General features: G+C 42.1%; 2 protein-coding genes and 1 long non-coding RNA gene across 3 annotated transcripts; 2 read left to right on the forward strand and 1 right to left on the reverse strand.

Annotated features, from left to right (window-relative positions):
- The first annotated feature begins 12460 nt into the window (after positions 1 to 12460).
- On the forward strand, positions 12461 to 17079 carry LOC139409446 (transmembrane and coiled-coil domains 1). The gene is made up of 7 exons (XM_071154609.1): positions 12461 to 12873; positions 13456 to 13533; positions 15264 to 15323; positions 15498 to 15544; positions 15681 to 15748; positions 15934 to 16078; positions 16337 to 17079. The coding sequence occupies exons 1-7, from the start codon at positions 12804 to 12806 to the stop codon at positions 16433 to 16435; spliced, it is 567 nt and encodes a 188-aa protein (XP_071010710.1). The 5' UTR covers positions 12461 to 12803; the 3' UTR covers positions 16436 to 17079.
- Positions 17080 to 21737: 4658 nt separating this feature from the next.
- LOC139409447 (aldehyde dehydrogenase 9 family, member A1a, tandem duplicate 1) lies at positions 21738 to 41763 on the forward strand. Its single transcript, XM_071154610.1, has 12 exons — positions 21738 to 22117; positions 22451 to 22620; positions 24656 to 24801; positions 28252 to 28381; positions 28697 to 28831; positions 29127 to 29323; positions 31829 to 31969; positions 36361 to 36549; positions 37362 to 37449; positions 40436 to 40577; positions 40829 to 40941; positions 41321 to 41763. The coding sequence occupies exons 2-12, from the start codon at positions 22482 to 22484 to the stop codon at positions 41419 to 41421; spliced, it is 1521 nt and encodes a 506-aa protein (XP_071010711.1). The 5' UTR covers positions 21738 to 22117; positions 22451 to 22481; the 3' UTR covers positions 41422 to 41763.
- A 452-nt stretch (positions 41764 to 42215) lies between these two features.
- LOC139410254 (uncharacterized) lies at positions 42216 to 44302 on the reverse strand. Its single transcript, XR_011634464.1, has 3 exons — positions 44047 to 44302; positions 42517 to 42624; positions 42216 to 42425 (listed from the first exon to the last, which is right to left on the reverse strand). It is a non-coding gene; the product is annotated as an uncharacterized lncRNA (long non-coding RNA).
- Positions 44303 to 72089: the final 27787 nt, after the last annotated feature.

A 72089-nucleotide genomic window follows, 5' to 3' on the forward strand; every position in this document is an offset into this window, starting at 1 on the left:
TCAGAAGTTTACATACACTCAATTAGTATTTGGTAGCATTGCGTTTAAAATTATTAACTTGGGTCTGTCACACTCATCGTAATGATTAGACCAAGGCGCAGCGTGAGTAGAGTTCCACATGTTTTTAATAAAACCGAAACTCAGCAAAACAAAACAAACACGCACAAACAAAACGTGAAGCTACTGGACTGTGCACTCAGGCAACTAAATGTAGACAAGATCATACGAACACAAAGGAGAAATGGCTGCCTAAATATGATCCCCAATCAGAGACAACGATAAACAGCTGTCTCTGATTGGGAACCATATCAGGCCAACATAGAAATACAAATTCACCTAGATGACCCACCCAAGTCACCATCATGCCCCAACCAACACAGAGAAAAAAACAGCTTACTATGGTGAGGGCGTGACAGGGTCAAACGTTTCAGGTAGCCTTCCACAAGCTTCGTACAATACGTTGGGTGAATTTTGGCCCATTCCTCATGACAGAGCTGTTGTATCTGAGTTAGGTTTGTAGGCCTCCTTGCTCGCACACACTTTTTCAGTTCTGCCCGCACATTTTCTATAGGATTGAGGCCAGGGCTTTGTGATGGCCACTCCAATACCTTGACTTTGTTGTCCTTAATCTATTTTGCAACAACTTTGGAAGTATGCTTCGGGTCATTGTCCATTTGGAAGACCCATTTGCGATGAATCTTTAACTTCCTGACTGATATCTTGAGATGTTGCTTTAATATATCCACATAATTTTCAACCTCATGATGCTATCTATTTTGTGAAGTGCACCAGTCCCTCCTGCAGCAAAGCACCCACACAATATGATGCTGCCAGCCCTGTGCTTCAAGGTTGGGATGGTGTTCTTCGGCCTCCCCCTTTTTCCTCCTAACATAACGATGGTCATTATGGCCAAACAGTTCTATTTTTTTTTCATCAGACCAGAGGACATTTATCCAAAAAGTACAATAATTGTCCCCATGTGCAGTTGCAAACCATAGTCTGGCTTTTTTTATGGTGGTTTTGGAGCAGTGGCTTCTTCCTTTCAGGTTATGTCGATATAGAACTCGTTTTACTGTGGATATAGATACTTTTGTATCTGTTTCGTCCAGCATCTTCACAAGGTCCTTTGCTGTTGTTCTGGGATTGATTTGCACTTTTCGCACCAAAGTACGTTCACCTCTAGGAGACAGAACGCGTCTCCTTCCTGAGCGGTATGATGGCTGCATCGTCCCATGGTGTTTATACTTGCGTACTATTGTTTGTACAGATGTGGTACCTTCAGGCGTTTGGAAATTGCTCCCAAGGATGAACCAGACTTGTGGAGGTCTACAATTATTTTTCGGGGGACTCGGCTGATTTCTTCTGATTTTCCCATGATGTCAAGCAGAGGCACTGAGTTTGAAGGGATGCCTTGAAATACATCCACAGGTACATCTCCTATTGACACAAATTATGTCAATTAGCCTATCAAAAGCGTCTAAAGCCATGACATAATTTTCTGGAATTTTCCAAGCTGTTTAAAGGCGCAGTCAACTAATATGTATGTAAACTTGTATGTAAACTTCTGACCCACTGGAATTGTGATACAGTAAATGATAAGTGAAATAATCTGTCTGTAAACAAATCAAATCAAATGTATTTATATAGCCCTTCGTACATCTGCTGATATCTCAAAGTGCTGTACAGAAACCCAGCCTAAAACCCCAAACAGCAAGCAATGCAGGTGTGGAAGCACGGTGGCTAGGAAAAACTCCCTAGAAAGGCCAGAACCTAGGAAGAAACCTAGAGACGAACCAGGCTATGAGGGGTGGCCAGTCCTCTTCTGGCTGTCCCGGGTGGAGATTATAACAGAACATGGCCAAGATGTTCAAATGTTCATAAATGACCAGCATGGTCAAATAATAATCATAATAATCACAGTAGTTGCAACAAGTCAGCACCTCAGGAGTAAATGTCAGTTGGCTTTTCATAGCCGATCATTAAGAGTATCTCTACCACTCCTGCTGTCTACAGAGAGTTGAAAACAGCAGGTCTGGGACAGGTAGGACGTCCGGTGAACAGGTCAGGATTCCATAGCCGCAGGCAGAACAGTTGAAACTGGAGCAGCAGCACGGCCAGGTGGACTGGGGACAGCAAGGTGTCATCATGCCAGGTAGTCCTGAGGCATGGTCCTAGGGCTCAGGTCCTCCGAGAGAAATAGAGAAAGAGAGAATTAGAGAGAGCATACTTAAATTCACACAGGACACCGGATAAGACAGGAGAAGTACTCCAGATATAACAAACTGACCCTAGCCCCCCGACACAAACTATTGCAGCATAAATACTGGAGGCTGAGACAGGAGGGGTCAGGAGGCACTGTGGCCTCTTCCGATGATACCCCCGGACAGGGACAAACAGGAAGGATATAACCCCACCCACTTTGCCAAAGCAAAGCCCCCACACCACTAGAGGGATATCTTCAACTACCAACTTATCATCCTGAGACAGGGCCGAGTATAGCCCACAAAGATCTCCGCCACGGCACAACCCAAGGGGGGGCGCCAACCCAGACAGGAAGATCACGTCAGTGACTCAACCCACTCAAGTGACGCAACCCTCATAGGGCATGAAAGAGCACCAGTAAGCCAGTGACTCAGCCCCTGTAATAGGGTTAGAGGCAGAGAATCCCAGTGGAGAGAGGGGACCCGGCCAGGCAGAGACAGCAAGGGCGGTTCGTTGCTCCAGAGCCTTTCCGTTCACCTTCACACTCCTGGGCCAGACTACACTCAATCATATGACCCACCGAAGAGATGAGTCTTCAGTAAAGACTTAAAGGTTGAGACCAAGTCTGCGTCTCTCACATGGGTAGGCAGACCATTCCATAAAAATTGAGCTCTATAGGAGAAAGCCCTGCCTCCAGCTGTTTACTTAGAAATTCTAGGGACAATTAGGAGGCCTGCGTCTTGTAACCGTAGCGTACTTGTGGGTATGTACGGCAGGACCAAATCGGAAAGATAGGTAGGAGCAAGCCCATGTAATGCTTTGTAGGTTAGCAGTAAAACCTTGAAATCAGCCCTTGCCTTAACAGGAAGCCAGTATAGGGGGGCTAGCACTGGAGTAATATGATCAAATTGTTTGGTTCTAGTCAGGATTCTAGCAGCCGTATTTAGCACTAACTGAAGTTTATTTAGTGCTTTATCCGGGTAGCCGGAAAGTAGAACATTGCAGTAGTCTAACCTAGAAGTAACAAAAGCATGGATACATTTTTCTGCATCATTTTTGAACAGAAAATGTCTGATTTTTGCAATGTTACGTAGATGGAAAAAAGCTGTCCTTGAAACAGTCTTGATATGTTCGTCAAAAGAGAGATCTGGGTCCAGAGTAACTCCACAGTTTTATTTGAGACAACTGTACAACCATCAAGATTAATTGTCAGATTCAACAGAAGATCTCTTTGTTTCTTGGGACCTAGAACAAGCATCTCTGTTTTGTCCGAGTTTAAAAGTAGAAAGTTTGCAGCCATCCACTTCCTTATGTCTGAAACACAGGCTTCTAGCGAGAGCAATTTTGGGGCTTCACCATGTTTCATTGAAATGTACAGCTGTGTGTCATCCGCATAGCAGTGAAAGTTAACATTATGTTTTCGAATGACATCCCCAAGAGGTAAAATATATAGTGAAAACAATAGTGGTCCTAAAACGAAACCTTGAGGAACACCGAAATTTACAGTTGATTTGTCAGAGGACAAACCATTCACAGAGACAAACTGATATCTTTCTGACAGATAAGATCTAAACCAGGCCAGAACTTGTCCGTGTAGACCAATTTGGGTTTCCAATCTCTCCAAAAGAAGGTGGTGATCGATGGTAGCAAAAGCAGCACTAAGGTCTAGGAGCACGAGGACAGATGCAGAGCCTCGGTCTGATGCCATTAAAAGGTAATTTACCACCTTCACCTTCAAGTATTTACTCTGAGCATTAAAATAACTTACGCAAAAGGGAAAAGGGGAAAATAGGAAAAGGTCGCAGAGTTAGAACAACAGCCCGTAACAAGACAGCAGAAGATATAATCGTCGATGAACCGAAATGGCTAATGCTAACGCAAATAAGATAGCAGCAGCAAAAGAACCCTCATTTCGTGAGGTGATGAAGGAGGAATTGCGCGAAGCACTCACAGGCTTACGAGAGGAACTTCAAGAAGATCTAAGAAAAGAACTAAATGAGTTCAAGAAGGACATTAACCAGAAACTGGAAGAAAACTAATTAGAACTTCACAGCATATCTACAGCAATGGGGGGCGCAGAACAGCGCATTGGGGAAACTGAAACATGGAACTCCGCAGTCAAAGAAATCCTTGAACAGTCACTAAAAAGCCAACACGCACTACAGACAAAAATGACAGAACTCGAAGGTTTCTCACGTCGAAACAACATTAGACTTTATAACGTAGTTGAGGGCGTAGAAAAAGACACTATGCCCAACTTCGTGGAGGGTCTATTCAAGGGCATACTTGAATGCGACACTGACCTGGGAATCGAGAGAGCACACCGAGCTCTGGCCTCAAACCCCCCCCAGCGGCGCCCCACCAAGATCCATAGTAGTACGGTTCTTAAAATTCTCAGTCAAAGAGAAAGTCTTACATGCAACCTGGAAAAAACCTGTTAAACTTCCAAGGCCAAGGAGTGTTCTTTGATCATGACTACGCGGGAGAGGTACTGAAAAAAAGGAAAGAATACGCCCCCATTAAGAAAGCACTTAAAGAGAAGGGTATTTGCTTCCAAACACCATTCCCGGCAAAAATGCATGTATTTCTGGAAAATGGCCCGGTTACATACGAGCATGCAGACGAGGCGGCTGAGGACCTGAAGTCAAGGGGCTTCCCAGTGGAGTATACCGCCAGGAGAAAGGCGACATCACCAGTGGAAAGACTCGAGCAAGCTCTCCCATGGATCATTGTTGACAAGCAGGGTCATGGAGAAAGAGGGAAACCATCTCGGCAAGAGGAAGTTCACATCCGAGAGAGACTCAGGCATTTCCAACGGGAAGATGTAAGACACTGAACCGGATTTAACATAATTAAAAATTTCCACGAGCTGTTAAGACTTTGGGTTGTTACGGTTGACATTGCAATAGGTCAACTATCTCCCCTATTTTCCCCCAATGCTGAACAAGGGTGAGTAGCCAAAAGCATGTGTTCTTTACGAACACACTAAGTAGCGTCACAATAATAACATAAGTATTAGCTAAAGATTAATGACATATTGACAACGGGGCGACAGAAGGGCATATCAAGGGGAGGGTTCATGATTTGCAAGCATGACCGATATAGTTTTCACTTGTAATTAACCGATGTGTATAAGCTACGAAATAGGCGCCCTTATTATTTCCGGTTCCACCAGGTCTTGTTTGTGACTACATCACGCATTTTCATATCTGAGCGAGGGGCCCATCCTGCGGACAGGCTCATCCCCTCAAACCCCAGAGGCAAGAGACAGTCCTCTGACATGGGAGTCCAAATACCAAAATATTTTACCACTCTGGTTTACTTTATTATCGTTCTTGATTTGTCGTTCATTTTTAGGTTCATGATAAGCAGGCAGACATGGTGCACAGGTTTTTTTGTTTATATCGATGCATCATCGGGAATTTAAGGTCATAAGTCTCAATGTAAACGGACTGGGGAGTGACATCAAGAGAAGTAAGGTCATCAGTCTCAATGTAAACGGACTGGGGAGTGCCATCAAGAGAAGTAAGGTCATCAGTCTCAATGTAAACGGACTGGGGAGTGACATCAAGAGAAGTAAGGTCATCAGTCTCAATGTAAACGGACTGGGGAGTGACATCGAGAAGTAAGGTCATAAGTCTCAATGTAAACGGACTGGGGAGTGACATCAAGAGAAGTAAGGTCATCAGTCTCAATGTAAACGGACTGGGGAATGACATCAAGAGAAGTAAGGTCATCAGTCTCAATGTAAACGGACTGGGGAGTGCCATCGAGAAGTAAGGTCATCAGTCTCAATGTAAACGGACTGGGGAGTGACATCAAGAGAAGTAAGGTCATAAGTCAATGTAAACGGACTGGGGAGTGACATCAAGAGAAGTAAGGTCATCAGTCTCAATGTAAACGGACTGGGGAGTGCCATCAAGAGAAGTAAGGTCATCAGTCTCAATGTAAACGGACTGGGGAGTGACATCAAGAGAAGTAAGGTCATAGCAAAGATGAAACGGGAGGGCGGTGACATACTATTCTGGCAGGAAACTCACTTATCCACACCTGAACACGAGAAACTCAAGAAAATGGGATATAGGAACACTTTTTTTTCTTCTTACAAAATGGGTAGAAGGGGAGTTGAACTCTTGATCCCAAATTCAGTTAATTTTGAGTTTATGTCAGAAATAAAAGACAAGGAGGGTAGATTTATACTTGTTAAATGTAAACTGGATAACAAGGAAGTTACATTATTTAATGTATACGCACCCCCGGGAGATTCAAAAGGTAAAACAGGAAATTGAACAGATTTATAGAGAAGAAGTAGAGAAAAAGCTTAGGTTCCTGAAACAACAATATTATGAAGCAGGCTCAAAGGCAACCAAATTACTAGCATGGAGACTCAGGAAACAACAAGCACAGAATACCATTTTCAAAATAAAAGACCCCAAAACAAAAAAAGATCACATGCAAATTAGATGAAATACAGAATGCATTTGAATCATATTACAAAAATCTGTACAAGCAACCAGAGAAGGCAGATGCACAGACAATAGAGCACTTTTTGAACTCACTCGATTACCCCTCAATTGGGACAGAGCAAAATGATAGACTAACTTCATAAATATCCACCGAAGAGATTAATAAAGCAATATCTCAGCAAAAAGCCAACAAGTCTCCAGGCACTGATGGCTTCCCTTCAGAATGGTTCAAGACCTTCAGAGAACATCATCATGGACGTCATGGAGAGAGGCCATCATATCAGTAATCCCAAAAGTGGGTAAAGATAAGAACGAATGCCGTTCATATAGACCTATCGCAATTCTTAACACAGATTATAAACTATAAGCATCAATAATAGCCAAAAGAATGGAGAACATAATCCCAGAATTGATCGACGGAGATCAAACTGGTTTCATAGAAAATAGGCAGACACAAGACAATATAAGGAGAACACTACATGTTACGGACCACATTACTCAGAATAAGACAAGTGCAATATTAATCAGCCTAGATGCATTTGATTCAGTGGGATGGGATTACATATTCCAAGTTATTTAAAGATTTGGTTTCAACAAAGAAGTGATACAGTGCATCAAAACACTGTATTCATGTCCGACCGCTAGAATAAAGATAAATGGACATTTGACACGAACGATAAAATTAGAGCGAGGGGCAAGACAAGGCTGTAATCTTTCACCCACGCTCTTCTCCTTGTACCTAGAACCATTCGCACAGGCAATAAGACAGGACCCAACATTAGAGGGAATAACAATACGAGGCAGTGAACATAAGATATGCATGTATGCTGATGACGTTCTGTTATTCCTTAAAGACCCAGGCTCAAGTGTACCCAGATTGATGGATGTTTTACAAACATTTGGAACATATTCAGGGTATGTGCTTAACGTACACAAGACCCAATATAATTATACCCCACAGGAAGAGCTGAAGAGTAGGTGTAACTTCACCTGGACCTCTTCATCCATTAAATATATTGGAGTGTATCTACCAAGAGATACACCCAAACTTTATTGCATGAATTACGATCACATCAACAAGAAAATATATGATGACCTAGACAGGTGGAATTCACTTCCCTTAGATCTTAGTAGTAGAATTGAAACAATCAAAATGAACATCCTGCCAAGGTTACTGTATTTGTTCCAATCACTGCCCATAGAAATCCCGCCTAAACAGTTTAGGGAATGGGATAAACGGATATCAAGGTTTATCTGGAACAGTAAGAGACCAAGAACTAGATATACAACATTACAGTTACCAAAAACTGTGGGGGTATGGCCTTACCAAACCTAAAAGATGATTATGTGTCAGCCCAATTGAGACCCCTGGTGTGTTGGTGCAATTCAGAATACGAATCCAAATGGAAAGACATCGAGACTACTCTGACAGAGATGCCCATACAGTCAGTACTGGGAAATAAGGACATGGTAAAAGAAATATACAATAGACAAAATCAGTGGATTCATTTCTCTCTGAAGACATGGTTTAGGGTAATTAAGCTAAATAATTTAGACAGAGAGATCAAACTGCTGAGTTGGCCCGCATACGACCCCAGCTTCATCCCTGCAACTCAGGACAGCAGGTTTAAACAATGGACGCAGAAAGGCATCACATCATTCAGTACAATTATAAGGAATGGGAACCTAGATAACTTCCAAGTCCTAAGTAAAAAACATGGCTTGGATAAACAAGATTTTTACAGATACCCACAAGTTCGACACTATTTCTTAAGGGAGATAAAAGTGACTGACCCCTGAGCACCTCCAAAATTAATCCAAGTATTCACTAACGCATACAACTTGGGGAGTAAGAAAAAAACGATTTCAAATCTCTAATTGGGTATTCAATCCTCAAAGAAACATTCTACAAACTATATTAAAAATAAATGGGAGGAGGAACTTAACATTGAAATAACTGATGAAACATGGTTGAACATATTAGAGACTCAACATAGCTCCACCAACTCAAGGTCATGGAGAGAATTCTGTTGGAAGAATGTTATAGGTTTCTTCATAACACCTAAACTGAAATCAAAACAGACTGGCTCACTACACCCTTGTTGGAGAGAATGCGGTCAATTGAGGGCGGACCACTCTCATATCTTTTGGACTTGCCCTATAATCGAAACTTACTGGGGAGAAATAAGATCTAACATTGGAAAAATAATGGGATTTGACATAGAACAAACATACTTTGTACATGGGTGAAATACCTGATAACTTACACAATAGATAAAAGTACCTCTTGAAGGGCCAGTAAAAAGGCTATCACTAGGAAATGGCTACAAAAAGACCCTCCCACAGTGACATAATGGATAGACATTGCAGAAGAAATACACCACATGGAGCGTATGACCTTTGCTTTAAGAACTCAACAGGAGAGAGGTCAGGAATACTGGGAAAAATGGGTTCCGTACTTGGAAAAGGTCTAATTCAAAGATGTCAATGTAACTAATATGATGATGAAGGTATGAAGTGCACTGTAACTGACAGATCTTTTTTGTTTTGTTGTTCTTTTATTTGACTTTATTTGTAATTTCTTTGTGTTCCTACAATAAAAACAAAGTTTAATTATTATTTTTTTAAATGTGTGGAGTGGTGGAAAAATGAGTTTTAATGACTCCAACCTAAGTGTATGTAAACTTCTGACTTCAACTGTACAACCACCTAAAAGGAAGTGATTCCCAAACCTTCCATAACAAAGGCATCACCTACAGAGAGATGTACCTGGAAAAGAGTCCCCTAAGCAAGCTGGTCCTGGGGCTCTGTTCACAAACACAAAAATACCCCACAGAGCCCCAGGACAGCAACACAATTAGACCCAACCTAATCATGAGAAAAAAAGAAAAAATATAATTACTTGACCCATTGGAAAGAACGAACAAAAACACTGAGCAAACAAGAATGCTATTTGGCCCTAAACAGAGTACACAGTGGCAGATTACCTGACCACTGTGACTGACTAAAAATTAAGGAAAGGCCGCAGTAGGCAGACCTAGCTCTCAAGAGAAGACAGGCTACTGCCCACAAAATGAGGTGGAAACTGAGCTGCACTTCCTAACCTCCTGTCCAATGTATGGACATATTAGAGACACATCTTTCCCTCAGATGTATTTATTTTCCCTTTTGTACTTGAACTATTTGCCTATCGTTACAACACTGTATATAGCAATAATATGACATTTGAAATGTGTCTATTCTTTTGGAACTTTTGTCAATCAATCAAATGTATTTTATAAAGCCCTTTTTACATCAGCCGATGTCACAAATTGCTATACAGAAACTCAGCCTAAAACCCCAAACAACAAGAAATGCAGATGTAGAAGCACTGTGAATAGGAAAAACTCTAGAAACCTAGAGAGGAACTGAGAGGAACTGGCCAGAATAAAAACAAAGGTCAACTCAGTTAGTCTGTGTAGGCATTTTGTTTTGTATTTAGTTAGCTATTTAGCAGTCTTATAGCATGGAGATAGAAGCTGTTCAAGAGCTTGTTGGTGTCAGACTTAAGGCACCGGTACCGCTTTCCCCTGCGGAGGCAAGAGAACATTCTATGGCTTGAGTGGTTGGAGTCTAACGATTTTCCAGGCCTTCCTTACACACCGCATGACATAAAGTTCCAGGATGGCAGGGAGCTCGGCCCCAGTGATGTACTGAGCTGTCAACACCACACTCTGTAGCGCCATGCAGTCGAGGGCAGTGCTACTTCCATACCAAGCCATGATGCAGCCAGTCAAGATGCTCTCAATTGTACAGCTGTAGACCTTTTTGAGGATTTGGGGGCCCATGCCAACCCTTTTCAAGGTTCAGCTCATTGAGCAGCTCCTTGGTCTTACTGATGTTGAAGGAGAGGGTTGTTGTTCCGGACCCACACTGTCAGGTCACTGACCTCCTCCCTGTACGCTGTCTCATCATTGTCGGTGATCGGGCCTACCACCGTCGTGTCGTCAGCAAACTTGATGATGGTGTTGGAGTCGTGCGTGGCCACGCAGTCATGGGTGAACAGGGAGTACAGGAGGGGACTTAGCACACACGCCTGTGGGGCACCCATGTTGAGGGTCAGCGGGGCGGAGGTGATGTTGCCTACCCTCACCACCTGGGGCCCATCAGGAAGTATGGATGGAGGGGTTGGAGGGGTCAATGGTGTTGAGTACTGAGCTGTCAAAGAACAGCATTCTCACATAGGTATTCCTCTTATCTAGGTGGGTGAGGGTAGTGTGGAGTGCAATTGAGATTGCGTCGTCTATGGATCTGTTGGGGCGGTATGCAAATTGGATTTGTCTACGGTTTCTGGGATGATGGAGTTGATGTGTGCCATAACCAGCTTCTCAATGTACTTCATGATTACAGATGTGAGTGCTACAAGGTGGTAGTCATTGTGGCATGAAGCCTTAGAGTTCTTGGGAACAAGAATTATGGTGGTCATCTTAAAACATGTGGGGATTACAGACTGGGACAAAGAGATGTTGAAAATGACAGTGAATATACCTGCCACCTGTTCGGGGCATGCTCTGAGAAAGCACCCTGGAATACCATAAGGCCCCGTGGCCTTGCGGGTATTGACCTGATTAAAAACTTCTCACTTCGGCCTCGGAATGCGAGATCACCCACACCCGGTACAATGGTGTTATTGTCAAAGCTGGGTCTTCCTTTGTAATCTGTAATGGACTATAGCCCCTGCCACATGTGGCAGTCATTGGAGTCTATGTAATATGATTCCACCCTATTCCTATATTGTTCTCTTGCTCGTTTGATGACTCTGCTGAGGTCATTGTGGGACCTCTTGACCTTGATCCTGTCCTCAGCCGTAGCCTCAGGGTTGTCTGCAATAGCCCTGTGTGCGGTAGCCCTATCCTTTAGTTTAGTGCCAACTTTAGTGTTAATCCAGGGCTTTTGATTTGGGAAGCAGCGAATCTGTGGGGACAAGTCGCCGATGAATTTCCTAATGAAGCCAGTGACAGAGGTGGTTAGCTCTTCGATGTTATCCACGGAGTCCCAAAACATGTTTTTATCAGCTCTAGCAAAGCAGGCCTGAAGTATAATCTCTGATTCCAGAGCATTTCTCAAAGGACGAGTCACAAATAATTCCCGTTTGAGCTTCTGCTTTTAAACAGTAGCAGGAGTATGTATGGAGTCATGATCTGATTTGCTGAATGGCGGACGAGAGGGTAGCCAGCTTGCCATACACTGGACCGGTAGACAGTGTCCTACGCCCCACCTGGCGGGCACTGTTTTCCAGCAGTTTTGTTAGCAACGGAGAGGGCAGGTGTTCGGCAGGCGGGAGAAAAGGACACTGTGTGCTAGCTTAGCCAGCTAGTCCTAACACTGTGTGCTAACTAGCTAGATAGCTCGCTAGTTAGCGGCACCATGTGCTAGTTAGCTGGTCCCGCCTTCCGCCTGCTGTGTCCCGGTGTCATCCTTAGGACTACCTGGCTAAACTGCAGTGCTAGCGGGAGGCAGGGATGACAGGTAGGTGGGTGAAAAACTCAGATAATACTTTTTATTTCCCTTTTGACCCACATTCCAATGTGTAACACAAGCGGGAAGGAGGGGGGGGGGTCATTCATGCAGGGACCAATGGGGTGCTCGAGGGGGGGTTCATGCAGATGCAGGAACGCCACGAATTTTGGGCTGCAGTTGCACACTACTTAAAATATATATATATATATATATATATTCATGCAGGGACCAATGGGGTGCTCGAGGGGGGGTTATATATATATATATATTAACAACAAATCAATACAGAAAGTACATGAGGGAACACAAGTATATATAGATTATAAACAATGGGCAATCGAGCTAGGGGGTACAATATCACATTACAATTACACAAGGACCTTAAGGGACATACATACACTTTACAAGCAGTTGCACACTACTGCCTCACTTCGCCCCTTCTGCGTTGATGTATGTTGATTTACCAACCGGAAGCGCTAGCCGGAAGTTGCTCCCGTATTCGTGACGTGTACTTGTAACTACTATTTGCAGTTGCTGCTGACATCAAATTCCATACTCAAATGCGGCGAGAGTTTGCTGATAAATTATAGCCACGTTCAGTATCATAGGAAAGGGATCGTGATACGACCTACAAAAATGACAACCATGTTCGCAGATACTATTCTTATTGTTTTCATCTCTGTTTGCACAGCTCTGTTAGCTGAGGGTAAGTAACTAACGTTACAGTAGCTAGCCAACGTTAATTTTAGCTAAGCTATCTGGCTGACTTTAGCTAGCTACCTGATACTGACTTTCTAATTTTGGCTAGCAACCATCAAACATATTCGTGATGTATTTTATTTGGTTAACGCTGAGTGCTGTAGATGTTTTGTCATTTGAAAACCTGTTTAATCCGGGGCATGAGTAGCACGACGCTTCTTAGCTTTGGGACCCAACATTGGGTGGGAGTCTGTCTTTATGAGGCTACAGCCATCAGATCTAAGAATTGCGAGCTCTCGGCCAGGTCACTGGGTATCTGTAAACGACTTTGTGACAACGGCTGATGTTAAAATGACTTTATGAAATACATGTGATTGATTGATTGGTCACCAATCTCAAAGTATACTAATGATAATAACCGCATACTTGTTATTTGTAGTTAGTGACAGAGCTTATGTTTCATCAGGAGATGATTGGGGCATCATCTAATACACATGCATAATTTTATATGCACATTCATTGATATGTTGATGTATTGATTGCTCTAAATGTAGTATTTGCCTAACCTTTTAAACATCTCCATCCTAAGGAATTACATGGGTGTTGGTGTATCGTACTGCAAAGTACAAGAGTCTGAAGGCAGAGGTGGAAAAGCAAAGCAAGAAATGTGAGTGTCTTTTTAAATACATTTTCATTGCTTTTCACAATTTACACACAGACGACATTGTTCAGTTCTTGGATCAAATGTTATTTGTCACATGCACCGAATACAACAGGTAGACCTTACAACAGTTGTAGACCTTCAACACCATAGTACCCTCAAAGCTCATCACTAAGCTAAGGATCCTGGGACTAAACACCTCCCTCTGCAACTGGATCCTGGACTTCCTGACGGGCCACCCCAGGTGGTGAGGGAAGGTAACAATACATCTGCCATGCTGATCCTCAACACTGGAGCTCCCCAGGGGTGCGTGCCCATGACTGCATGGCGACTCCAACGCCATCATTAAGTTTGCAGACGACACAACAGTTGTAGGCCTGATCACCGACAATGACGAGACAGCCTATCGGGAGGAGGTCAGAGACCTGGCCGAGTGGTGCCAGAATAACAACCTATCCCTCAATGTAACCAAGACTAAGGAGAGGAGTGTGGACTACAGGAAAAGAAGGACCGAGCACGCCCCCATTCTCAGCGACGGGGCTGTAGTGGAGCAGGTTGAGAGATTCAAGTTCCTTGGTGTACACATCAACAACAAACTAGAATGGTCCAAACAGACCAAGACAGTCGTGAAGAGTGCACAACAAAGCCTATTCCCCCTCAGGAGACTGAAAATATTTGGCATGGGTCCTGAGATCCTCAAAAGGTTCTACAGCTGCACCATTGAGAGCGTCCTGGCGGGTTACCATAAGACTCCTGAACAGCTAATCAAATGGCTACCCAGACTATTTGCACCCCCCCCCTTACAGTGAAACACTTACTTACAGGCTTTAACCAATAGTGCAAAAAAGGTATTAGATGAGCAATAGGTAGATAAAGAAATAAAACAAAACAACAGTAAAAAGAGAGAAGCCTTTTTGTCCTAGACTTGGCACTCCGGTACTGCTTGCCATGTGGTAGTAGAGATAAGTCTATGACTGGGGTGGCTGGGGTCTTTGACAATTTTTAGGGCCTTCCTCTGACACCGCCTGGTATAGAGGTCCTGGATGGCAGGCAGCTTAGCCCCAGTGATGTACTGGGCCGTATGCACTACCCACTGTAGTGCCTTGCGGTCAGAGGCCTAGCAATTGCCGTACCAGACAGTGATGCAACCAGAGTAGCAATGCTCTCGATGTTGCAGCAGTAGAACCTTTTGAGGATCTCAGGACCCATGCCAAATCTGTTTAGTTTCCTGAGGGGGAATAGGTTTTGTCGTGCCCTCTTCACGACTGTCTTCGTGTGCTTGGACCATGTTCGTTTTTGGTGATGTGGATGCCACGGAACTTGAAGCTCTCAACCTGCTCCACTACAACCCCGTCGATGAGAATGGGGGTGTGCTCGGTCCTCCTTTTCCTGTAGTGTACAATCATCTCCTTTGTCTTGATCATGTTGAGGGAGGGGTTGTTGTCCTTGCACCACACGGTCAGGTCTCTGACATCCCTATAGGCTGTCTCATTGTCGATGATCAGGCTATTGTGTCATCAGTAAACTTAATGATGGTGTTGGAGTCGTGCCTGGCTGTGCAGTCATGAGTAAACAGGGAGTACAGGAGGGGACTGAGCACGCACCCTGAGGGGCCCCCGTGTTGAGGATTCGCGTGGCGGATGTGTTGTTACCTACCCTTACTGTTGTTGTTTTCAAGGGTGACGGCTCTGTAGTGAACTATTTTTTTATACAGTATATGTATTTGAATATTACAGTGGAGAAGAAGAAGGAAACCATTACAGAATCTGCAGGACGTCAACAGAAGAAGAAGATTGGTAAGAAAGAAGAGTCATGTGTTTATACAGTATGTATTTGGACCAAAGCTTTCCTGGACCATAGCTATCGTCTCATCTTAATTTTGACAAGAATATTACGATAATAGATATGACAGTTGGTGTATATAAAATAATATGTGGTCCCCATACACAATGTTTTAATTTCAACTTCAGAGAGACAAGAGGAGAAACTGAAGAACAACAACAGAGATCTATCCATGGTGAGAGAAATGTGTTTTTTTGTCATACAAATTAAACAAGCCAACGCCCTGTGTATTCTTTCCCATTTGCTATCTAGCTTCATTGATGAAGGGGTGACCACATTTCATCTGACTGTCCTCCCGTCTTGTGTTACAGGTACGAATGAAGTCCATGTTCGCCATTGGCTTCTGTTTCACAGCGTTGATGGGAATGTTCAACTCCATGTGAGTGTACAGACAATGACAAATGCTATCTGTTAGATCTAGTGGCACGGTTGGCTACTCTGTTATGATGACAAACAACTCACTGTGTTCATTGTGAGTTTTTTTTTTTTGTTAAGCAATCGCTCTCAGCTCAAAGTTAGTCACCTCCTTACCCACCACGTGCTAATATCATTGTCTGGTTTTAGCTTTGATGGAAGGGTGGTGGCCAAACTGCCATTCGTCCCACTGTCCTACATTCAGGGTCTTTCCCATCGCAACCTTTTGGGCGAGGACTTCACTGACTGCTCATTCATCTTCCTGTACATTCTCTGCACCATGTCCATCAGACAGGTAACTCAACTGACACTATTTTACCACCTGTCATGGGATGCAGTATATTGACAAGAGTAGCAAATACTCGGCTAACAAAAAGAGTTAAGGACATACATTTATGGATTTGAAGTTGAAGGTTTCCACAGACCCAATCTCTTAAAATATGATACACATTCAACAGCTTATGGTTCACAACTTTCCAGAACTGGGACTTCTCCTAAATATCCTTGGTTTCTGTCTAATTGCTATGTAAATATTGTTTATATCCATCCACAGAACATCCAGAAGATGCTGGGTCTGGCCCCCTCCAGAGCTGCCACCAAGCAGGCTGGAGGTTTCTTGGGACCCCCTCCCCAGGCAGCTAAGTTCTCCTAAGAACCAAGCATATGGGTGGCCTTCCAGGCTGACTACATTACATTACAGTCCAATGGTTGTGTACCATGTCATCGAGTGTGCAGCCGAGCATCAGATCCTATATCATATGATGTGATTTTTGCAATGTAGTCTGCTTAGAACGCGTCTTCAGTCCTATTTCTACACTGTGACTGTCTGGCCACAGAGAGAAGGGAGAGGACAGCCCCCTCATCTGTACAGAGAATGACATTGCTGTCACAAAGATGGATGGGATGACTCTTTGTATACATTGAATACCATCAGCAGCTACTGTATCATTCATTCATTACTTGTACCCATTATTTCATTGAAGTTTGTAGTGTACCTGGTTTGACCCATTTTCCTTATTTTGATGCTTTAAGTTTTAGTTCGATTAGTTTGACATTAAAGTAGCTATGATTGTGAGTGCTAATGATTTACAAAATGTTACAAAAGTGTGAAATATATCCTGTTTATATTCAGATAAACATTGTGATAAGATGCTAAACAAAAATCGTATGAGATTGGAATAAATTAAGCAGACCTGGGAGTGGATTGGCTGTTTGGTTCATCAGTACATTATGTGATTGCCTGGCTCTGTAGTATTTCATTTCTTACTTAATGAATAAATGTTTTATCAAATTTTAGCCTGTTTGATGCTGTTTTCTTTTCTTTGCAATTGTATGATCTATGTCTGCTACCACAGAATATCATAAGTAAAACAAGTATTCATGACTTTGGTGGTTCCTATCTTAGAAAGCCATAAGTGGGTTAATGAGTCAGCAGAAAATTGTTACTCTATAGTCTACACTATTGGAGCTGGGCTGGGGCCAACAACACACAGATCGAGAGGACTGCTAAATTAATTGGCAGGGTCATTCCTATGATACATTGCCTTTTTTGTTCCAGGAATGATCTGTTCTTATTTAGTGTAAAATGTGGATTCCAAAAGGCTTTAAATTTAAGGTCAGATGTCTACTTTAACACAAAAACATGGATCCTGAAAGGGAATAGTATTCATGTTATTACACTTTTTTTTGCCAGTGGCTATCTGTGTTTTTTTCCATGTCCCCAGGTGATATTTATCAACTTCTACAATAAATTTAAGCCATACAATAATAAAATATACCAAACCTTTAACTATTTTATTGTCCTAGTTAAGTATTTTTCATCAATAATGTTTTTTTCATGATTATTGTATTTATTATTTCATTTAAAATATTATCTGTGTCCCTGATACCGCTTTCCAGTCTGTTAGTTTGTTGTAATTCTCCATTTAAGAAAACACCTTCCTATAATGACCCCACATTCAGGAAGTGTGGGAAAACTATGGTGCAAAGCTACATAAATATAAACACTCAGTTATATCTATGTGTCCATGTTTCAGGTTGTTGTCCTACTCATCAATGTCCACCCTGTTAGGCTAAATTATAGAGAACATTTAAAATGTTAAAATATGTTTGATAGAGCAGTTAAAATTCTGTTCAAGTTTTCACCATTATGCTAGCTCAATCTTGCTCACTCACCGAGCTATCGCTAATTTAGGCTCAACATGTCCACCCAGTTAGGATTATGCACCCAAACAGTTTTTAAGTGCCTGGCTTGACCAATAAGTTTTTCTGAAAGTCAAACATGTCCCTTTTCTGATATACATTACCAGTCAAAAGTTTGGCAACACATTCAAGGGTATTTCTTTATTTTTACTATTCTCAACATTTTCCACCCTTTGCCTTGATGAAAGCTTTGCACATTCTTAACATTCTCTCAACCAGCTTCACCTGGAATGCTTTTCCAATAGTATTGAAGGAGTTCCCACATATGCTGAGCACTTGTTGGCTGCTTTTCCTTCACTCTGCAGTCCAACTCATCCCAAACTATCTCAATTGGTTTGAGATTGGGTGATTGTGGAGGGAAGGTCATCTGATGCAGCACTCCATCACTCCCCTTCTTGGTCAAATAGCACATATGCAGCCTGGGGGTGTGTTGGGTCATTGCTCTGTTGAAAAACAAATGATAGTCCCACTTAGTGCTGTTGGGTTCGGAGTGAAATTTTGAACATTGCTATACTAGAGACATTGTTATACCCAGAAGCATAGCATATAAAGGAGTGAAAGAGACTGGTTTTTACATCAGAAGTTAATGGTTATCTGTAGGAGACAGATGGCTGTGGGATGAGGGGAGACGGGTGGAGATCTTTGGATTAGGCCTCAAGGGGGTTGAGGTCAGGTCAGTTTCCCTTAAGGGAGAAACAATGGTTTATTATCCTATCACTTCGTCTTCCTGTCAGACCATAAAAGATATAAGGATTGGAGAGAAGGAGGAGTGTCTAAATTGGAGTATATATACTTGTGGTGGTGGAAACGTGATGTCTGAATGAAGCTGTATAGACCCATTGGGAAGAATTACACTTGGTTAAGCTTCTCTAGTGTCCGTGGGTTATTTACTCTGAAAATTAGAACCTAACAGCGAAAACCAGATGGGATGGCGTATCGCTGCAGAATGTTGTGATAGCCATCCTGGTTAGGTGTGCCTTGAATTCTAAATAAATCACTGAACATGTCACCAGCAAAGCACCCCCACACCATCACATCTCCTCCTCCATGCTTCTTGGTGGTAAACACATGCAAAGATCATCTGTTCACCTACTCTGCGTCTCACAAAGACACGGTGGTTGAACCAAAAATTGCACATTTGGACCAAAGGACAGATTTCCACCGGTCTTTTATTTAGTTTACCTTTATTTAACTAGGCAAGTCAGTTAAGAACAAATTCTTATTTTCAATGACGGCCTAGGAACAGTGGGTTCCTGTTCAGGGGCAGAACGACAGATCTGCCCCTGTCGTTCAGCTTGGGGGTTTGAACTTGCAACCTTCCGGTTATTAGTCCAACGCTCTAACCACTAGGCTACCCTGCCGCCCCGTCTAATGACCATTACTCATGTTTCTTGGCCCAAGCAAGTCTCTTCTTCTTATTGGTGTCCTTTAGTAGTGTTTTTTTTTTACCAGCAATTTGACAATGAAGGCCTAATTCACCCAGTCTCCTCTGAACAGTTGATGTTGATGTGTCTGTTACTTGCAATTTCCAAGGCTGGTAACTAATGAACGTATCCTCTGCACCAGAGGTAACTCTGGGTCTTCCTTTCCTGTGGCGGTCCTCATGAGAGACAGTTTCATCATAGCGCTTGATGGTTTTCCAATCAAATCAAATGTATATCATAAAGCCATTCTTACATCAGCTGATATCTCAAAGTGATGTACAGAAACCCAGCCTAAAACCCCGAACAGCAAGCAATGCAGGTGTAGAAGCACTGTGAATTGGAAAAAATTCCCTAGAAAGGAAAGAACCTAGGAAGAAACCTAGAGAAAAACCAGGCTATGAGGGGTGGCCAGTCCTCTTCTGGCTGTGCTGGGTGGAGATTATAACAGAACATGGCCAAGATGATCAAATGTTCATAAATGACCAGCAGGGTCAAATAATAGTAATCACAGTGGTTGTCGAGGGTGCAACAGGTCAGCACGGCCAGGTGGACTGGGAACAGCAAGGAGTCATCATGCCAGGTAGTCCTGAGGCATGGTCCTATGGCTCAGGTACAAAGAGAGAGAAAAATAAAGAAATAAAGAAAGAAAGAGAGAATTAGAGAGAGCATACTTAAATTCACACAGGACACCGGATAAGACAGGAGAAATACTCCAGATTTAACAGACTAACCCTAGCCCCCCGACACATAAACTACTGCAGCATAAATACTGGAGGCTGAGACAGGAGGGGTCAGGAGACACTGTGGCCCCATTCGATGATACCCCAGGACACGGCCAAACAGGAGGATATAACCCCACCCACTTTGCCAAAGCACAGCCCCTACACCACTAGAGGGATATCTTCAACCACCAACTTATCATCCTGAGACAAGGCTGAATATGGCCCACAAAGATCTCCACCACGGCACAATCCAAGGGGGGGCGCCAACCCAGACAGGAGGACCACGTCAGTGACTCAACCCACTCAAGTGACGCAACCCTCCTAGGGACAGCATGAAAGAGCACCAGTAAACCAGTGACTCAGTGACTTAGCTTAAGCCAGCATCATCTTCAGATTAGCCTTAACGTCGGTAGCCGTGCCCCCTGGTAAACAGTGTATGATCGCTGGGTGATTAATGTTAAGTCTAATACTGTGGGTGATGGAGTCGCCAATGACTAGGGTTTTCATTTTGTCAGAGCTAATGGTGGGAGGCTTCGGCGTCTCAGACCCCGTACTTACTGGTGGCACAGACGCTGTTTCATCCTTTCCTACACTGAAATTACCCTTGGCTAATGATTGCGTCTGAAGCCTGGCTTGTAAGCACAGCTATCCTCGCCACAAGGCGATCGTTCTCCTGTATATTATGAGTACAGCGACTGCAATAAGAAGGCATCATGTTAATGTTACTACTTAGCTTCAACTGGTGGAGGTCCTGACGAGCCACGTCCAGATAAAGTGTCCGGGGCGAAAAGGTTGAATGGAAAAAAAAACAATGAAAAAAAAGTTGAGTGAGGGAAAAAAAAATATATATAAACGTAATTAAAAAGTAAAAACTGTTATGTTGTCCGGTAGCACTTGAAGAAACTTTCAAAGTTCTTGAAATGTCCCGGATTGACTGACCTTCATGTCTTAAAGTAATGATGGACTGTTGTTTCTCTTTGCTTATTTGAGCTGTTCTTGCCATATTATGGACTTGGTTTTTTACCAAATAGGGCTACCGTGCTTCTACACCTGCATTGCTTGCTGTTTGGGGTTTTAGGCTGGGTTTCTGTACAGCACTTTGAGATATCAGCTGATGTACGAAGTGCTATATAAATAAATTTGATTTGATCTTCTGTATGCCACCCCTACCTTGTCACAAACCAACTGATTGGCTCAAATTTATTAAGAAGGAAAGAAATTCCACAAATACATTTTTAACAAGGCACACTTGTTAATTTAAATGCATTCCAGGTGACTACTACCTGTTTGAGAGAATGCCGAGAGTTGGCAAAGCAAGGCAAAGAGGGGCTACTTTGAAGAATCTCAAATATAAAATGTTTTTTTTTAAATTAGCACTTTTTTGATTAGTACATGATTCCATATGTGTTATTTCATAGTTTTTATGTTTTCACTATTATTCTACAATGTAGAAATGTAGAAAATAGTGAAAAATAAAGAAAAATAAAGAAAAACCCTTGAATGAGTAGGTGTGTCCAAACATTTGACTGGTACTGTATATATATTTATTTTTTCAAAAATGTTGAGATCCAAATTGCACCGCATTGTAGGGGTGACCCGGTTATTGACACTTGTTATTGACACTTGTGTCCTCATGACCTAAACTGTAATGTAAGGGGCCAACTCAATTGCCCAGGTTTTTAGAATAAACGTCGAAACACTTATTTCAAATGCTCAAGGATCCGGATGATACAGTCCATGTATATGTGAAAGGCAAGCTATCAGACACCCTGAAACTAATCCCGCCCATATTGTGTAATTACTGAAGATTTAAACTGCGGTCATATTCATACAGTATTTCCACACTGGTTTAGTGGCTAATATTTTACACATTCCCTGTTTACGAGGGGCGAAGTGCGTCTGTCTGATACGATATCTGCTGACTTCGATCAATAAAACGTCAAATCCAAAGAAGGACGAAAGCTTCGATTTACTGAACAGACGACGGTAGGAACACTCAAATTATTAAATAAGTGTGATTTTGATTAAATATGCAGAATAATTAGGTTTAGCTCGCTTCTAGGCTAGGCCTGAAGCCTGCGTTTTTGCTGCCTTGTGAAAGGGCGTGTTTATATTGTTGCTGGCTGTCTGGAGGACTTTTTCTTCTGCAAATACGCACGAATGCATGCTAACTAAATTAGTAAAAGTCTACATGCATGTAGATACATATTTAGCTAACTAAATATTTTGCCCATGCGCTATTGTTTGCCTGAAACTGCCGCAACGCTTACATTTTAATAATGTTGCAGTCTGATCACTCCTATTTTATTTGTCCTACAGGTGATTCACACACAGTTGGACATTGTCGAACATGGCCCAGCTTCTAGAGTCTATGCCAGGTGCCTCCACTGGACAGGTCGTGGTGACAGACCACTTAAATTTCTGGGGCGGGTGCAGAGTTAAACCCAAGGATGGAATTAACGCGGAGCCCGTCCACGAACCTGCAACTGGTTTGTAGCATACTACATACACTAGACCGTTTACTAAATCAAATGTTATTCGTCACATGCTTCGTAAACAACCGGCGTGGACTAACAGTGAAATGCTTTTACTCGTAGGCTTTCTGATTTAATAGAGCTGTAGGCCTATATCTCAGATACATTACTGTATTGTAGTAAAAAGGTATCTCAGCGCACAGTTGACCAGACATAGATCTCCTAGTTATCCAGTATCTGGAATGTAAGTGTTAAGGTTCACTGACCTTTTATGTTGTTTAGTTTCCATTAGAATATTATTATCAAATAAAATGTATTTATATAGCCCTTCGTACATATGCCTATATCTCAAAGTGCTGTACAGAAACCCAGCCTAAAACCCCAAACAGCAAACAATGCAGGTGTAGAAGCACGGTGGCTAGGAAAAACTCCCTAGAAAGGCCGAAACCTAGGAAGAAACCTAGAGATGAACCAGGCTATGAGGGGTGGCCAGTCCTCTTCTGGCTGTGCCGGGTGGAGATTATAACAGAGCATGGCCAAGATTTTCAAATGTTCATAAATGACCAGCATGGTCAAATAATAATAATCACAGTAGTTGTCGAGGGTGCAGCAAGTCAGCACCTCAGGGGTAAATGTCAGTTGGCTTTTCATAGCCGATCATTAAGAGTATCTCTACCACTCCTGCTGTCTCTAGAGAGTTGAAAACAGCAGGTCTGGGACAGGTAGCACGTCCGGTGAACAGGTCAGGATTCCATAGCCGCAGGCAGAACAGTTGAAACTGGAGCAGCAGCACGGCCAGGTGGACTGGGGACAGCAAGGAGTCATCATGCCAGGTAGTCCTGAGGCATGGTCCTAGGGCTCAGGTCCCCTGAGAGAAAGGGAGAATTAGAGAGCGCATACTTAAATTCACACAGGACACCGGATAAGACAGGAGAAGTACTCCAGATATAACAAACTGACCCTAGCCCCCCGACACACAAACTACTACAGCATAAATACTGGAGGCTGAGACAGGAGGGGTCAGGAGGCACTGTGGCCCCATCCGATTATACCCCCGGACAGGGCCAAACAGGAAGGATATAACCCCACCCACTTTGCCAAAGCACAGCCCCCACACCACTAGAGGGATATCTTCAACCACCAACTTACCATCCTGAGACAAGTCCAAGTATAGCCCACAAAGATCTCCGCCACGGCACAACCCAAGGGGGGGCGCCAACCCAGACAGGAAGATCACGTCAGTGACTCAACCCACTCAAGTGACGCAACCCTCCTAGGGACAGCATGAAAGAGCACCAGTAAACCAGTGACTCAGCCCCTGTAATAGGGTTAGAGGCAGAGAATTCCAGTGGCGAGAGGGGAACCGGCCAGGCAGAGACAGCAAGGGTGGTTTGTTGCTCCAGAGCCTTTCCGTTCACCTTCACACTCCTGGGCCAGACTACACTCAATCATATGACCCACTGAAGAGATGAGTCTTCAGTAAAGACTTAAAGGTTGGGACTGAGTCTGCGTCTCTCACATGGGTAGGCAGACCATTCCATAAAAATGGAGCTCTATAGGAGAAAGCCCTGCCTCGAGCTGTTTGCTTAGAAATTCTAGGGACAATTAGGAGGCCTGCGTCTTGTGACCGTAGCGTACGTGTAGGTATGTACGGAAGGACCAAAACGGAAAAAGGTTAGCAGTAAAACCTTGAAATTAGCCCTTGCCTTAACAGGAAGCCAGTGTAGGGAGGCTAGCACTGGAGTAATATGATCAAATATTTTGGTTCTAATCAGGATTCTATAGCAGCTGTGTTTATCACTAATTTTAAGTTTATTTAGTGCTTTATCCAGGTAGCCGGAGAGTAGAGCATTGCAGTCGTCTAACCTAGAAGTGACAAAAGCATGGATTAATTTTTCTGCATCATTTTTGGACAGAAAGTATTACCTCACTATTTGGGGTCAGCAAAAGTTCACTGACCAATTTACAATATGCCTCCCCCAAGAATCTCATGGATTCTGTTTGCCAGTTAGATGTTTGAAGTGTTGTCTTTTTCATCTGGTGTCTGCAGGGCGTAAGCTGTGTGACATGTTTCCATGTGGGAAAGAGGAGGTGGACCAGGCCATCCAAAGTGCACATACTGCCTACCTAAAGTGGAGCAAGATGGCAGGCATGGAGAGGGCCCGAGTTATGCTGGAGGCTGCTCGCATCATCAGGGTGAGCAGAATGCTGCATAATTTCAGAACATTGCTGTTAGAATTAGAATATAAGCTACTGAACAGAGAAATTATATTTCTCTTTAAATAATTTCAGACTTGTCATGAGTGCATTGCATTCCATACCTCTTTACAGTGTACAGCAGGGGTGTGGAGTTACATTTAATGAATCTGAGGCCCTTTTTGTCGAGTTAGCTCTGTACCAAGGAGTCTTTGTAAGTGATTGCCACTCCGACATTGCTCTATCCAATATTTATATATTTCTTAATTCCATAATTTTACTTTTAGATTAGTGTTTATGTGAACTGTTAGATACTACTGCACTGTTGGACATAGGAACACAAGCATTTCGCTACACCCGCAATAACATCTGCTAAATATGTGTGTGACCAATCCAATTTTTGTTTGATTTGAGGACATAAATTGCTGATTGGAACATTCTTGCTGTTATGCATCATTCCAAATATTAGTGGTGAACTGAAGTTGCTTTAAAGGGAACTGAAGTTGCTTTCTGGGAACAGTGCCAGGAAAGTTTTGAAAATGTACACAACATAATTGAACGTGGTTGAAAATGTGCAATCCTAGTTAATTATTAAATGCACAGGAATAGTACGCTGTAAACTCCAATGTGCAGTCTACTCAAAACCTTTGAGGAAACCTGTTGCACTTTATGAGTACAGTTACTTACAGATCTTTTGTGGTCATTACTCAAACAGTTTTGACTTGTATAAGCTTGAAACATTTTTGTAAAACCCCAACGAAGCCACGCCTCCAATATAATTTCCCTAAGGGCTCTTTGCCTTTTTGAGGAATTGTTGAGTTACCATCCATGACTATTTTATTGTAACAGAGACATGGTTGTTGAGTTCGTTCATATTCAGTCCTGTGGCCTTCACCATGTGAGTTCCTGGGTGAATATTATCGTTACCTGCCGACCCCGTGTTTAGAGCGTTGGGCCAGTAACCGAAAGGTTGCTGGATCAAATCCCCGAGCTGACAAGGTAAAAGTTCTGTCCCTGAACAAGACAGTTGGCCTACCGGGGAACAGTGGGTTGTCATTGTAAATAGGAATTTGTTCGTAACTGACTTGCCTAGTTAAATAAAGGTTAGTGAGAGAGCGATAATTAAACTCTTTAGGACATTACATTTCTCGTGAGGCCTTATTTTGAGGCCTAGCTTTACAGTTTAGAGGCCACATCACACCTGCAAGTGGCACAATTCCGGTATCTTTCCGAAAATTCCCAGATTTATAAAAAATACAAATGCTGGGAGGAGGATTTCCAGGAATCTTCTAATCGGGATTTCTGGAAAACCTGGGAAATTTACCAGATTTTTGCAAATCACGTTATGCTGGCTTGCAAAGTAAAATGTAATTCCTATTGAAATCCAACTAGAGTTAGGATATACAACAGTTAGACCTTTTACTCAATTGCAACCTGCATTCATAATGACTGCCAGGGTTAGGAACTGTGAGGAGACTACCTACACCATTTCAACTGGGATAACCATTCCAGTAATGGGTGCAACAATTCTAAATAATTTGATTAGTTTAGAAAAAAATGTTATTGATCTTTGTGTAGCATAAGATTAATCAATCACTCAATGTACATTGACTCCCTTGGTGGACTGCACTAGCATTGAATAGTCCCCGCGATATGTGACTTTTAAGGGAAGTCAGGAACCAATACACACAGTCAGTCAGGAAAGCAAAGGCTAGCTTTTTCAAACAGAAATTTGCATCCTGTAGCTCTAACTCCAGAAAGTTTTGGGGCATTTCTCTACGGCTGGCCATGCTTTTCTCCTGGCTACCCCAACCCCGGCCAACAGCTCCACACCCCCCGCAGCTACTCGCCCAAGCCTCCCCAGCTTCTCATTCACCCAAATCCAGATAGCAGGTGTTCTGAAAGAGCTGCAAAACCTGGACCTGTACAAATCAGCAAGGCTAGACAATCTGGACCCTCTTTCTAAAATGATCCGCCGCCATTGTTGCAACCACTATTACCAGTCTGTTCAACCTCTTTCGTATCGCCTGAGATCCCTAAAGATTTTAAATCTGCCGCGGTCATCCCCCTCTTCAAAAGTGGTGACACTCGTCCCAAACTGTTATAGACCTATATCCATCCTTCCCTGCCTTTCGAAAGTCTTCGAAAGCCAAGGCAAGGAACAGATCACTGACCATTTCGAATCCCACTGTACCTTCTCCGCTGTGCAATCTGGTTTTCGAGCTGGTCACGGGTGCACCTCAGCCACACTCAAGGTACTAAACGATATCATAACCGCCATCGATAAAAGACAGTACTGTGCAGCCGTCTTCATTGCCCTGGCCAATAGCTTCCAATACTCAGCAAACTGGATGCAGTCTGTCTCACAGTGCCATCCGTTTTGTCACCAAAGCCCCTTATACCACCCACCACTGCGACCTGTATGCTCTAGTTGGCTGGCCCTCGCTACATATTCGTCGCCAGACCCACTGTATCCAGGTCATCTATAAGTCTATGCTAGGTAAAGCTCCGCCTTATCTCAGCTCACTGGTCACGATAACAACACCCAACCGTAGCACACGCTCCAGCAGGTATATCTCACTGGTCATCCCCAAAGCCAACACCTCTTTTGGCTGCCTTTCCTTCCAGTTCTCTGCTGCCAATGACTGGAACGAATCGCAAAAATCGCTGAAGCTGGAGACTTATATCTCCCTCTCCCTCACTAACTTTAAACATCAGCTATCTGAGCAACTAACCGATCACTGCAGCTGTACATAGCCCACCCAATCTACCTACCTCATCCCCATATTGTTTTTATTTACTTTTCTGCTCTTTTGCTCACCAGTATTTCTGCTTGCACATCATCATATGCTATTTATCACTCCAGTGTTAATTTGCTAAACTGTAATTACTTCACTACTATTATTTATTGCCTTTACCACCTCACGCCATTTGCACACACTGTATATAGACTTTCTTTTTTTTCTATTGTGTTATTGACTGTACGCTTGTTTATTCCATGTGTAACTCTGTTGTTGTGTCACACTGCTTTGCTTTATCTTGACCAGGTTGCAATTGTAAATGAGAACTTGTTCTCAACTGGCCTACCTGGTTAAATAAAAAAACATACAAAAACACAGATATGAAAAACAATTCCAAAAAGTCAAACTGTAGTAGAGCATGCTGGGTAAAAGTTCATTTCTTAAAATAATGTGGTTGTGAATTCTCATTTAGTTTTGAGTCAGTACCACAAATCATTATTACCTCAAATGTTTTTCATTGACTCAGTTCAACTTACTAGAAGTATTTGAATGTAAAATGCCATGGGGTTTACAGTGTGCTGTACCTCAGTGATCACATTTTAGAAAAAAATGGGTGATCTCAGGAATCAAACCCACTACACTGACGTTACAAGTGCAATGCTCTACCAACTAAGCTACAAAGGACCACTATTCCCAATGCTGTTAACAGGAGAGAAGAGACAACATTGCCAAGTTGGAGGTGATCAACAATGGGAAGTCTATCACAGAGGCCCGGGTGGACATTGATGTTTCCTGGCAGACCTTAGAGTACTACGCTGGCATTGCTGGCACACTGGCAGGTAGGAACACACTCTGTGGAAGACATGTATAAACAAAATGATTTTGACCAATTACCATCTTATGCTATTGTGGTTCTTAAACACATATACATTGTATTGTTATAGGCCTGACTATTTTCTTCTCTTTAAACAATGTATTCTTCACTTTTCTTTGTCTTTTATGCTTATGGGCATAGTGACAGGTTTTTTTTAGCTTTTACTGAATGATGCATAACACAGACAAATTTGTTGCACCCTAATAATGAATCACACAACTACAATATATCTGCAATGGCATTCATAGCAATGTTACAGTTTACCTTTCATTCACCTCAGGCCAGCACATCCAACTGCCCGGAGGATCCTTTGCTTACACCAGACGGGAGGCCCTGGGGGTATGTGTGGGCATCGGGGCCTGGAACTACCCCTTCCAGATCGCCTGTTGGAAGTCTGCTCCTGCCCTGGCCTGTGGTACGTTTGCCATGACCTCCAGCGTTCATGCATTACCATCACCCTGTGGAATGTTTTTATTTTTTTTGCTTCACATTTCAGTTATGATTAGATGACTTAAAACGAATCAATACATATTTCATTATTTTGTATAATGAACGTATCTGTTCTTTTCATGGAAATTTAAATTAACTATGCATATGAAGAGGAATAGTAGATTTTGAACCGGTGTCTGAATGTCTTTTAGAGACAGATTGTACTGTGAGTGATACTAAGTATTTTATTTATTTATTTACGTGTCTCTCTTTATCCCCAGGTAATGCCATGGTGTTCAAGCCTTCTCCTTTCACTGCTGTGACCGCTGTGATTCTGGCTGAGATCTACAAAGAGGCTGGGGTACCTGATGGGCTCTTCAACGTGGTGCAGGGTGGGGCGGAGACTGGCACCCTGCTCTGTAATCACCCTGGCGTGGCTAAGGTGTCCTTCACTGGCAGCGTCCCAACTGGGAAGAAGGTACAGACTGAAACAAAATACTTTATTGTGTGTTTACCAAGGTCATAATCATTAGGCACCAAACATAAGAAAACAGAAATGCTTGTTTCAGTTGCAAAAGATTTTGCCACTGTGTCCTCTGAGTACAATCCTAAATTATTGTAATGGCAAGCCTTCAGTCACCTCTGTTCATAATCTCAGTCTCACTGAAACTCACAGCCAGTAATTGACCTCTCTGGATCTATTGATAACGAGAGTAACTTGAGAAACCAAATTGCTTCTCTGCTCATCAATGACAAGACCGCTGAACAAGATTTTGTACTGTTAGGTGACCTAAACTGGGATATGCTTAACACCCCGACCGTCCTACAATCTAAGATGGATGCCCTCAATCTCACACAAATTATCAAGGAACCTACCAGGTACAACCCTAAATCCGTAAACACGGGCACCCTCCTATATATCATCCTGACCAGCCTGCCCTCTAAAGGATCTCAGCGATCACTGCCTCATTGCCTGTGTCCGTAAAGAACAAAAATATCTTGTGGCGTACTGCAATAGCATCGAATAGCCCCTGCGATAGGCAACCTTTCAGCGAAGTTAGGAACCAATATACACAGGCAGTTTGGAAAGCTAGCCTTTGCTTTCCTAACACAAACTCCACAAAGTTCTGGGACACTGTAAAGTCCATGGAGAATAAGAGCACCTCCTCCCAGCTGCCCACTGCACTGAGGCTAGGAAACACTGTCACCACCGATAAATCCATGATAATTGAGAATTTCAATAAGCATTTTTCTACGGCTGGCCATGCTTTCCACCTGGCTAACCCTACCCCGGTCAACAGCTCTTCACCCCCACAGCAACTTGTACAAGCCTCCCCACTTCTCCTTCACCCAAATCCAGATAGCTGATGTTCTGAAAGAGCTGCAAAATCTGGACCCCTACAAATCAGCCGGGCTAGACAATCTCTTTCTAAAATGATCAGCCAAAATTGTTGCAACACCTATTACTAGCCTGTTCAACCTCTTTTGTATCGTCTGAGATCCCAGAAGATTGGAAAGCTGCCGCAGTCATCCCCCTCTTCAAAAGGGAGACACTCTAGACCCAAACTGCTATACATACCTATATCTATCCTACCCTGCCTTTTTATAAAGTCTTCGAAAGGCAAGTTATCAAACAGATCACTGACCATTTCAAATCCAACCGCACCTTTTCCGGTATGCAATCTGGTTTCTGAGCTAGCTGGTCACGGGTGCACCTCAGCCACGCTCAAGGTCCTAAACGATATCATAACCGTCATCGATAAAAGACAGTACTGTGCAGCCGTCTTCATCGACCTGGCCACTGCGACCTGTATGCTCTCGTTGGCTGGCCCTTGCTTCATATTCGACGCCAAATCCACTGGCTCCAGGTCATCTATAAGTCTTTGCCAGGTAAAGCCCCGCCTTATCTCAGCTCACTGGTCACCATAGCAGCACCCACCTGTAGCACTCTCTCCAGCAGGTATATTTCACTGGTCACCCCCAAAGCTAATCCTCCCTTTGGCTGCCTTTCCTTCATTTTCTGCTGCCAATGACTGGAACAATTGCAAAAATCGCTGACGCTGGAGTCTTATCTCCCTCACTAAATTTAAGCATCAGCTGTCAGAGCAGCTTACCGATCATTGCACCTGTACACAGCCCACCCAACTACCTCATCCCCATATTATTATTATTATTTATTCTTCCTCCTATGCACCCCAGTATCTCTACTTGCACATATATCACTCCAGTGTTCATGCTAAATTGTAATTATTTCGCCACTATGGCCTATTTAATGCCTAACCTCCATAATCTTACTGCATTTGCACACACTGTATATAGATTTTTCTATTGTGTTATCGACTGTATGTGTAACTCTTTGTTGTTTTTGTCCCACTGCTTTGCTTTATCTTGGCCAGGTTGCAGTTGTAAATGAGAACTTGTTCTCAACTGGCCTACCTGGTTAAATAAAGGTGAAATTAATAAATTGTCTACCCAGACCATTTGCTTTGGGTTTTGTTTTCACTGCTGCTACTTACTGTTTATTATCAATGCATAGTCACTTTAGCCCTACCTACATGTACAAATACAGCCTCTTTTATTGTTATTTAATTGTTCTTTAACTTTTAGATTATTTAATAAATATTTGCTTGTAAGTAAGCAATTCATGGTAAGGTCTACACCTATTATTTGGTGCATGTGACAAATAACTTGATTTATGACCCATGTTCTTTGTCACCATCACCACGATCAATGTTAGGGACAACACTGCCATCTAGAGTTATTTATCATACAATATAATGGTCAGTAGGAGGCAGTGTAGTCCTGCAATTGTCTAAAACATCTCAGACAAGACTTGTTCATTAAACATTCATTTGGGAAGTACTATTCCCATGGCCATACCTTTTTTAACACTATTGATAAGATTATTGGTCAGTATTCATTTATTTCAGTTCTCATTGGCTAATTGGACCTTTCCTACAATCATGTTCTCTCTTCCTTTCAGATCATGGAGATGTCTGCGAAGACTGTAAAGCAGGTGACTCTGGAGCTGGGAGGGAAATCACCCCTCATCATCTTTAAGGACTGTGAGCTGGAGAACGCAGTGAGGGGGGCGCTCATGGCTAACTTCCTGACTCAGGGAGAGGTGAGCTCTCAATGTTAACCGACTGCTTACTTTACTTTCAGTGCTGACTGACTTCTTACTTAATGTCCCAATACTGTTGTCTGTATTGCTGTACAGTGTTTTCTACTAGCGCCGGCTGTCGTCTAAACAGCCAATTAGACTAATTTTCAGCCGGCTTCTTTATCCACTTAAATTAACTAGGCTACTTTTCAATTCGCTAGTCAAAAAAAAAAGTCGGCCAAGCTGTCTCCCTCACGCTAGAATGAACAATGTGCATCTTCTAGCAATCTATTGATAGTTTAGGTGCCTGTCAGTAACAAAGCGATCAATGACAGGGAAACACTACTAGTTTGACAGTCTGCTGTCTGTCCCGCCTCCTGTGGGGAGTGTGATTTGTGTGTGCTGTGGTTGGTTGTGTAAAGAAATTCTGCAGAGGTGGAGAGGATGCTTCTTTATTGTCTCTCAGTGAATTTCAGGGCTCTAGAGTGCTACCATTTTACTTTCATATGCGGCTAAAAATTGATGTGCGAATTAAACTGATTTATAGCAACAAAAATCCAGCTTTTTTTCTTTTTTTTTGTCTTTCTGCCATTTTGTTTAATAGCTGGTAGCTAATCACACAAGGAACCATAGAAATAAGAATGATTTCTTATGTCTATGCAAATAACTACTTTGCAACAGTGCATGGGGTGCTGTGCGCATTGAGTGAAGTGCTGAAAGATACATTTGTAGAAGCGCACAGGCATAGAAGTTGGTCGAATTTACCCAAAAGTCTACTAAAGTGACTTTATCCTTGTGTTTCTTGGATATTTACATAGTTTTGTTCACACACTAGGTTGTTGTTCAATGTTAGTTTGAGTTTTCTAAACTGCTACTAGCAAGGTGATGTCAGAGAATCTCAGCCGTTACCACGGCTCAACCAAAATCAGTCATTTACAACATGTTTTTCCAATCTGGAAGGTAAATTTGATCAATAATTCAATCATTTTGCTGTGTATTTCGGCTGGAATAGAGGCATTAGAATGTACCAGAGGCAACCAAAATATAGGTTGTTCTGTGAAATATTTTGGGGACTTGTGGGAAACACAATGTAGCACAGGGATAAGCAACTTTGATGGGTGCGGGTGCCATTCAAAAAAAATCAGAATTCATCAAGAGGGGCTCAGTGGCTCGCACGTCTGCTAGCCCTCATCCAAACCCACATATGCAGTGGAGAGACATTTTTTAACGTTTCATACTTATTTCTTGCAATTCTATACATTTTGCTATGGGGCTGAGAGAAATGTTTGCAGTTTTACAGCTAATGTCCTACAATTCTATACATTTTGCTATGGGGCTGAGAGAAATGTTTGCAGTTTTACAGCTAATGTCCTACAATTCTATACATTTTGCTATGGGGCTGAGAGAAATGTTTGCAGTTTTACAGCTAATGTCCTACAATTCTACACATTTTGCTATGGAGCTGAGAGAAATGTTTGCAGTTTTACAGCTAATGTCCTGCAATTCTACACATTTTGTCATAGGGAGGAGAGAAATGTTTGTGGTTTTCTAATATGATATTTGAGTGAGAGTGACTAACAATCAATGGGAGCCACTCGGTCGGTAATTCGACATTATTACTACGAGTTCAGATTGGTAAGTTAGCTAATTTACCAATCTTTCCATAATTTTAGCTGACATGGGCTAATTGACTGTCAGTAGTTAGGTTTCCATCCAATTGGTGAATCTTTATGCAGATTTTAGAATATTTGCATGAATAAAATATGCACATTTTCCCACCAGTGGTGTGTTTCCACCAAACGGACTTGTTGCGGATTAAAGCCAGTGGGTGATGACGTAGTGCACACATTTAAGCAACAAAAGTAAAATTTTCATGAATCGGATAAAGTTCAATGTGTTTCAATTGCATTTTCTACTCTACAGATTTAATTTTATCAAACTGTTGCGTTAAATAGCAAATGTGCCTACTTTGGTCTTGGCACATGCGCTCTAGCCAACAGCTTGCAGATACAGTGCAGGTAGACTGCAGGTAGGGTGGTCTACATGATGACATTATTATGGATAAGAGCGAGAGTATTTGTCAAACCGCAGTCAATCATCATGTCACCAGAATAATGCCCTCAATATTTATTGGAAAGGACCAAGGTCACTGTGGAGTTTCATAACTGGGATCTCCCGAGTGGCACAGCGGTCTAAGGCACTGCATCTCAGTGCTAGAGGCGTCACTACAGATCCTGGTTCGATTCCAGGCTGTATCACACCCGACTGTGATTGGGAGTCTTGTAGGGCGACGCGCAATTGGCCCAGCGTCGTTAGGGTTTGGCCGGGGTAGGCCGTTTATTGTAAATAAGTATTTGTTCTTAATTGACTTGCCTAGTAAATAAAGGTTAATAAAGGTTACATTTAATATATATATATATATTTACCTTTTTTATTAAATAAATAAAATAAAAATAACTTCTCATCTGTAGCCTAATGGTTTCCCGAGTCATAGTGGGAGGACCACACACCATATCTTTGCGTGACTCCAAGTTTACTTCGATATAACACTTATTATATCAATATTTGCACATATTAATTTTAACAACACAAAAAGATTGCGCTAACATTTAATGTCTGCATTTATAAAATTATACCGAAACTACCTGTTTCCATGACTAGTGTCATGATTTTATTTTTATACAGTGACTTTACTTGCGTTAACTTTGGATGGAATTGTGGTTAGTGACTGACATAATGAGAAACCAATGCACAACCACAAATCTAAATTGCACGATGAGTATTCTACTATTATAACTCTCAACACTGAGTTCCAAAAACATTTTTAATTGATGCCACGGGCTGCCAGTTGCCCATCCATGATGTAGTATGTACAGGAGTACTGTATTACCTTCTCTATGCATGGATATTGGACAAGAATGCTGTAAGAATGCTGTTTATTGACTATAGCTCAGCATTCAACACCATAGTACCCTCCAAGCTCATCATTAAGATCGGGGCCCCGGGTCTGAACCCCGCCCTGTGCAAATGGGTCCTGGAATTCCTGACAGGCTGTCCCCAGGTGGTGAAGGTAGGAAACAACACCTCCACTTCGCTGATCCTCAACACGGGCCCCACAAGGATGCGTGCTCAGGCCCCTCCTGTACTCCCTGTTCACCCATGACTGCGTGGGCATACACACACCTCCAACTCAATCATCAAGTTTGCAGATGACACAACAGTAGTAGGCCTGATTACCAACAATGACGAGACAGCCTACAGGGAGAAGGTGAGGGCCCTGGGAGTGTGGTGCCAGGAAGATAACCTGCTTAATGTCAACAAAACAAAGGAGCTGGTCATGGACTTCAGGAAACAGCCGAGGGAGCATGCCCCTATCCACATCGACGGGACCGCGGTGGAGCAGGTAGAAAGCTTCAAGTTCCTCGGTGTACACGTCACTGACTATCTGAAATGGTCCACCTACACAGACAGTGTGGTGAAGAAGGCACAACAGCACCTCTTCAACCTCAGGAGGCTGAAGACATTTGGCTTGGCACCTAAAACCCTCACACACTCTTAGAGATGCACAATTGAGAGCATCCTGTCGGGCTGTATCATCGCCTGGTACGGCAACTGCACCGCCTGCAACTGCAGGGCTCTCCAGAGGGTGGTGCGGTCTGTCCAACGCATCACCAGGGGCAAACTACCTGCCCTCCAGGACACCCACAGCACCCGATGTCACAGGAAGGCCAAAAAGATCATCAAGGATAACAACCACCCGAGCCACTGCCTGTTCACCCTGCTACCATCCAGAAGCCAAGGTCAGTACAGGTGCATCAAAGCTGGGACCGAGAGACTGAAAAACAGATCTCGAGGCCATCAGACTTAAATAGCCATCACTAGGTGGCTTCCACCCAGTTACGTAATCCTGCACCTTAGAGGCTGCTGCCCTATATACATAGACTTGAAATCACTGGTCACTTTATGAAAGTGACTAGTGTTCCATTATTATTGTTTACATTTTTGCTTTACTCTCATATGTATATTCTCTAATATATTCTACTGTATTTTAGTCTATGCCATTTTGACGTTGCTCATCCTAATATTTATATATTCCTTAATTCCATCTCTAACTTTTAGGTTTGTGTGTATTGTGAATTGTTAGATATTACTGCACTGTCTGAGCTGGAAACAAGCATTTCGCTACACCTGCAATACATGTTTAGCTGATGTTATGTGACAAATAAAATTTGATATTTTTTCTGACCTTGATTTAAGCATATGTGAAGCTTGGCTTTCCTTACCCTTTGAACTTGTGATACATGTATCTTCTTCCACTCTTGGTTTCTATTGAGTTGAACTCTATTGACTTACTATCATGTTGACATGCAACCTTCTTGACCAACCGTCTACCTATGGTCTCCCCTGTTTAGGTGTGCTGTAACGGGACGCGGGTGTACGTGCAGAGGGAGATCATGCCTGTGTTCCTGGAGGAGGTGGTTAAGAGGACCAAGGCCATCCGAATAGGGGACCCTCTCCTGGAGAACACCCGCATGGGAGCCCTGATCACTAGGCAACACCTGGACAAGGTGCTGGGCTTCGTCAGCCAGGCCAAGAAAGAGGTATCAGTAAATTAATGTGCAACCTGGATCGTGTTCAGTAGGGTACTGTGGCAGACCAGGGGGTTTGGTCAAGACGTGTACCCAGATCAGACACAGACAGTGAAGGATTAGCTCAGTTTCAAGGGTGTTTATTTAAATAATAGATCAAAAAGGATATAATCTATGAGACTCCCTCCGGGATACCGTCTTCGGGGTTCCGGGTCTGGCTGTATCCTGTCAGGCACAAAACTGAACTCCCTCTTGTTACCTCTGAAACCGTCCACAAGAACATGGGAGTCCTTTCTTCTCCCCTCTCCCTGTGTGCTGCCCTTCTGGCAGCTTTATGGGCCTTGCACAGCTGGTGAGCAATCAGCCCTTGATTACTTACCAGCTACCAATCATCCCCAATTAGTCCTGGCCGGAGAACCCGTCGAGACCTGGCACGTCCAGCAGATGGAGCCATCGCCTCACAAGGCGATGGCTCCATCTGTTACCAGGCTTCGACGAGTCTCCCCTGGTGGCTGACCTGCTGTATGCCACAGTACACTGTAACTAAATGCAGTGCAATGTCCAGTTTAGACAGCTTAGACAACGTAGAGAAGTTCTGGTAGCCCCTTACTGTTTCACAATGTTTTCTTCTTACTGAACACAGCCCCGATGTTTGAACATCTGCCTCCTTCAGGACAGTGGGTACCTTAGAATAATGTCTACCCCATCCTTCAGTCTACTGTTTGTCTGAATTTTGTACCTAACCCACCCAAATCATCATGTTGTGATCTGGAATGTAATTTTTTTTGTCAGCCTTTGTCTAATACAAATCTGTTTTCCTTTAGGGAGCAATGGTTCTCTGTGGAGGGGAAGCCTTTACCCCGATTGAACCCAAACTGAAGGGAGGTTACTACATGTCTCCCTGTGTCCTGGGTGAGTCTTGTTTAATCGTAATTACACCAATTGTCATGCTCCATAACACTGTTGCATGGTACACCGGGACTTCAGTAATGTCATGGTACCAAAACCACATGATACTTATGATGCCAATATTTTAGAATACTGTAGTACCGTTTCATATGATACTACTTACTTTTTAGCTCTACTGATCTAAAGAAACTGCTGGCGTCCTTACAAAAAAGGTTTGCTGTTCTAAAAGTGCAGTAACGGCAGTTGACTGTTATTTTGGACGCACCGATTGCAGAATAACGGCAGTGTACTGCAGTGTACTGCAGAATAACGGCAGTGTACTGCAGAATAACGGCAGTGTACTGCAGAATAGAATAACGGCAGTGTACTGCAGAATTACTTCAGTAAAAAAAAAAGAAGCATTTTGGATGCAGTATTTTCAGCATACTGTAGTAATACTGCAGTCTTTTTTTCATAAGGACGCCTGTTACAAAATGTTTATTAAAGTCAGTATTGTTTATAAATTCAGTTGAATTTAAGCAACAGCCATTAGTCTTTTGTATGCGCAGGTCCAATAATATCCAGCTGTAATCAGCCAACCAACTCATTACCAGCCCTCACTCATCTGCTTCTCTCCGTACACTCTTCACACTTGTCTATTTCTCTGTCCTTTAAAAACATTTATAATTTAACCGTGATGGCGAGCGGGGATGCAGACCCAGACCCCGATGCGTCTTCTGCTGTTAGATTTGTACATTTGTTACATTGGAGCACTGTGCAAAGCAGCAGTGTTGATGCATTGTATCATTTCCTCGCCAGTTATAACGGAGAGCACAGACCAGTCTGCGTAGACTTTGCAAGTTCCCTGTCATGTAGCCGCTGATTGTCCGGGAGGGAAATTGAGCACCGTTTCATAACAGGCATGCTTGCAGCTTTTGTCTCCAGTCTAAACTGTTAAAGAATATGACCCCTATTACCGGAGATCCCTTTTCTTTCTATCCGGATTCGTGACCATTTTTTATATAATTTCACAAACCATTTAGCGAGCCATTTTAAACTAATCCTGGGTCTCTAATTTATTGGTTTGATAACTAACAACGTTTAGTCATGATAGCTAGCTAACAGCCTGGTAACTTGACAGTAGGTTTAGGCAAATTTGATTGGCACAGGAAGAAAGGAAAAGGGTCTGCTACTCATGAGATGTGCTTCAAAGGTAGGATTCATATAGGCCTAATGTAAGCCTAAACTATATCAACATCTATTTATTTCTGGTGCTCCTTAATCTGTTTGGTGCCTAACGTTTTTAAAAGTGTGTGTGTGTGTGTGTGTGTGTGTGTGGAATAGTAAAGGAATAGTAAAGGTTTCATGCAGTGTTTTCTCCTGACTGACACAATAAGATGCAGATCATTATGCAGTGTTGTCCTCATACTGACACAATAACATGCAGATCATTATGCAGTGTTTTCTCCTGACTGACACAATGACATGCAGATCATTATGCAGTGTTGTCCTCATACTGACACAATAACATGCAGATCATTATGCAGTGTTTTCTCCTGACTGACACAATGACATGCAGATCATTATGCAGTGTTGTCCTCATACTGACACAATAACATGCAGATCATTATGCAGTGCTGTCCTCATACTGACACAATAACATGCAGATCATTATGCAGTGCTGTCCTCATACTGACACAATAACATGCAGATCATTATGCAGTGTTTTCTCCTGACTGACACAATGACATGCAGATCATTATGCAGTGTTGTCCTCATACTGACACAATGACATGCAGATCATTATGCAGTGTTTTCCCCTGACTGACACAATAGCATGTAGATCATTATGCATGCAACTGCAGGAGATTGGTGGCACCTTAATTGGAGAGGATGGGCTCGTGGTAATGGCTGGAGTGAAATGGTGTGTTTGATGCCATTCCATTTGCGACGCAAGACATTATTATGAGCTGTCCTCCTATAAGCAGCCTCCACTGATGTATATTCCTTCCTCCCATTCCTCCAGCCAAATCACAGGTAGGCCTTTGCAAATATTAGCAAAGCAGCAATTCTATGCGGTCTGCTATTATACGATGACCAGTGTGAAGTTAAAGTCAATGTGCTCTACTTAGAAGTGTGAATTTCAGTGACGGGGTATTGGAGAACATTTAGAAAACGTGAACAAGCGTCCGGGGCAAACAGGATGCACCGCGCTCCAGTCAAATTGGGCATGCTCTGCACCCCTGTGCTCACATGCACATACTATTTGAAATGATGAGCATTTTATTTTTATGTTTTTTCTCCCCAATTTTGTGACATCCAATTGGTAGTTAGTCTTGTCCCATCGCTGCAACTCCCGTACAGACTCAGGAGAGGTGAAGGTCGAGAGCCATGCGTCCTCCGAAACACGAACCTGCCAAGCTGTACGGCGTCTTGACACACTTAACCCGGAGGCCAGCCACACCAATGTCTTGGAGGAAATACCATACAACTGTTGCCCGACGTCAGCGTCCATGCACCCATCCCGCCACAAGGAGTTGCTAGAGCATGATGGGTCAAGGACATCCCGGCCAGCCAAACCCTCCCCTAACCAGGACAACGCTGGGCCAATTGTGCGCCGCCTCATGGGTCTCCCAGTTGCGACCAGGAGCAAACCCGGGTCTGTAGCGATGCAGTGCCTTAGACCGCTGCGCCATTCTGGAGGCCATGAGTGCTTCTTAAAGTCATGTTTATTCAAATAATTTTCCTTCAAATCATATGGTTTGGTTTCAATACTTCAAAACCAAAAGTTAGGTCAAGGCAGTCACAAAAATAGATAGGTGTTGGTTAAATTGTGATTTTTAATGAATGGAGCGAATTTGGAGCGGTTTTTCGTGGAGCAGTTGGAAAGGACGTGGAGAGCAAGGGGCTCTGGTAGTGACTGTCCAGTCTATATTTGGAGCTATGACTGGAACTCCCCATGTTGTATCTAACTTTATATGTAACTCCACATCCATGTATTCCAACACAGACAACTGCACTGACGACATGACGTGTGTGAAGGAGGAAATCTTTGGGCCTGTAATGTCAGTGATGCCCTTTGACACAGAAGAGGAAGTGCTGAAGAGGGCCAACAACACTACATTTGGCCTGGCCTCTGGAGTCTTTACCAGGTACAGTACCAGACCCATACACATTTAACCTTCTACAATAATCTTTCCTCGATTATTTGCATCCTTTCTCCTTGGCTCTTCAAAATGTATTGGATAAGGTCTGATGGGAGGGGCATTGGACTTTTTCCTCCAATTAGGTTGAGGCGGCGAGGAAATAAGATGCAAGGAATAGTGGGAATTGAGATTGCGACTTCGAATCACTAACTTGTCTAGTACACTGAGTCTCTCTTCCTGTTCTCGTCTCCCTGTAGGGATATATCCCGGGCCCACCGGGTGGCTGAGAACCTGCAGGCTGGAACCTGCTTCATCAACAACTACAACATCAGCCCTGTAGAGGTGCCCTTCGGAGGGTACAAGCAGTCTGGTATGATGATAATGATAATAATCCATTCAATGTAATTAATGTTTGTCAGGACCCTACTTACGATACCCATAGGAAAAGAGAGACACTTGTCACATATTATTGGTTCGAATATGTCAGCAGATCTGATGTTGTAACAACGCCATAATGGTAATATGAAATGAAGCAATAATAATCAGATTTTGTTACCATACAGCACTTTTGCAACAAAGGAATAACAACAAAAATAGAAAGCAAGAGAGCAGACATGCAGACAGACCGACATGCAGACATGCAGACATGCAGACATGCAGGGCAGATAGGGAGAACAAGACATGACATATTCCTCATTAGATGGATGTGTTCTATGTGGTGCTCATTGCTCTCTTCTCTTTCTCCGCAGGTTTTGGCAGGGAGAACGGCCAGGTGACTATCGAGTACTACTCCCAGCTGAAGACTGTGGTTGTGGAGATGGGAGACGTGGACGATTACTTTAATTGTTAACTTACCAATTAAGTGCCAAGGAAAACCAAGACCTATACGCTACTGTCCTTGAGACGTTTGGTGTATTTGTGTATCTGAGGAATGTAGCATTGTTATTGATAGTTTATAACAGCAAGTAACTAACATGGCTGGTTTGTCTGTACAATGTGTTAAGTATGAGGATGTCACCAAGTGCTAAAAAGCCTAGTCTTCCCCCACTTGATCAATACATGTAATACTTTCCATTTCAGCTGTGATCCTAGCCAAAGTGAATATGAAGAAGCGTTCAAACGTTTCCCATGGTCCGTCACTTTCTAGCACATGTATCTCTCTCACATTTTGAATAAAAGTTTGTAATACTCAGTTTTCCTATTCCCCAAAACATTGTATTCCATTTCAGATGTTTGATACTTAAGAATATAAAATTCATTTAAAAACCTCACAACGAATTATAATTCACATATAAGCTATGGTACTTAACTGGCCTGAGTGGGACCAATATTAAATCCACTACCCCATTCAGAAGTCTAGCACATGGGGATGTGTACAACCTCACCACAGATTCTAAGATGTGAAGTTAAAAGCTGGATGGAATAATGATTACCATGCACGTACACTTCAGAGGTAAAGAGGTAGGTTGTGACCTTTACAGCTAAGACGACCTACTGACACCAACCCATAGATATTAGCCAGACAAACATTTCATTAAATATAATTTATTATACACAAGACTTACTGTACATACCCTGGTTTCATGAGTTATATGTAGGTTTTATTTGGCAAGAGCTCAACAGGATCTGGCTGAAACAGACCAATCATCTACCAGTATACCCCGAGAACGGGGTATAAACAAAAATGAAAACCGAGTAAAGAAGAGCCTTTCACATTTTCTCTTCAGTGCAGGTCATTGGAATTCCCATAGGCCGGGGCCAGGTCATGATGAACATCCCAAACCCAGGGTCTCACAGAGCTGGAGCGAGGTGCTGGTTGGGTTTCTCTTACTGGACAAGATAACGTATACTCTTCTGAAAACAGATGTAGAACAAAATTAATGCCAAATTGAAGGGTCAAAAATCCTAGAATTGTCCAATGCTGGCCTGCTGACCATCTACTTACCTGAGGTGTAACGTCTCCAATAATGGCCACAGCATCCTCGCACCCGGTTCAAGACTGCTGACACTGAGGTGAGAACAAGCTGGATAGTAGATGGACTAGGATGCATTCCTGTATGGATCGGGAGACAGTGGGTTTTATTCACGAACAATTAGTCCTAACTAGACCTAAACATGTATGGAAAGATGACACTTGTTTGAATAGGGCCCGCAGGTAGCCTAGTGGTTATAACGTTGGGCCAGTAACCGAAAGGTTGGTTGATCTACTCCCTGAGTTGCCAAGGTCAAAATCTGTCGTTCTGCCCCTGTTCCTAGGCCGTCATTGTGAATAAGCATTTGTTCTTAACTGACTTTTAAAATGTATTTTACCTTCATTTAACCTGGCAAGTCAGTTAAGAACAAATTCTTATTTTCAATGACGGCCTAGGAACAGTGGGTTAACTGCCTTGTTCAGGGGCAGAATGACAGATTTGTACCTTGTCAGCTCGGGGATTTTAACATTCTTACCACAAGGCTACGCTGCCGCCACCTAGTTAAATAAAAAATAGTAGGTTACTGCAAGCCAGCATCGATATCTGGGCTGATCTAAACTTTATTCCAATGGGAAAATGGTATTGCTGGTAGGCTACGCTGTCAGCAGGTAAACCTATATAATAGTCTATATTTGATCCGATAATGTCATGAAGATACATCTGGAAAAGTGTATATCTCGCCTCCTTCTGAAAAGGCTATTTTGTTCCCACTAGGCAACAGCCTAGATCAATTGATCCACCATTCACACCCAGGTGGTTCATTGGGCTGTTGCCTCCATCGGGTAACTCAGCGGCGTGTGTGTAGGCTGTGCCTATATAAATTGTACAGGAGAGGCTTTACAGGCTGAACTTGCGACTAGATCCATTGGGCAAGCTGTTGATATGTGGGCCATTTGTCCGTATCAAATAAATAATAGGTCTACATTATCATCACTACAGGCCTATCTACTGCTGCGTGAACAAAACAGTCTATTAATGGAACGTTTAATCAATGATATAAGCCCCTCGTTGCGTTGACCATTTTACAACAGAACGGGGGTCACTTGTGCACTTTGGGAACAGCACAAAAGCGCGCTGCTCTGTAACCTCATCTGCTGCAGCGAAACGCGGCCATCTGTCATTATTCCTATACTTTTTGGTTTTTTAATTGACGTCTCTTTCCATCATCATGGCGGGTACACAGTGCACTGTTTCCGATGCTGGAATTATTTGAAAGTGGATGAATGTGCACAAGTAGCCTACTTTTTGAAGTGGTTTGTTTGACAGTCCGATGAAAACATCGTGCCTGCTTGTGTACATTGCACATCGCACAGTTAAATAACATATGTGACGAAATTACATCTTTTTTTCAACTCTGGTCATGGCCGAAATCAAATGGCATTGACTAGTTTGGTTGCGATATCGGCGAATATCTTTTCGCGATACTCTACATCACAAATCGTAAGTAGGCTATAGCCTAGAAACTCTAACAGATTAAGAGAATGCTGATAATGACAGTTTACCTTAGCAGCAGTGACAGTGTTTCCCTGATGTGCAAATAGCCAATCTGATTCCCGGATCAGGAGTGGTGTTTAACAACTAATTATGGATGTGTGGATCTCAAACGATCAAGTGCGAAAAACTTGTTCGCTTGATTGTCGCTGCTCAGGTCGTGTCTAATCTTGATTTTTTTTGCGATTTCTGCCATCAGAATACAAATATCGCATTGAAAACACGGGTGTAGACGCATAAAAGTCGCATTGTGATCTGATTGTGTTCAAATCTGGTTGACCATCTCCGTAATGTATGCAGATTTCTACTGTCTGGACCGTTCATTATAGGCCTACTTCTGACTTCTACTGAAAGCGCATACAGTGGGCGACGTCATCGAACACCGCCCACAATCAGAATAAAAATAGTTTTGGGACTTGAGAGTAGTGGATATAGAGAGGTTTCGTTCGTTTGAGTTCGTAATGAGTCAGCAGAAATCTAGCAAGCAAAAATAAAGGGATTGCAAAAGGTTTACTACAACCAGGGTTGGTAAAGGATTACATAAACCCAGTAACTGTAATTCGTTACATTACCAGTAAAGATATTGTAATCAGATTACAGATACTTTTTAAAACTAGGTGATTACTTCGAAGATTACTTTTAAATTCAGAAAGGAGGTTTGTAAAAAAAAAAAACATATTTGACACCTAATGACATTCAAATCAACATTTGAATGAAGGCGCAAATTTAAATTTGTTCCACTTGAGCGAGTCTGACTACAAATCAGTGATGACACACCAAATGGGTTTGATGGATTGCAAAGAGCAGGAATAGGCATTTGTAGTCTACAGTCCAAGCTGTGTCTTCCAATGGTACGACTGCTGTAGGCATTCATAGATTATCCAATTGTTTTAATAAACGCTTGTAGGTAAGGATGACAGCAGTGGTATAGTCTTCGGCGATACGGATATCACGTATTGATATCTACATAGCGCATTGATGTGACTCACACCGCTGCTCTCTCATTTAGCTATTTGCGCCTTACGGATTGTGGATGTTGTGGATGGCTGTTCACAAATCTAAATGTGAATTTGAACCCAATAATGATTGAATTCAAGCAGTTTAAGCTGCCTATCAATCATTGTTTTTGAAACCGGTGGACAGCCAGAGAAAAATGCGCTCTTGTAACAGCTACCCAGTGCGGATCCCAGCCCATGGAATAAAAGCGGGGCTTTTATTGCTCAATCTAATTCATGCTGATAATTTTTTTAAATCAATAGGCCTAATGGACACATGTTCAAACTCGCACACTTTTGATATACTTAACAGGCAATTTGTAGTTTCTACATCCAGTTTTGGACTTATAAATGAAATATACACTACTGGTCAAACATTTTAGAACACGTACTCATTCAAGGTTTTTTACATTTATTTTTACTATTTTCTACTTTGTAGAATAATAGTGAAGACATCAACACTATGAAATAACACATATGGAATCATGTAGTAACCAAAAGTGTTAAACAAATCGAAATATATTTCATATTTGACATTCTTTAAAGTAGCCGCCCTTTGCCTTGATGACTGCTTTGCACACTCTTGGCATTCTCTCAACCAGATTCATCTGGAATGCTTTTCCAACAGTTTTGAAGGAGTTCCCACATATCCTGACCACTGTTTGGCTGCTTTTCCTTCACTATGCAGTCCGACTCATCCCAAACTATCTCAATTTGGACGAGGTTGGGGATTGTGGAGGCCAGATCATCTGATGCAGTGCTCCATCACTCTCATTCTTGGTCAAATAGCCCTTACACAGCCTGGAGGTGTGTTGGATCATTGTCCTGTTGAAAAACTAATTTAGTAGCACTAAGCCTTAACCAGATTGGATGGCGTATTGCTGCAGAATGCTGTGATATCCATGCTGGTTAAGTGTGCCTTGAATTCTAAATAAATCACAGAAAGTGTCACCAGCAAAGCATAACACCTCCTCCTCCATGCTTTACAGTGGGAAATACACATGCAGAGATCATCCGTTCACGGTTAGAAAACAAAAATCTTCAATTTGGACAAATTTCCACCCGTCTAATGTCTATTGCTCGTGTTTCTTGGCTCAAGCAAGTCTCTTCTTATTATTGGTGTCCTTAAATAGTGGTTTCTTTGCAGCAATTCGACCAAGAAGGCCTGCTTCATACAGTCTCCTCTGAACAGTTGATGTTGGGATGTGTATGTTACTTGTACTCTGTGAAGCATTTATTTGGGCTGCAATTTCTGAGGCTGGTAACTCTAATGAACTTATCCTCTGCAGCAGAGGTAACTCTGGGTCTTCCATTCCTGTGGTGGTCCTCATGAGAGACAGTTTCATCATAGTGCTTGATGGTTTATGCGACTGCACTTGAAGAAACGTTCAAAGTCCTTGAAATGTTCCGTATTGACTGACCTTCATGTCTTAAAGAAATTATGGACTGTCGTTTCTCTTTGTTTATTTGAGCTGTTCTTGCCATAATATGGACTTAGCCCTATTTGATAAAAGACCATCTTCTGTATACCACCCCTACCTTGTCACAACAGAACTGATTGGCTCAAACGCATTAAGAAGGAAAGAAATTCCACAAATTCACTTTTCCAGGTGACTACATATTAGCCAACGTACAATCATTGGATAACAAAATAGATGAGCTACGATAATGAATATCCTACCAACGGGACATTAAAAACTGTAATATCTTATGTTTCAGCGAGTCGTGGCTGAATGAAGACATGGATAACATATAGCATATAACATATGCTACATCGGCAAGATAGAACAGCTGCCTCCGGTAAGACGAGGGGTGGCAGTCTGTGTATATTTGTAAACAACAGCTGGTGCAACATCTAATATTAAGGAAGTCTTGAGGTTTTGCTCGCCTGAGGTAGAGTATCTCATGATAAGCTGTAGACCACACTATTTACCAAGAGAGTTTTCATCTATATTTTTCGTAGCTGTCTATTTACCACCACAAACCGATGCTGGCACTAAGACCGCACTCAATGAGCTGTATAAGGCCATAAGCAAACAGGAAAATACTCATCCAGAGCCAGCGCTCCTAGTGGCCAGGGAATTTAATGCAGGGGATCGTAAATCCATTTTACCTAATTTCTACCAGCTGGTTAAATATGCAACCAGAGGAAAAAACTCTAGACTACCTTCACTCCAAACACAGACGTGTACAAAGCTCTCCCTCACCCTCCATTTGGCAAATCTGACCATAATTCTATCCTCCTGTTTCTGGCATACAAGCAAAAACTAAAGCAGGAAGCACCAGTGACTCTGTCAATAATGAAGTAGTCAGATGACGTGGATGCTACACTATAGGACTGTTTTGCTAGCACAGACTGGAATATGTTCCGGGATTCATCCAATGGCATTGAGGAATACATCACATCAGTCATTGGCTTCATCAATAAGTGCATCGATGACGTCGTCCCCACAGTGACCGTACGTACATACCCCAACCAGAAGCCATGGATTACAGACTTACAGCTAAAGGTTAGAGCTGCCGCTTTCAAGGAAACGAGACACTAACCCGGACGCTCATAAGAAATCCCGCTATGCCCTTCGACGAACCATCAACCAGGCAAAGCGTCAATACAGGGCTAAGATTGACTCGTACCACATCAGCTCCGACGCTTGTCGGATGTGGCACGGCTTGCAAACTATTACAGACTACAAAGGGATGCGCAGCCACGAGCTGCCCAGTGACAAGAGCCTACCAGATGAGCTAAATCACTTCTATGATCACTTCGAGGCAAGCAACAATGAAGAATGCATGAGAGCATCAGCTGTTCCGGATGTGTGATCACGCTCTCCATAGCCGATGTGAGTAAGACCTTTAAACAGGTCAACATTCACAAGGCCACAGGGCCAGATGGATAACCAGGACGTATACTCCGAGCATGCACTGACCAACTGGTCGATGTGGCCGTCTTCACTGACATGTTCAACCTGTCCCTGGCCGAGTCTGTAATACTAACATGTTTCTGTCACGGATCCCTTTGGTACTGCTGCTCATTCCGGGCACCAGTTCCGGAGGTCTACGTTACCGGCCACTAGGCGTCACTGAACTGTCTCATTACGCACACCTGGTTCCCATTCCCCCTGATTAGTAATTTATATGTGTGCTCTCTTTTCATCATTGTCTTGGTGGGTTATTGTTCCCATGTCCAATGGTCTTGTGAGCACCTGTGCTTTGTTGTTTCGGCTTTCGTGCTGTGTGTATTGTGTACTCGTTATTACGGTGTCAGGCTGTGGGTAACTGGTGCATGGAATCAGGCGCAAGAGAGCAGAGATGAGAGTACAAGGTAATTTATTCCACGAACTGCACCAGTATAAAACAAATACTAAAGGTGCGTGAAATACCGATCACTCGTAAATAACGGGCGTAATAACAAACCCGGCAAACAATACCAGCCGACAAGTAATGATCTGAAAATTACAAACAAACCGATCCTCGACTTTGGCGATGTCATCTACAAAATAGCTTCCAATACTCTACTCAGCAAACTGGATGCAGTTTATCACAGTGCCATCTGTTTTGTTACTAAAGCACCTTATACCACCCACCACTGCGACCTGTATGCTTTAGCTACATGTTCGTCGCCAGATCCACTAGCTCCAGGTCATTTACAAGTCTATGCTAGGTAAAGCTCCGCCTTATCTCAGTTCACTGTTCACGATGGCAACACCCACCCGTAGCATGCGCTCCAGCAGGTGTATCTCACTGATCATCCCTAAAGCCAAAACCTCATTTGGTCGCCTTTCCTTCCAGTTCTCTGCTGCCTGCGACTGGAACAATTGCAAAAATCTCTGAAGTTGGAGACTTTTATCTCCCTCACCAACTTTAAACATCTGCTATCTGAGCAGCTAACCGATCGCTGCAGCTGTACATAGTCCATCGGTATATAGCCCACCCAATTTACCTACCTCATCCCCATACTGTTTTTATTTTATTTACTTTTCTGCTCTTTTGCACACCAGTATCTCTACCTGCACATGTTCATCTGATCATTTATCACTCCAGTGTTAATCTGCTAAATTGTAATTATTCACCCCTATTGCCTATTTATTGCCTGCCTACCTCATGCCTTTTGCACACAATGTATATAGATAAATGTTTTTCTACTGTGTTATTGACTTGTTTATTGTTTACTCCATGTGTATGTGTTGTTGTCTGTTCACACTGCTATGCTTTATCTTGGCCAGGTCGCAGTTGCAAATGAGAACTTGTTCTCAACTAGCCTACCTGGTTAAATAAAGGTGAAATTATATTAAAAAAATTAAAACACGCATACAAACATGGGGGACACAGAGGGTTATTAAATAATGAACATGTCATTTGGGAATAGAAACCAGGTGTGTAGAAAACAAAGACAAAACAAATGAAAAGTGGATTGGCGATGGCTAGAAAGCCGGTGACGTCGACCGCCGAACGCCGCCCGAACAAGAAGAGGGACCGACTTCGGCGGAAGTCGTGACATACGGGTCTCGTCCTGTGTATTGTAGTGCACTTGTTATTACCGGTCTCGTCCCCTGTATTGTTATTACGGGACTCGTCCCATGTATTTATTAGAGGTTTAACCTTGCTCTTTTGTTTGGGTTACATCCCTGTGTTTTGTATATGTGTTTGTTTTGGGCTTCATCCCCGTGCCTTTTCATGGCATGTTGTATTTTTGGGTGGAGTATTAAAACCCCCTATTATGTATTCCTGCGCATGTCTCCAATCATGTATACAATGTGACAGTTTCAAGCAGACGACCTTAGTCCCTGTACCCAAGAACACTAAGGTAACCTGCCTAAATAACTACCGACCCGCAGCACTCACGTCTGTAGCCATGAAATGCTTTGAAAGGCTGGTCATGGCACACATCAACACCATTATCCCAGAAACTCTAGACCTACTCCAATTTGCATACTGCCCCAACAGATCCACAGATGATGCAATCTCTATTACACTCCACACTGCCCTTTCCCAAATTGACAAAAGGAACACCTACTTGAGAATGCTATTCATTAACTACTGCTCAGCGTTCAACACCATAGTGCCCTCAAAGCTCATCCCTAAGCTAAGGAACCTGAGAATAAATACCTCCCTCTGCAACTGGATCCTGGACTTCCTGACGTGCCGCCCCCAGGTGGTAAGGGTACGTAACAACACATCTGCCACGCTGATCCTCAACACAGGGGCCCCTCATGGGTGCGTGCTCAGTCCCATCCTGTACTCCCTGTTCACCCATGATTGCATGGCCAGCACGACTCCAACACCATCATTCATTTTGTGACACAATAGTGGTAGGCCTGATGACCGACAATGATGAGACAGCCTATAGGGGAGAGGTCAGAGACCTGGCCGAGTGGTGCCAGGATAACAACCTCTCCCTCAAGATAAAGGAGCTGATTGTGGACTACCGGAAAATGAGGACCGAGCACGCCCCCATTCTCATGCAGTGGAGCAGCTTGAGAGCTTCAAGTTCACCAACAATCTATAATGGTCCAAACACAGCAAGACAGTCGTGAAGAGGGCACGACAAAACCTTTTCCCCCTCAGGAGACTGAAAAGATTTGACATGGGTCCTCAGATCCTCAAAAAGTTCTACAGCTGCACCATCACTGCCTGGTATGGAAACTGCTCGGCCTCCGACCACAAGACACTACAGAGGGTAGTGCGTACAGCCCAGTACATCACTGGGGCCAAGCTTCCTGCCATCCAGGACCTCTATACCAGGCGGTGTCAGAGGAAGGCCCTACAAATTGTCAAAGACTCCAGCCACCATAGTTATAGACTGTTCTCTCTGATACCGCACGGCAAGCGGTACCGGAGGGCCAAGTCTAGGTCCAAAAGGCTTCTTAACAGCTTCTGCCCTCAAGACATAAGACACCTGAACAGCTAATCAAATGGCTACCCAGACCATTTGCATTATCCCACCCCTCTTTTATGCTGCTGCTACTCTCTTTTTATTATCTATGCATAGTCACTTTAACTCTACCTACATGTACATATTAGCTCAATTTCCTCGACTGACCTGTGCCCCCTGCACATTGACTCTGTACCGTTACCCAGCCTCGCTACTATTATTGTGTTTGCTCTTTTTTTTAAACTTATTGATCTTTTACTTAACACTTATTTTTTTATAAAACTGCATTGTTGGTTAAGGGCTTGTAAGTAAGCATTTCACTGTACCTGTTGTATTCGGCGCATGCGCATGTGACAAATAAAATGTGTCACATAGCCCCCCCCTCCCCCCCTCGTAGGCCTATGGCAAGTGACTCGGCTATAATCCACTCATTTGACACACACACATATTTACTTGACTTTATTTGTGTTTCACCTAACTTCATGACCAACAACACACGTTGCTCTAAGTGTCATAACGCTCTGAAGTTTTCAGTGGTGTTATGTGGACTGTGTCAATGTGCATTCTATAGGAAGTGCACCCCTATTGATAAATCTAACACAAATGTATGGTTCTATAGGACATGGGAGGCATGCATTTCTATGTTTCCGTTCCACTCTCTGATTACTGTAATGTTAAGCAATTTAACAACCTGTATAGCAGTTTATCTAATTCCAAGACAAGCTTATTTTCTACCTTTCATTTGAAAGTTTGCAGTCTTCCTAAAAATCATGACCATCTTGTTAATTATCTGTCTTCTCAGTCTTGAAACCATGGTTGACTGAAGAGATGACCATGCTTAATTACATGTCCCCTTGTCATTCACCACTGTAGAACATAATTTTTGTTCATAAACGTTTTCAATTCTTTGTAAGAGAGGACCTGCACTTACATCTGATAACATTGATGTTGAATCTCTTTTCATAGAAATTCCCTCCTGTTCATTTTTATGAGTAGAAGTGTGATTTTCAGTGAAAGGTTTTTGGAGGACGTTTAGAAAAAGTGAACAAGCCAGACGCTTGTGAACAAGCATCTGGGGCGAACAGTATAGGCCACTACTTGGTATCATGATACTTGGCGCATATCCTGAAAGTATGATGGTGTACTATGTGCACATGCTAACAGAAAGGACCGAGGTGGTTAGCTAGCTAAGTGTGTGTCATTGAAGTATTTATAAACAAAAAATGAGATCTCTTAAAAGTTTCACTCATTTTCATTATATTATCTGTACAATTGCTTGCTTTTGGGCCAATGGGCTTGACATATTACCTCTTTCAAGGAGCTTTCCATTTTGATAGGGTTATTTTACCTAAAAATCTTTAGGCCTACCAATAGAATAAAAAAACAAAAAAAACAATAACTCCGCATCCCTGCCCAGCCTTGCAAGAGTGACGCGGTGTGTAGCATCCCCACTGCTGGCCTGCTCTCCAGGCACCATCGCATGAGTCTGAAGCCACATCTGGCCAAACTCGTGTTTTTAAAAGTGAATTCAAAGGCACTATTGACTGAGCCTAATAAGGCATTTTCACGTCATTTTTATTTCATTGTAAGTCACAGCCTATACAGTGCCTTGCGAAAGTATTCGGCCCCCTTGAACTTTGCGACCTTTTGCCATTTGCCTTCCAACAAGACAATGATCCAAAACATAAAGCAAAATCTACAATGGAATGGTTCAAAAATAAACATATCCAGGTGTTAGAACGGCCAAGTCAAAGTCCAGACCTGAATCCAATCGAGAATCTGTGGAAAGAACTGAAAACTGCTGTTCACAAATGCTCTCCATCCAACCTCACTGAGCTCGAGCTGTTTTGCAAGGAGGAATGGGGAAAAAAATTCAGTCTCTCGATGTGCAAAACTGATAGAGACATACCCCAAGCGACTTACAGCTGTAATCGCAGCAAAAGGTGGCGCTACAAAGTATTAACTTAAGGGGGCTGAATAATTTTGCACGCCCAATTTTTCAGTTTTTGATTTGTTAAAAAAGTTTGAAATATCCAATAAATGTCGTTCCACTTTATGATTGTGTCCCACTTGTTGTTGATTCTTCACAAAAAAATACAGTTTTATATCTTTATGTTTGAAGCCTGAAATGTGGAAAAAGGTCGCAAAGTTCAAGGGGGCCGAATACTTTCGCAAGGCACTGTAGTTTAGCCTTTTGTTAATCAGATTTTGAAAATATGCTTTACAGCCAAAGCAAGACAAGCATTTGTGTAAGTTTATTGATAGCCTAGCATAGCATTATGCCTAGCTAGCAGCAGGCAACCTGGTCACGAAAATCAGAAAAGCAATCAAATTAAATTGTTTACCTTTGATGAGCTTCGGATGTTTTTACTCACAAGACTCCCAGTTAGATAGCAAATGTTCCTTTTTTCCCAAAATATTATTTTTGTAGCAAAAATAACTTCGTTAGTTGTTCACGTTTGGCCGGAAATTGCGGTCCCGACAACGCCAAAAAATATTCCAAATTAGCTCCATAATATCGACAGAAACATGGCAAACGTTGTTTATAATCAATCCTCAAGGTGTTTTTCAAATATCTATTTGATAATATATCAAACGGGACAGGTGGCTTCTTAGTAGGAAAGAGAGAAACAATGGCCGCATTTGTCTTTTACGCACAAAACACTTAAAAAAAAAAAAATTGTATATATTTTTTTTAATTAACAACAAATCAATACATAAAGCACATGAGGGAACACAAGCATACATAGATTACAAACAATGGACAATCGAGCTAGGGGGTACAATATCACATTGCAATTACACAAGGACCTTAAGGGACATGCATATACTTACAATTCTAACAGATTTTTTGTTAGTAGAGCATTTAACCGTCTTAAAATACAGTTTAATTTATTTTTGTAGGGTACGAAAATTTGGTTTTCTGTTTGTAAATTTACATTTGTGTATATGAAATTTGGCCAAAAGAATAATGAAATTAATTACATAAAAATGTTTCAGCTTATTTCTATTGTATGTAAAGAATCCAAACAGTACATCTCTCCACAATAGTGTAAAATCTTCATAAATGTGTTCAATTATAATCCTACTGATGTCTTGCCACAGTTTTCTTACATGCATACAATGCCAAAAAAGATGCAACACTGTTTCTGGGTGGTCATTACAAAAGGAGCAATTTGAGTTGATGCTTTCCTTAAACTTCTTCATATAGTGGTTGGCAGGATAATATTTATGAATACTTTTAAAGGAAACTTCCTTAATTTTGTTAACAAGTGGCAACATCCAAGCTTTTTTCCAACAGATATTAACAATAAATCCATTCCAATAAGGCATGACAAGGTATAGATAGATACAACATCCTGCTGGAACAAGGTTCGTACCGCTCTGTTGTTGAAAGGATCAAAAGAGAAACAAATATTTTCTACTGATGAGTCAACAGGATCAACAGAAGGTAGGCTCTGGGGGTCAGGTCTTGACACGTTCCTGAATAATAGAGCAACACCTGAGGGAATGGCATCTAAAACAATTGCAAAATCTTTAAGTGTTAGAGACCTTGTAAAGTGATAAGAATTCCTTATAACTGAGTAAAAGACCCTCTGCATTTACCAGTTGGCTCACCAATAGGATATTATTTCGGAACCACTATTCTAAAAACAAAGAGGTATTTTTATACAATATATCCCGATTATTCCATATATAATATCTGTGTGGAGAAAAATGGTGTTTATAAATTAAGGACCATGACAAGAAAACCTGCCAATGAAAAGCAGAAAGTTTCACTGGAACATTGTCAATATTATAATTGCAAAACAACATGAAGTTAAGGCCACCAAAAGTAGAGAAGACATGATGAGGAATAAAATTCCAGATAGAAGTTGGTCTTCTTAGGAATTGTTTTATCCAATTGATCTTAAAAGTATTATTTAAAGTAGTAAAGTCCAGAAAATTCAGTCCACCATTCTCATATTTGTTCTTTACAACAATAACCTTGCTGTGTCTTCTACCATACTTCCCATTCTCTTTTCTGGTGATACCAATTTGATTTTATCACACAATAATTTTTATTCACTAATTAATGAAGCCAACTCAGGTATGGCCAAATTTTCTGAATGGTTCCAGATCATTTGTGTATCTTTAAATGTAAAGTTCCTACCAAAGTGCGCGGGTGTTCGCAGTGACTGCAGCGCAGGAATATCAACCCACAGAGAAAAGCACAATTGAATTTCACTCTACTTTCTAGAGCAGTGGCCACCAACTGGTCGATCTCCAAGGCATTCATAGTCAATCGCCAAACATTTCTGTAAAAACTCAATGATAAAGCCTTGTGTTGCTATTTTTTATATTTGTCTAGGGCTGTTGGCTGTATGTGCACCCGATTCCTACCCGACCCTGCACGCCAACTGTTGCCATTTTGAACCACTTCATGTGTCTGAAGGCAAAACTCTGCTTTCTCGGTGGATCCGAGAGCAAATCAAGTGCCCTATACTGTAGGTCTACCAATTGGCCAATTTGTTAGCTCAGATGACCGTGTCTGCAGTAACTTAGCAGGCATACATTAAAGCTACAGCAAAGTTGACCGAGGCAAAAACAGTTTCAAGTTGGATATTAGGCATTCGCGCTTTCAAACCTCAATAGCTTTCAAACCACTTGAGCCACAGACTGCAAATAAGTGTCATGATGTTGGAAAAATTGCGCACAACATTGCACAGGTCTTATTGGACATTAATTTGCTTTCCAAAGCTAATAAACATGTGGAAATGTGAGCAGAATTTTGTATTCCTAGTTGAATTAGTTAGGGAGCGTAAACAAGGTACAAACTTGTTTTACATTTGAATTTCAATAGCTCCTTGGTCATGTGACCTACTTGACTCAAACAAGGTTCAGAATGTCCACTGACTACCCTTCTATATTACACACCCTTTGGTTTGTCCATTTTAATCTCACATGTTTTTACATTCATTTTTCAAACTTTCTAATTTCAATAGCTCCTTGGTCATGTGACTGACCTACTGGGGGAGAAGGTGTAAATCTCACACCGGGCCTTACCCATATCCGCAGCAGGTCTCCAAGGTGAACAGCCTCTGGCATGTTAGAACAATGTAGGTAAGGTAAGTTGCCGAAAGAAATCTCCCCAGCTACAGCGTTTGCCGGCACCACAAATTGTAGGTGGGGAGGTCTCCTCTATGCTCACTAGACTTGAGGCGGAGACTAAACCAATTGAGGTCAGTAGGTCACATGACCAAGGAGCTATTGAAATTAGAAACATTGAAATTTCATGTACAATTGCGTGAGATGAAAATAGACAAACTAAAGTGTGTGCAATGTGTATGCCCACTGAGTGTACAATCGGAACCTTGTTAGAAGTCAGTAGGTCACATGACCAAGGAGCTATTGAAATTCAAAATGTGGAAAAATTAATGTAAAATTGCATGAGATGAAAATGAACAAACTAAAGGGTGTGCAATGTGTAGGCCCACTGAGTGTACATTCTGAATGTAACGATTGTCGTCGGGAGAAGGAGAAGAGGACCAAAGTGCAGCGTTGTACGTATTCATAATAAGTTTAATAAAGATGAATACTGAACAAAAACGACAAACGAACAGTTCTGTAAGGTGCAACAAAAACACTAAACAGAAAATAACTACCCACAACCCATAGTGGGAAAACAGGCTGCCTAAGTATGGTTCTCAATCAGAGACAACGATTGACAGATGCCTCTGATTGGGAACCATACCAGGCCATAACCAGAAATACAAAACATAGAACAAAACAGAATGCCCACCCCAACTCATGCCATGACCAAACTAAAATAGAGACATAAAAAAGGAACTAAGGTGAGGACGTGACACTGAACCTCTGAATCTAGTAGGTCACAATAGCAAGGAGCTATTGAAATGTGAAAGTTTGTCAAATTTATGTAAAAACGTGTGAGATGAGTAATGATTAAAGGAGTAATGATAGGAGTAATGATTAAATAGCTATTGAAATTAGAAAATGTTGATTTGTCACTGCTGTTGGTGGACGTAAGGAAAACTACAGGCGAATATCCAATCTGAATCTGTCTTTACCTTGGTGCAAAGTTGATACTGTGAAATTTTATAACGTTTAAAACCATGACTGGAGACAGACTGTCAACGAATACAGCAAAGAGATGCTGTTTTTATAAGTGAGTTCATGTTTACGTTCTTACTCTGCACTATTAACACTTTGTATTCAACACTTTTATAAGCCATAAAATGCGCATTCTTCCTATATCCACCCAGCCTACAACAAGCACTGAAGTAGTAATGAATGAGTAGGAAAGTGTATATAGGCTTGCGTTGTTGTTATTATTATTGGCTTGGATCTTAGGAGTAACAACATGAATTTGTAAATGAGGCAGAAATAATGCGGTACGACTGGAGTTTCGCCATTAGCTGACCTTTTTGGTCAGTGTCAGCGGAGGAAAGGGAAAGCAGAGGGATGTTGACAGGCGGACTCTCAGTCTGCTGCTCTCTCCCTCCGCCGAGACTGACCATCAGATGCAGGCACCATCTATGTACCTATCATCTATGTACCCATTAAAATACAAATAAAAAGCAAATTATTTGAGTGTATGCTCACTCAGAAACAATGGATCTATTACCGATGTGATCATATAGCCTACCTCAAATTTTGAAATAGAAAAAATGACCCGAACAACAATGCATTGGCAGGGCAATTCAAGCAAAGCCAATATGAGGTGGTAATGTATTAGGCTTATTGCTTACTGCACAAACCTCATTGCTACAGTGATGTTTTTAATCGGTTAATGTTGTATAGGCTTACGTTTATTAAATCATGTGTCACGGATCCCTCTGGAACTTTCGTTGCGCACACCTGGCCCCTATTCCCACTGATTGTATTTGTATATATGTGCCCTTTGTTCACCATGGTGGGGTCAATTTTTGTTACAATGTCCTTTGGTGCGTGTAAATACCTATGCTGTGTGTTTTGGGCTTTCGTGCCCTTGTGGATTGCGCAGATTATTATGGGTCTCGTCCTGTGTGATAATCATTGTGCGCTTGTGTATTTATTTGAGGTACTCCTCGCTCTTTTGTTTGGGTTTCAACCCTGTGTTTGTGTAAGTGTTTGTTTGGTCTTCGTCCCCGTGCCCAGACACGGCACGCCACAATTTGGGTGAAATAAAAACTCATGTCATACATTCCTGCGCCTGTCTACCGATCCCTTCATGCCGATGTGACAGAATAATCGACCATTGAGGGACACAGCGGGAAAACAAATCTGAGCAGTAGATCTCTGCTTGCATTTTTTTACTGTTTTGAGATCAAAGTGAGAGCTACATGTAGCCACGTGTGCATATTTTGTTCATATCCTTTGGTAGTTAGTGAGTTATTAGCCTAGAAGGCCAGCATCCTGGAGTCGCCTCTTCACTGTTGACGTTGATACTGGTGTTTTGTGGGTACTATTTAATGAAACTGCTAGTTGATGATTTTATGAGGCGTCTGTTTCTCAAACTAGACACTCTAATGTGCTTGTCCTCTTGCTCAGTTGTGCACAGGGGCCTCCCACTCTTCGTTCTATTCTGGTTAGAGCCAGTTTGCTCTGTTCTATGAAGGGAGTAGTACACAGCGTTGTATGAGATCTTCAGTTTCTTGGAAATTTCTCACATAGAATAGCGTTAATTTCTCAGAACAAGAATAGACTGACACGTTTCAGAGAAAGGTCTTTGTTTCTGGCCTTTTTGAGCCTGTAATTGAACCCACAAATGCTGACGGTCCAGATACTCAACTAGTCTAAGAAGGCCAGTTTTATTACTTCTTTAATTAGGACAACAGTTTTCAGCTGTGCTAACAATTGCAAAATGGTTTTCTAATGATCAATTAGCCTTTTAAAATGATAAACTTGGATTATGTAACGGTCTTCTTCCTCCTCTGACGAGGAGTAGTAGGAAGGATCGGAGGACCAATGCGCAGCGTGGTAAGTGTTCATGATACTTTTAATAGAACACAGAAAAATACAATAACGTGAAATAACAAAACCCGAAACAGTTCCGTGTGGAACACACAGACACAGAAAATAATCACCCACAAATCAAGGGTGAAAACAGGCTGCCTAAGTATGGTTCTCAATCAGGGACAACGATTTGAGAACCATACCAGGCCAAACACAGAAATACCAACTCATAGAAAAACAAACATAGACAACCCACCCAACTCACGCCCGGACCATTCTAAAACAAAGACATTACAAAAGAACTAAGGTCAGAACGTGACAGATTAGCTAACACAACTTGCCATTGGAACACAGGAGTGAAGGTTGCTGATAATGGGCCTATGTACGCCTATGTGGATATTCCATAAAAAATCTGCCATTTCCAGCTACAACAGTCATTTACAACATGACCAATGTCTACACTAGAGGTCGACCGATTATGATTTTTCAACGCCGATGCCGATTATTGGAGGACCAAAAAAAGCCAATACCGACTAATCGGACAATTTTTTTATTTTATTTTATTGTAATAATGACAATTACAACAATACTGAATGAACACTTTTATTTCAATAAAATACATTTAGCCTCAAATAAATAATGAAACATGTTCAATTTGGTTTAAATAATGCAAAAACAAAGTGTTGGAGAAGAAAGTAAAAGTGCAATATGTGCCATGTAAAAAAGCTAACGTTTAAGTTCCTTGCTCAGAACATGAGAACATATGAAAGCTGGTGGTTACTTTTAACATGAGTCTTCAATATTCCCAGGTAAGAGGTTTTAGGTTGTAGTTATTATAGGAATTATAGGACTATTTCTCTCTATACCATTTGTATTTCATATTCCTTTGACCATTGGATGTTCTTATAGGCACTTTAGTATTGCCAGTGTAACTTCCGTCCCTCTCCTCGCCCCTACCTGGGCTCGAACCAGGAACACATAGATAATAACCACCCTCAAAGCATTGTTACCCATCGCTCCACAAAAGCCTCGGCCCTTGCAGAGCAAGGGGAACAACTACTTCAAGGTCTCAGAGAGAGTGACATCACCGATTGAAACGGTATTAGCGCGCACCCCGCTAACTAGCTAGCCATTTCACATCGGTTACACCAGCCTAATCTCGGGAGTTGGCAGGCTTGAAGTCATAAACAGCTCAATGCTTGAAGCTCAGCGAAGAGCTGCTGGCAAACCCACGAAAGTGCTGTTTGAATGAATGCTTACGAGCCTGCTGCTGCCTACCACCGCTCAGACTGCTCTATCAAATATCAAATCATAGACTTAATTATAACATAATAACACACAGAAATACGAGCCTTAGGTCATTAATATGGTCAAATCCAGAAACTATAATTTCGAAAACAAAACGTTTATTCTTTCAGTGAAATACGGAACCGTTCCGTATTTTATCTAACGGGTGGCATATTGAGACTATTTCTTCCTAACATAGACAGTCTCCATAAGTCTCAATATTCCTGTTACATTGCACAACCTTCAATGTTATGACATAATTATGTAAAATTCTGGCAAATTAGTTTGCAACGAGCCAGGCGGCCCAAACTGTTGCAAATACCCTGACTCTGCTTGCAATGAACGCAAGAGAAGTGACACAATTTCCCTAGTTTAATTTTGCCTGCTAACCTGGATTTCTTTTAACTAAATATGCAGGTTTAAAAAAAATACTTCTGTGTATTGATTTTAAGAAAGACATTGATGTTTATGGTTAGGTACATTCGTGCAACGATTGTGCTTTTTTCGCAAATGCGCTTTTGTTAAATCATCCCCCGTTTGGCGAAATTGGCTGTCTATGTTAGGAAGAAATAGTCTTCACACAGTTCGCAAAGAGCCAGGCGGCCCAAACTGCTGCATATACCCTGACTCTGTTGCCTAGAACGCAAGAGAAGTGACACAATTTGCCTAGTTAAAATAAATTCATGTTAGCAGGCAATATTAACTAAATATGCAGGTTTAAAAATATATACTTGTGTATTGATTTTAAGAAAGGCGTTGATGTTTATGGTTAGGTACACATTGGTGCAACGACAGTGCTTTTTTTTGCGAATGTGCTTGTTAAATCAGCCGTTTGGTGAAGTAGGCTGTGATTCAATGATAAATTAACAGGCACCGCATCGATTATATGCAACGCAAGACAAGCTAGATAAACTGGTAATATCATCAACCATGTGTAGTTAACTAGTGATTATGTTAAGATTGATAGTTTTTTATAAGATACGTTTAATGCTAGCTAGCACCTTACCCTGGCTCCTTGCTGCACTCGCATAACAGGTATTCAGCCTGCCACGCAGTCTCCTCGTGGAGTGCAATGTAATCGGCCATGATCGGTGTCCGAAAATGCAGATGACCTATTGTTATCAAAATTTGAAATCGGCCCTAATTAATCGGCCATTTCCGATTAATCGGTCGACCCCTAGTCTACACTGTATTTCTGATACATTTGATGTTATTTTAATGGACAAAACATGTGAAGGGCTGATATAAACACCACACCACAAACATACACTACCGTTCAAAAGTTTCTTTCAAAACCAAGGACATTTCTAAGTGACCCCAAACTTTTGAACAATAGTGTATATTTGTGGTGTGGTGTTTATATCAGCCCTTTTGTGCTTCCAACCTTACCTGCACACCGTTTTTACCAGTTATTTATCTGTACTGTTTTGTCTTTCACTTATTTTCTTTGGAGTGAATAAATAAAACCGAAAACCTATATTGTATTTAGTGCTGCGAACTAGTGGTGCACGGGTCAGCTGTTTGTTCACCCGCCCCTGTCCACAATGGCTAATAACGCAATGGCTAATAACGCATCCGTTATGTGATAAAGTTAAACTCTAACCCGACCCTAACCCGCTAATATAGAAACTGCGCTGTAGGCTACAGTCAGAGACAACATGATTATTTTTTGACAGGGGGTGCAGGAATTTTTTGCCTGTCTCATAAAAACGTTGCTTTACAGGGAGTAGGCTACTGAGACAGAGAGTGGTGATCAGTGATGAGCCAGTGATGTGGCGCTCAGTGGTGAGCAAGCACAGACAGAGGAAGCAGGCAGAGAGACAAAGAGAGAGGTTAGAGAGGAAGCAGGCAGAGTGAGAGAGAGAGAGGTTAGAGAGGACACAAGAAGAGAGAGGTCAGAGAGGAAGCAAACAGAGTGACAGAGAGAGAGAGGGGTTAGAGAGGCATCAGGCAGAAGGAAAGAGAGAGGGGTTAGAGAGGAATCAGGCAGAGAGAAAGAGTGAGAGAGGAAGCAAGCAGAGAGACAGTGAGAGCACGTAGACATCCCCAAAACAAACAAAAAACAACTCTTTGTGAATTTTGCACAACTCCTATAGATATACTACATCAGTCAGTTAGGTGGGTAGTTGCTCAAATGTTGCTGTAGAAGGCCAACATGTTTCTCCTTTGGATGGTGTTTTGTTGCAGGTTATTTGTTGTCAAGCTTTAAAAACCGAAGCCAGACTGCAACATTTTATTAGCCTAGCTAGGACTGTGGGCAGCGAACCAAAATACTCCACTCTTGGGATTGTGCAGCATGTCAACAACCATTTTAACAGTAACATCTGTTACCCCCAATATCTCTTTTGTCGTCTCCACAATAACCTTCAACCTGGCATTTCTGCTTTCCACAACGCGAGTCGTATTGATAACCTCACCAATAAAAGCTATGATGTCAACTTTATTAATGATCAACGTGTCCTTTGATTCTGCACATTCATGAGTGCAAGATTTCTGAACAGGCCTTGAACCCATGCCAGAACCATCAGAAGCACCAGCCCCAACAGTAGGTCCACTTACTACAGGAATATCCATGTAAGCTCCATCAGCCCGCGTTGTAGTTCTACCAGTCTGTTTTACAGCCTCTGCATATGATACACCACGACTGATCCTTTATCTCTGAGCCTCTAGCCTCTCTTTGCTCCTGGCATCCACCAAATACTGCACTGTGTAATCCCCCACAATTACAGCACTTAACCTTCCCATTGCTTCCTCATTCACCGTCATCATGTTCCCCTCCACACTTGGCACATATTTTCTTTCATTTACACTCAGCATGTCCCTACATGTCCAATTATTTGGCATTTAAAACACTGCAGTGCATATGGGACAAATTCTCTGACATTGAAACTAAGGAATTCTATCTGTACTTTTCCCAGCAAAACTTTCTCAAACCTCAGCATCACTGATAAGCTTTCACTTCTTTGATCCATTTTCCTACTGATCAACCTTTTGGCCTCAATCACTCTGCCTCCCTTAACATTTTCTTCAGTATCATCTATGGACATAGATATTGGGACCCCAGTGAAGACTTCCCTCAACCTAGCATAAGCATCCGGTACATGGCTTTTAATGTTCTTCCCAATATGCTTTTCCATTTGCAGAATATTCTCTTGCTGAGCCTGGCTACCACAAAATATTAGCAATAATCAAGGCCATTTCCAATTAACCAGGCTAGTTTAACTTCACCTCTCTTTTTATACAGCTTTAGATAGTTAGATAGCGTGTAAATGAGGCCCTGTGGTCTCATCAAACACCATCGCCTCTTTCCACTCTATCACATTATTACTCTTGCTTCCTACATTGACACTCTTTGCTTTCTTCACTAGACGCTCCACTGCTTTCAGTATCAGGATCTTTCTTCTTCCTGTCTTTCCTCTACAGACCATTCAGATCCTTGACCATCATCCTCCTGCTCAATTGCATCAGAACGGTCACCCATATTGAATGCACTCCAGCACAACTGTTGCTTTTCCAACCTTTTCTCCGTTACGTCCACACTACTCGCAGCCATTTCCCTTCCTTTTCTTCGCCTCCACCAGCCCAAAATATTCCTCCAGGGAAGCTCCCAAGCCACCAAGACCCATGCCTCACACCATTGGCCGTTCGATAGCCAATGGGCTCTCAGCAACGCTTCGAATGTCGCGTCTGAGGAGAAGCAGCCTGCTTGCGGAGTCCAAAGTGGAAAAGTAGCTAGCTACCGTTGGTGACGCAAGAATTGACTGACAAATGGTGAGCTAAATACTATCCATGCAATATGTAAACTGAGCAAACTAGCTAACGAATTAGATTACGAGTAGAATTTCAGGATTTTAGATACAAAAATGAAAGTTATGCTGGTGATGGACTGCATCTCTCTCTCTCTCCCTCTCTTCCCACTTTCAGTCTGTATAGTTGCATTGTGTCCTGTTACCATGTCACCCAAGGCAAGAGGTTGATAGTGTTGGATTTGACATTTTGAACATTGAGATATTCATTAAATGGTAGGAAAGAAGCATAGAATCAAAGGAGAAAGAGACTGGGTCTCTGTAGAAAGACAGATAGCTGTGGAATGTGTTGGGGGACGGGAGCAGAGCACAGTGTTGATACAGGGGAGACAGATGGACATCTGTGGATTCGATGAAGGAGGGGTTGAGGTCAGGAGGTGAGGACAGATTCCCTTAAGGGAGTAATAATGGTTTGGTATCCTGTTACCCTCTTTCTGTTGAACAATAAGATGTAAGTATTGGAGAGAAGGCGTGTCTTAAGTAGGATGTATATAACTGTGATGGAAAGAAATGTTTTGCTGTCTGAATTACAGCTGTACAGAACCTTTGGAAAGAATTAAACTTGGTTAAAGCTTCTCTAGTGTCCGTGAGTTATTTACTCTGAAAAATAAGACCCTAACAATAGCATGATGTACATATGTCTAGCTACGTTTAATGAAGCCCCTCTTCCTGTTCGGGCAGCACTCGGCGGTCGTCAACGGTCAACTAGCTGCCACCGATCCTATTTTCTGTTGGTTTTGTCTTATTGGTTACACCTGTTTCTTGTTTAGGTTTTAGTTGGGCTACTTAAGCCGGTAAGGCCCGCCTGCTCTTTGTGCGGGATTATTTTTCCTCTGTGTATATTTGTGGTTGTACGTTTCCCTTTGTTTTTCCTCCGGACTGGTTGGGTCTTGGTTTTGGGCCAGTCTCGTATGTACGCCCGGTATTGGCGTGACCATTTTTCTCTGTGCCGGAATAAAACATTGTTCTTTACCTTCTGCTTCCTGCACCTGACTCCGCACCCACTACGCCTAAAGTGCTTTAAAGATATCAGTTGATATGACTTTGTCTCTTATTACTAATCTTCCTGGCATGGGTTGTGAATATATGATTCATGAAATATATGTCATTTAGCTGACCCCTGTGTCTTCCCCTTACTGCTTGCGCCATAGTGCACAAATTGATTTTGTCCCTTCTCACCAAACACACAGGTTGAAATATCAAAACAAACTATGAACCAATTATGTGAATTTGGGGACAGGTCGAAAAGCATTAAACATTTATGGCAATTTAGCTATCTAACTTGTTGTTGCTAGCTAATTTATCCTATTTAGCTAGCTTGCTGTTGCTAGCTAATTTGTGCTGGGATATAAACATTGAGTTATTTTACCTGAAATGCACAAGGTCCTCTACTCCGACAATTAATCCACACATAAAACAGTCAACCGAATCATTTCTGGTCATCTCTCCTCCTTCCAGGCTGTTTCTTCTTTGGACTTTATATGGCGATTGGCAACTAACTTTCATAATAAGGTGTATTACCGACCTCAGTTCCTCTTTCAATCACCCACGTGGGTATAACCAATGAGGAGATGGCACGGGGGTATATGCTTCTAAAAGCCAATGAGATGGGAGAGGCAGGACTTGCATCGCTTTCTTCGTCACAAATAAAAGCAACTTCTATTTTAGCGCCTGGCAATGCAGACACTTGTTGGCGCGCGTGAGCAGTGGGCGCGCGCGAGCAGTGGGCGCAATGATTGAATATTATGTATGTGTAAATGTATTTTGCAACGCTCACGCACGTGACGTGAGCGGTGTGGTCAGCATGTTAGAGAGTGCACTTGTTGTCAGACTTGTGTTAGAAGAAATTTATTGGAGCGAGAGGTAGGTGAAGACTGATAAAAATAGTTGCAATAGTTGATTGTATGATTGTCTAGGATTTATGGCCCGTCATGACAATGGACTTGTATATACTGTAAAACATTTCAATAACTTTGGTTGGTAGACAAGTCTGAGGGTGCTTGGGGGCCCGTTTAAAAAACTCTGTTGAGGCCAGGGTCCAACTAACCCCAAATTGGACATTGAAGAAAAATATGATTGTGGGGGAGGTAGAGGCGGTTTATAAAGGACATGGGGGAGGTAAAGGTAGAGGAGTGAAATTATATGCTGTATTTGTTATTTTGTTTTAGAATGGATTTCTTGACAAATATATTTTTTTTATGGATTAAGAGAGAAGACTATCAAAAGGAGTCGTGGAGCAGAGGTGGTTGAGGCTGAGGTGGAGGTGGAGGAGTTCATCAAAAGCTCCATCAGTGACAATGATGGGTCATATCTCTGCAAACGTCAGAATACACAGCCCTTTCATTTTTACTGTGAACAACACAAGGCACGAGGAAAGTGGACAGGGCAGCCACAGGACTAACAGCTGTAAGGAGTACAGTGCTTTTGTATTCAGACCCCTTGACTTTTTCCACATTTTGATATGTTACAGCCTTATTCTAAAATAGATTAAATAAATAACACAATGCCCCATAATGACAAAGCGAAAACAGGTTTCTAGACATTTTTGAAAATGTATAAAAATAAGAAATACCTTATTTACAAAAGTATTCAGCCCCTTTGCTATGAGACTTTAAATTTAGTTCAGGTACATCCTGTTTCCATTGATCATCCTTGAAATGTTTTTATAACTGATTGGAATCCACCTGTGGTAAATTCAATTGATTGGATATGATTTGAAAAAGACACACACCTGTCTATATAAGTTGACAGTGCATGTCAGAGAAAAAACCAAGCGAGAGAATTGTCTGTAGAGCTCCGAGACAGGATTGTGTCGAGGCACAGATCTGGGGAAGGGTACCAAATAATGTCTGTAGCATTGAAGGTCCCCAAGAACAAAGTGGCCTCCATCATTCATTAATGGAAGAAGTTTGGATCCACCAAGACTCTTCCTAGAGCTGGCCGCCCGGCCAAACTGAGCAATCGGGAAGAAGGGCCTTGATTAGGGACGTGACCAAGAACCCGATGGTCACTCTGACAGAGCTCCAGAGTTCCTCCGTGGAGATGGGAGAACCTTCCAGAAGGACAACCATCTCTGCAGCACCTGACAGAGCTTGAGATGATCTGCAGAGAAGAATGGGAGAAATTCCCCAAATACAGGTGTGCCAAGCATGTAGCGTCATACCGAAGAATAATCAATGTTGTAATCTCTGCCAAAGGTGCTTCAACAAAGTACTGAGTAAAGAGTCTGAATACTTATGTAAATGTGATATTTCAGTTTTTTAGTTTTAAAACATTTGCTAACATTTCTAAAAAAATGTTTTTGCTTTGTCATTATGGGTATTGTGTGTAGATTATGGAAAAAAACATTTAATATATTTTAGAATAAGGCTGTAACGTAACAAAATGTGTAAAAAGTCAAGGGTTCTGAATACTTTCCGAAGACACTGTATGCGTCCTAAACATGAACGATGGGACCACCTCGAAAGTGTGTATCATCAGAAAGATGCTGGAGCACAAGGGCCATGAGAATTCACACTCAGAGAATGTGACAAACCGCATCCACCCAGACCTGGTCGCATATATTGAGATCTTGGCTCTTCAAGGCAAGGCATGAAATTGCTAACAGTAACATGAATAGGGTGAAGAGCAGTGGGTGGCGGACAGGTGATTCATCCCACCTCTCAGGGATATCCTGTATCTAAAGAATCGAATGAAGAATTGTTTGTGAAAACAAACCTTAAGAGTGAGACATTGTGCTATCAGCCTCTCTGCAGAGAAACAGGTACTCATATTTCTGATACTCATATTTCAAAATGCAGAGCAGAGGCAGAAAATGTTGCAGTGTGGGAAGAGTCTACTTTCCATGGACGCTTCATATTCTGGTTAGTATGGGAATAACTTGAGACCATTTTAAAATAAATAACAATTTATATTATACAATAAAGATACATCAAGAATATTACAATTATATATTTCAGGCCTCACAGCTTATGCAGTCTAGGCACTAGCTGGCAGGGATGAAAGTGGGCATGGATCCCCGGTGGCAACATTCATCATCAGAAAAGAGACCCAGAAAAGCGTTGCTTTCTGCCTGAGAAAGTTCTGGACAGTTGCTCGCGACTTTGAGACAAGGTATTTGTACTACTTCTCATTGAAAACTGTGTTTCAAGTTGTTTTCTATAGTTTCCATGACTAAATGTGACATGTTATACCGTTAACAGGCAGTTAACCCACTGTTCCTAGGCCGTCATTGAAAATAAGAATTTGTTCTTAACTGACTTGCCTAGTTAAATAAAGGTAAAATAAAAATAAATACAATTCTGTCTTATTTTTCCATTTAGGGCCTTTATGATTGACAAGGTTATGAAGGAAGTGGTCTTCTGTGTGGTTACCACGTCCTGCAGGTAAAATAAGATTATGAATAAATGTGTTTGACCAAATTAATGTGTATTGCATTAATGAAGTTTAGGGTAATAAGTTAGACATTTCTTCAGAGGGCTATATATTTTGCAGCCTGTAATGCATTGGATTACCACCTAGGAATAACAGGACAGGGTCACATTCATGATCATCAGTGAATAGATGAGTCTTTATTTTTTTTAAACACATGAAGGGATTGTGGCTTAATTTATTCAGATAAGCCAATTTGATCAAACATTTTTTTGCCTTTAATTTAATGTATCATTTACACAGGAAATGATTACCTCATAGAAGTAGACTTGTACAGCAATGACAGTACATACTACATACAACCTTCAAGGGGTCTCCTGAAAATGACTAAGTGGTTTTATACCTAAGTTTTATACCTAAGTGCTTTTATACCTTTCAAGGGGTGCATTCCCTGTCAATGTTACATGTCAATGCCTTTCCTGTCTTTTCTTTTGATTGGTTTTTACATTCCTTGAAATGGATCCCATTATTTTCTGACATTGTCCTAATTTTGTGAGTACACAAAGATGGGTGCCTTTTTATGTTTTTCTGTCAAAACTGTATTTTCACAGGAGAAAGACTAATGAAGATGCTTCAGGATCATTGGAGGAACCACTTCCCTATCCCTTTGGCCTACCTAAAACAAATGGTTCAGTTGTTCTCCTATGTGGGCTGACCACTGGAGGAAGTTCTTCCACGAGAACAGCAACACCAACAATCTCACCGAAAGGTATTTCATTATCTTAAAATGTCACATAATATTAACACTGCCAATTATTACATTCAAGAGGGTCAGAATTTGATCTATGGAGTATAGCTTTGTGCACACCATCACAGTCTTGGGATGTTATATTTTATCACAGATTTGTCCTGCACTTGAAATATCAGTTTCTGAAGGGTACTGCCAATCGGAGACTAGATGATTTTCTGATACTCCTTGCAAGTCAGGCGAATGGATATTTCAGGTATTTAGATGTTTTCCCCCCAACTAACACACCACTGTAACAACATTGCAATATATATTCCTGTACAGGCACATGGCACATTGAACATGTTTAATTTAGAAAACAAATAACAGCTGCCAATTTCTCTTGTCACTTGCCTCTATGGCCTCTAGTACACATATTTATTATAGTTTATACTGTTACATCTAACCTCGTGGAGTAAAAAGTGTGATCAGCTGTCTTCTTTATAACCTTGTCAGTCACGTTTCTTCGACTCTGCCTGGTCATGCCATATCTTGTATTGCCTTTAAATTACTTTAAATGGCTTACCCCAACATTCATATATGGAAAAAAGAAAATGGCAAACTACATTTTCACGTTTCAAGTTTTAATGTCACATGCACAAGTACAGCTAAATGCCCTTCTTGCAAACTCAAAACCCAACAATGCAATAATCAATAACAATGTATCAACAAAAAAATGAGAAAAAAGACTAAGACAAATGTGACTTACCAGCTCAAATCGGTCTTATGTAGCACATCGATGGAACAGTAGTGGAGAGCGTAGCAAGTTTTAAGTTCCTCGGCATACACATCACAGACAAACTGAATTGGTCCACTCACACAGACAGCATCGTGAAGAAGGCGCAGCAGCGCCTCTTCAACCTCAGGAGGCTGAAGAAATTCGGCTTGTCACCAAAAGCACTCACAAACTTCTACAGATGCACAATCGAGAGCATCCTGGCGGGCTGTATCACCGCCTGGTATGGCAACTGCACCGCCCTCAACCGTAAGGCTCTCCAGAGGGTAGTGAGGTCTGCACAACGCATCACCGGGGGCAAACTACCTGCCCTCCAGGACACCTACACCACCCGATGTCACAGGAAGGCCATAAAGATCATCAAGGACATCAACCACCCGAGCCACTGCCTGTTCACCCCGCTATCATCCAGAAGGCGAGGTCAGTACAGGTGCATCAAAGCTGGGACCGAGAGACTGAAAAACAGCTTCTATCTCAAGGCCATCAGACTGTTAAACAGCCACCACTAACACTGAGTGGCTGCTGCCAACACACTGACACTGACTCAACTCCAGCCACTTTAATAATGGGAATTGATGGGAAATGATGTAAATATATCACTAGCCACTTTAAACAATGCTACCTTATATAATGTTACTTACCCTACATTATTCATCTCATATGCATACGTATATACTGTACTCTATATCATCGACTGTATCCTTATGTAATACATGTATCACTAGCCACTTTAAACTATGCCACTTTGTTTACATACTCATCTCATTTGTACATACTGTACTCGATACCATCTACTGTATCTTGCCTATGCTGCTCTGTACCATCACTCATTCATATATCCTTATGTACAGTGCCTTGCGAAAGTATTCGGCCCCCTTGAACTTTGCGACCTTTTGCCACATTTTAGGTTTCAAACAAAGATATAAAACTGTATTTTTTTGTGAAGAATCAACAACAAGTGGGACACAATCATGAAGTGGAATGACATTTATTGGATATTTCAAACTTTTTTAACAAATCAAAAACTGAAAAATTGGGCGTGCAAAATTATTCAGCCCCCTTAAGTTAATACTTTGTAGCGCCACCTTTTGCTGCGATTACAGCTGTAAGTCGCTTGGGGTATGTCTCTATCAGTTTTGCACATCGAGAGACCGAAATGTTTTCCCATTCCTCCTTGCAAAACAGCTCGAGCTCAGTGAGGTTGGATGGAGAGCATTTGTGAACAGCAGTTTTCAGTTCTTTCCACAGATTCTCGATTGGATTCAGGTCTGGACTTTGACTTGGCCATTCTAACACCTGGATAGGTTTCTTTTTTAACCATTCCATTGTAGATTTTGCTTTATGTTTTGGATCATTGTCTTGTTGGAAGACAAATCTCCGTCCCAGTCTCAGGTCTTTTGCAGACTCCATCAGGTTTTCTTCCAGAATGGTCCTGTATTTGGCTCCATCCATCTTCCCATCAATTTTAACCATCTTCCCTGTCCCTGCTGAAGAAAAGCAGGCCCAAACCATGATGCTGCCCCCACCATGTTTGACAGTGGGGATGGTGTGTTCAGGGTGATGAGCTGTATTGCTTTTACGCCAAACATAACGTTTTGCATTGTTGCCAAAAAGTTCAATTTTGGTTTCATCTGACCAGAGCACCTTCTTCCACATGTTTGGTGTGTCTCCCAGGTGGCTTGTGGCAAACTTTAAACAACAATTTTTATGGATATCTTTAAGAAATGGCTTTCTTCTTGCCACTCTTCCATAAAGGCCAGATTTGTGCAATATACGACTGATTGTTGTCCTATGGACAGAGTCTCCCACCTCAGCTGTAGATCTCTGCAGTTCATCCAGAGTGATCATGGGCCTCTTGGCTGCATCTCTGATCAGTCTTCTCCTTGTATGAGCTGAAAGTTTAGAGGGACGGCCAGGTCTTGGTAGATTTGCAGTGGTCTGATACTCCTTCCATTTCAATATTATCGCTTGCACAGTGCTCCTAGGGATGTTTAAAGCTTGGGAAATCTTTTTGTATCCAAATCCGGCTTTAAACTTCTTCACAACAGTATCTCGGACCTGCCTGGTGTGTTCCTTGTTCTTCATGATGCTCTCTGCGCTTTTAACGGACCTCTGAGACTATCACAGTGCAGGTGCATTTATACGGAGACTTGATTACACACAGGTGGATTGTATTTATCATCATTAGTCATTTATGTCAACATTGGATCATTCAGAGATCCTCACTGAACTTCTGGAGAGAGTTTGCTGCACTGAAAGTAAAGG

Source organism: Oncorhynchus clarkii, chromosome 5 (genome assembly GCF_045791955.1).
Source record: "Oncorhynchus clarkii lewisi isolate Uvic-CL-2024 chromosome 5, UVic_Ocla_1.0, whole genome shotgun sequence".
NCBI classification, from domain to species: Eukaryota; Metazoa; Chordata; class Actinopteri; order Salmoniformes; family Salmonidae; genus Oncorhynchus; species Oncorhynchus clarkii.

Coding starts and splice junctions, on each gene's coding strand:
- LOC139409446 (XM_071154609.1), top strand. CDS start 12,804: ATGACAACCATGTTCGCAGATACTATTCTTATTGTTTTCATCTCTGTT. Junction 12,874..13,455: donor CACAGCTCTGTTAGCTGAGG/GTAAGTAACTAA, acceptor CTCCATCCTAAG/GAATTACATGGGTGTTGGTG. Junction 16,079..16,336: donor GCACCATGTCCATCAGACAG/GTAACTCAACTG, acceptor ATCCATCCACAG/AACATCCAGAAGATGCTGGG.
- LOC139409447 (XM_071154610.1), top strand. CDS start 22,482: ATGGCCCAGCTTCTAGAGTCTATGCCAGGTGCCTCCACTGGACAGGTC. Junction 24,802..28,251: donor AGGCTGCTCGCATCATCAGG/GTGAGCAGAATG, acceptor TGCTGTTAACAG/GAGAGAAGAGACAACATTGC. Junction 37,450..40,435: donor CATGTCTCCCTGTGTCCTGG/GTGAGTCTTGTT, acceptor ATTCCAACACAG/ACAACTGCACTGACGACATG.